General features: G+C 41.2%; 1 protein-coding gene across 2 annotated transcripts; it reads right to left on the bottom strand.

The window, feature by feature from the left end:
• Positions 1 to 14,609: 14,609 nt before the first annotated feature.
• Positions 14,610 to 59,651, bottom strand: RNASEH2B (ribonuclease H2 subunit B). Of its 2 annotated transcripts, XM_074146088.1 has the most exons (11): positions 59,532 to 59,651; positions 47,088 to 47,159; positions 44,008 to 44,115; positions 41,641 to 41,717; positions 38,935 to 39,055; positions 33,043 to 33,107; positions 31,724 to 31,829; positions 28,667 to 28,745; positions 27,671 to 27,713; positions 22,986 to 23,066; positions 20,280 to 21,020 (listed from the first exon to the last, which is right to left on the bottom strand). In XM_074146088.1, the coding sequence occupies exons 1-11, from the start codon at positions 59,593 to 59,595 to the stop codon at positions 20,913 to 20,915; spliced, it is 924 nt and encodes a 307-aa protein (XP_074002189.1). In that variant the 5' UTR covers positions 59,596 to 59,651; the 3' UTR covers positions 20,280 to 20,912. The 2 variants fall into 2 exon arrangements, with proteins under 2 accessions (XP_074002181.1, XP_074002189.1); XM_074146080.1 differs by lacking the exons at positions 20,280 to 21,020; positions 22,986 to 23,066 and adding an exon at positions 14,610 to 16,599.
• Positions 59,652 to 72,089: the final 12,438 nt, after the last annotated feature.

Here is a 72,089-nt window from a genome sequence, read left to right as displayed (position 1 = left end):
CCAGGTGGCCCCCGCCCACAGCAGGTCACATAGATGTACTCTCACAGATGTCCTGGCTTGCACTAGGCTGGGAATTCAGCAGCAAGGCTGTTTGGCTGGCCCAGGTGGAAGGATACGGAGAACAGTGGACAGAGGGAAGGCCCTGATGCTGTCTCATCCGTTCGTGCTTCTGGGAGATGCAGAGATGAACTGAAAGAGGAATAGGGCAATTGCAGGGGGTGCTATGGGCTCTGATGGGGTTGGAGAAACAAGAGACCTGTCAATAGCATTAGAGTGGACCACAGCAATTCCCGTGTTATGGACAAACTCAATGGGCCAGGGGATGGAGAAGTTTGGAAGGAGGCTTTCTGAGGTGCCCCAGCTGGTCCAGCACAGACAGTTTGCTCATTTGTTTGGATTCTTCATGGCTACTCACCCCTCACAGGCTCCCTCTGGAAAGGAACAACAAATGGGACCAGGTGTGGTTGGATGGCCACAGCCATATGGTGAATAAGCAGCCAGTGACAGGAAAGAAACAATGGACTCTGAGCTTTAGAGAGGAGACATTCAACTTTAGTAGCCCAGAGCTTCTAGCTCTTCGTTAGGTTTTATGCCTGGTTGTTCCATTTCACATATGTTCACACATAGAAGCATTTTTGTTTTCTGGCATCCAGTGTTGAGACCACAATACCTTTGAAGGATATTCCAAGGAAGTTCTTCAAGCTCTTCCATGATCTACAAAAAAAAAAAAAAGAGCTTGGCCTCCTATCCTTGGAGGAATGTTGTCTGTGTCCAAATGACGCAAGGAGAGAAGATGAGGATTTCATAGTCACCAAATCATTCACTTCTTCCTAAAGGGAAGAACTTTCAACCCCAGGGCTGAAGAAGGATATTTATTTTGAAGCTTAGGGGTATTTTACCTTCTTGGCTACCCCATTGCTATTTCCTGCTCACTGTCGTACCAGAAGGTGCCACTACGAACAGAGAATTAGTGATTAAATGCTTGGATTATTTCTGCTAATTATAAGAGTGGGCAGCTAAGCTGCATTTCCTTGCAATGTTACATCACCTGTGATCATGATCATGAAACCTCTTCCATAGCACACCCAAATACCTTCTCCAGTTATCAAAGACAGCATGTCAGATGGTCAGGCAACAGGGCAAAGGCTGCAGCCTTAGAATGCAGGAGGACTCCTTTGGGAGTAGGGGACCTACCAACAGGACACTCCTCATCTGTTTTGTGGCCACCATTTGGTGAGTAAGCTGCTGACAGATGAGGCCAGCTATCCGTCCTTTGAAAGAGAGGTCGGAGACTACTATAGAGTGAAACTGCAGAACGACAAGGCCCCGAGAGGGAAGACAGATGTGGGATTTCCCTGCTCAGTAAATGAGATACAGCATGTGTACACCCAGAAAATATACTCTTGACCCTTCTGTCATGGTCTTAATCAAACCAGGCCCTGCATGGAGACAAGGGACTACAAACCTTCTGAGCAGAAGGGAGTCTCTTGAGTGCCTTGGGATGTTCTCTCCTCAGGAGATCAGGACAACCTCCTTCCAGCTATCACCTCCTCCATCTTACAGATTATATCTGATCTTAAAAAGCCTGGTAATGAGTGTGCTTTGATTAAGGCCACTGAGAATTATTGATTTTCCATTTGGTGAGGAGGCTATGCATTGAACTGAAACAGAAAGAAAAAAATTCATTCAGCAGAATGAAACAATTAATTCTGGCTGACTGGAGTATTTAAAGTGACCCCAAACAAATGCTTTCCTTCCATTGCCTTCAGGCTTCAAAAAAAGTCAAGAGGCAAAGAAAGACAGTCAGATGGGGAGGCTAGGTGTCCCAGCCAAAGCCATTGCAAGAAACACTGCCTTTCTTCTTATTTTGTAGCTGAAGGTCTTAAGTAACAGTGAGTGGGGGCTCTTGCCTGGGATGTGTATAAACAGGCTTCAAACCTTTGGTATACCCAGTTCAGACTAATGGACTTGCATTGACATCTTATGAGAGGGTGAGAGGATGGACACGTGCTCTGGGTGTTGGTGTTGTTCCAATTTCTGAAAATGCTAACTTTGCGGGCAAGAGGAAGTAAATGTGTGATGAGGAGGACTTGAAGCTGGAGCTGAAGGAAACAAGCTCCAGCTGCAGGTCGTGAACACCTATCTGCCTGCGCCTGACACTGAGAATGACTGAAACCCACAAATTAGTCAGGACAGCTTCAACAAGGATGCTGGGGAGAACATTCTCTTGGTGGGGTGATTCATTTAGGGACCCCCTGCAGAGAGCTGTGAATCAGGTGGTAGGGGTATTTGAACTCAGGTCAAAAGTATTTGAACCAATTGCCTGTGTACAAGGTAGGTACCAAGCTCCAAAAACAACCCCTCTTTGCAAAAGGGGCCCAAGTCCCCCTGAGAAACCAACCCCTCCAGATGGAAATCATTTGTATCAGAAATGTCCACACTGAGCATAAATAATACTTGTGGCCACCCGGTGTTGTCTTTTGGCAAGTTAAAGGTGTGTCCAACGCCTCATCTCCGAACACATTCCATTTTATCAGCATTGCCACAGGTACAAAATGAAGGACAAGCATAACATGGGAATTTACTGAGCTTTTGAATACACAGTATGATGGAGCGTTCGTTACCTAGACTCACTGGCTGCTAACCGTGTCATTTACTTGGGTTGTTTGTTCTGCCAAGTCTGCATAAGTCATCAGGAGAAATGCAAACACATTTCCAATTTTTTACATGAATTAGAGTTACGGCACAGGCTTTCTTATATTTTGCTTCTATGGAAAATATACTTTTTTTTTATTATTTTGTACCCAGCAGTTTTCCTCTTACATATCATGCAGACAAATAAACAGCCCCACAATCTAGGCAGGGAGGTTAGCAGGCTTGAAACTGTGCTGTGTCTAACCGAGCCAGTCTTTTACATATGTTATATATTCACCTTTCCTCTGGCATCTGCATTGCACTTGGGAAAACACTCGCACGCAAAGGGATGGGCTCTGGGGAATGGAGAAACATTATCTAGCATGGGAATACTCAATTAATTTTCAGCAAGCAGCTTTTATAATACATAACATACACTTAACATAATACACTTTGGTCTTGTGCCAGAGATTCTAAATGATTAGGCTGTATCAATTTACTCTTGAAACACTGATTAAAATCTCAAAACTTTCATAGCAAATGATGCATGAACCAGAATCTGAAATGTGATGATTGAAATATTGCAATGTCACAGATTCATCACACAGCCTTTCCAAATCCACTCTCGGTTTCAGCTGGCCCCTTAAATGTTCTACTCACACGTCCTAGTGATCAGCTTTTTTCTCCCACTCGGTCTCCCCCTCCCCAACCCTCTGCCTCTTGGAAAGATAATAGCCAGGCCTTAATTGAAGCAAACAGGTCATTAAAATAGTAATTTTGTAGACATTCGCAATGACAGACATTCATTCACTGCCAAAGACAAGCAAAGAATCAAGGACTGGATATTCCACGCACATTAATTCTACCATAGACGAAATCAAAGTTAAATATCCTCCTCCTCCCTTCTTACTGTAAGAAATTTCCTTTCGGTACAGAATTTAAACAAAGAAAAATGAAAAATAGCTGTTCAGCTCTTGCCCTGTGAATTGTGCCCTCACCTCAAAGCAGGTCTTGACAGTGTCACACCTTCTCCTATGAGGAGGACTCTCCTCTCCTGTTTCTTGGTGCACAGTCACAACTCATCATTTGTTGCAGAGGTCAAATCACTGCAATTACTTTTACAATCTCTCTGTAGGATGACTCTCATGAGTGTCACTAAAATGCACTTAATTCTCAGTGGAATCCAGAAACTCCAAGCCAAATTGCCTGCTGTATAAAGCACATTGTCCAAAGAAGATGACCGTTGTATGAGTTTTCTTCGTGTGATACTTCAGCAGCAAGCCATTGCTATAAATCTAATATTGAATCCCAAAAGTCTGTAAAGATAAGTGCACTTGGCCTTCTTCAAACTGCCAGTTACACATCCCTTACGTAGCTGTCAAACTGCAGTGTCTCCAGGGAGAAATGATGCACAATTCAGATAGTCTGCTGGTGAGGATGTCCTGACCTGCTCCAGTGAAGGAGAGCAGTCATCGCCCTGAAGGTAGGCATCTGAGCCTGGACTCATCCTATTTAGCTTTAGGCCAAGCTGAGAGTCTTATTACAGTAGGATTTGTTTCCTATAATCTATAGAAAGGCACCACCAGAACCTTTGTGGGCACTCACGTGAAGACATGTTTCTGTCTCTAGTGAGTCTGGAGGAAACTGCTCCTAACGAAGTGTTCACTTAAACATCTAAAATAAGGTGCAGTGATCTGGACCAGACAGTAGCCCAGCATTGTTGCCTTGCCATGAACAGCCTGTGTGCTCTGTTGCAAAGTCCATTGGCAGCTTAGGACCAAGATGCCTGGCCACGACTGGCATCACATTAGCATTTAAGGATGCTAGGAACCAGAGCATGGGGACATGACCTCTGCTCCAAACATTTTAGGGGCCACACAAGGAAGGGAGAAATCAGAGGAAAAAGCACATCAGCATTTCAAGGTGCAGTATAGATGCCTCGCCAGAATCAGCAGCTGTCCCCCGAGGGCTCCCCTCCTCCTAGCTGGCAGTGCTCTCCACTATGCTTTCTGCATGCTTGAACCCACGTCTGTGAGCTCTCTTGGCCCATCACATGCCACCATTAGGGGACAACTCCTGTGTTCTTTTCAGAGCTTTTACTCTGCTCCAGCTTAAGCTGTATGTATGCAAGAAGGGGAAAAAAAAGGCAACCCAACTGAATGAGATCATTTTTCTCTTCTCATCTCAGACATTCAGCCTGCTAGCCAGGGTTACTGGAATAAAGCAGGGAAGCTCTTTTTCCATAGCAAGCCATCTGGTTGACATAGACTCACACTGATGCTAATCTGTTGGTTTCTTTCTTTTTATTATTTTTTTTTTTCCTGAGGAACACTTCATCTGCAGCTGTAAATTCAGACCTGCTCCCTCTGTGTGCGGAGCATTCATTTTGCACACATATTTATTACCGCATTATGCCCCATTGTAGGTGTCAGGAAATCATTGTTATCTTTGGTGTGTCTACGTTGTTCTAATGTCAGGGATGTACTTTCAAATGGAAATTAAGCAATTATGTTTCACATGGGGAAACCTGACAGACGCATAGATTTTTACACCACTGGCAATGTCGCTGTCACAAAAGCAGACATTGTTCTCAGCGGACTGTCAAAGAAATATAATGTATTTCAAGAGCAAAGCAGGGCGGGGGAGGGGAGGAAGGAGAGGGAATGTGGGGTAATTAACTGTGTGATTTGAGTTCATAGATCACAGAGCTGTTTAACTTCAAAATGCAATAGCGACATGACAATGAGGCTACTTAACTCATCCTTGAAAATGAGGTTTTGAGTTGTCTTTTAAAACACAAATAAATGCTTTCCACCCCCTCCAGCCTGGTTAAACCAGGATGCTACTGTGTGTTTACTATTTGTGCTGTTTATTTAGGAATTGGTTTAAGTAGCCACCAGGACAAGCGCTGTAGGAACAAAGAGCCATGCTGGTTCCCAGTTTATTAAACATCATCCCTCTAGCCGAGCTGGCCAGGTGATGTCCTTGGGGCAGGGAGCTGGGACATCCTTCGCCTGTCAAGAACCGTGTGCCGCAGGTTGGTGCCGCACATGAAATAGGGATAGGGGCCTTCTGCTTGTTCCCTGTGGCTCTGTCGTTGTAATGCAGCACACAGCGCCGGTCTAGAGCCTCGTGAAGCACAACCCGCCTTCCCTCCTCCTCGCCTCCCCCCGGTTATTTTTGGTTTGTGACAGGCTTTATTCAGCAGTCTTTTGTGTAACTCTCCTCTGCCCTTGGTCATTAGCTTCATACTTAGTCCCCTGGGTGTAATAGACCAACAGCAGTCCAAAGCCGGCAGCCAGTCAGCGCAGGCGAAGGGCTGTACCTGTGCCCAGTTGAAATCAACAGGAATCTGGGGCCCAAGGAAGAGAAGATCTTAAAAAATGAAGTCTTTAAAAAATGTTTCAGTCAAATATTCACCAGTAAACACACATGTTTTACAGTAAGGGCTGTAAAGAAGTACAATGGTGTACATCAAAAACTAAGCATCCAGTTAAATGGATTTCTAGACAAGATCAAAAAGCACTTAGCACCGTTCAGGGAGAATTTATTTGTTTAAAGGATATTTCAGATGGGCAAATCCTGTAGTCTTCACTAAGGCAAAATTCTTACGATTGAGATTACAGAGGAACAACCAAAGATTAGGACTCCTGTAAACCAAGAGCTGCATGAACGTGGCTGAGGAAATAGGCCTTGCCTCAAGGAGTTCACATTAAAAATACAAGGCATCACAAAACCACTGACAGGGTGAAAAAGCAGAGATTTCTATCCTTCCTCTCCTCCATGAGGGGAAAACAAAAAAGGTATATATCTCACTTCAGGTCTCAGTGGAGTTTTGGAGCAAGCCAAGAACTAAACCCAGACCACTCAGGTGACAATCTGGGCTTTTAAGCTCCTCCTCTGGTCAGTCAAGTCATCTTTACCTGTGTGAGAGGGAAATAAAACCCAGAGCTGTTGGTTTGGGTCCAGCTGGGTGCAGGTGTCCAGCGTCTGCTGCTCCTAGAGATGCAGAGCAGAAGGACTTGTTGGCACCTGGAAGCATCTCCTGACTGTGAGGACACCCTATCCCATCCCCACAGCCCAAGGAGCCTCACTGGGAAACCGTGCCTACTGCTACCCATAGCTCTCAGGCTGGGAACTGGTGTTGATGTCATTGGTTTCAGGACATGAAGCCTTCTGTTCCTGTCTTCTGCAGCTCATCACTCCCTTTTCGTACCTTCTCACTGACCCTGGGACCCTGGTTGCAGGCTCTGGTTTTAATTCTTTTCCTGGTCCCCCAGAGAAGGCATCACTTGTTCATTAAGACACCCCCCTCCTGATCCTTCCTCCTGTCTCATTTATTTCATTCTCAACCCCTTGTAGAAGATAAACCACAGGAAACTTGAAAGTGCTCCTTGAGGAGATTAAAGATCACTGGACAAACAGGTGCTGTTGTAACACCACTAGATTAGCACTACACAGCTTCTTCATCAAGAGACAAAAATCAATGCATCACAGATTAGGTGGGTAAAATGAAGGATGTCAGCCTGAACTCTCATCAACCTTGGATGCAGCCTGTCAGTCCCATGGGTTTGTACTGGTTGAATTCACTCAAGTAGTCCCCGATTCAGTCCTGCACTGCTAGTTGTTCTCCTTGAACCCTTTCAATGCGCACAGAAGTCTGGAACATCTTTTTTGTTAATGACTGAAGTAAAAGAAGGTATTGAGCACTTCAGCCCTGTAGGTGTCCACTGTCACTATATCACCTGCCTTCTTCAGCAACAGGCCCACCTATTTCTTGTTCAGCTTATTACTACTAATGTAGAAGCTCTTCATGTTCCTTGCAAACCTCAATTCCCGTTGTGCTTCGGGTTTCCTGACATCATCCCTTCATGTCTGGGAAATGACCCTAAATTCCTTCTCTGTGGTCTGGCCATGCTTCCACCTCCTGTATGCTGCCTGTTTGCACTGGAGCTCTACCATGAGTCCTCTGCTTTACCAAGCTGATCTTCTGGTCTACTTTTTTAATTAATTTTGGGATGACCTGTTCCTGTGCTTGGAGGATGCTGTCCTTACAGACATGCCAGCTTTTATGAGGTCCTTTGCCCTCCAGGGCAGCTCCCATGGAATTTCACCTACCAGTTCCCTGACTAAGCTGAATTCTGCTCACCTGCAGTCCAGGGTCTGCATTCTGCTGCTCTCCTTCCTCACTCCCATCAGGATTTTAAACTCCACTATTTCACTATCATTGTAGCTAAGGATGCCATTATCGCATCCCCAAACAGTTCTTCCTTGTTAAAGAGTAGCAGATCCAGCTATGCATCACTCCTGGCTCATGTGTCCAGTTATCCAAGTGAAGGAATTATCTCTGACACCATCCAGAAATCTTCTTAACTGCTTGTGTCCAGCTGAGTTGTCCTTCCAGTAGATATTAGGTAGGTTGAAGTCCCCTCAGAGAACCAGGATCCATGATTCAGAGACTTCCTAAAACTGTTTAAAGACTTATGCTTCCTCACCTTGGCGTGTGACAAACTCCCCCCGTGATGTCACACAGTCTTCTCTTCTGGTAAAACTTTCAACCAGGCCAGTAAAGGAGCTCCATACATCCAAACTGCTCCTTCACGTAGATAATAATCCCTCTTTTCATCTTCCCTGCCTCTTTCCTAAGCTTGTATCAGTCCATCTGACACTCTCCACTTGGGCAAACTGTCCCACTATATCTGTTATACCAATGGTGGTGTAGTGTTCTGGCTGCATGCAGAGCTCAAGTTCCTCCTGCGTGTTTCCCAGACTGACTGTATTTGTGTAATTATACTTGAGGCAAGTGTCCTTTTGCCCTGCTTTACCATTTGAGAAGTCTTTCTTTCATCCAACACGCTGCAGCCTCTACTTTTGACCTTGTACACTGCTACCTCACTTAACTGGGTCATTATTGCTGCCTCCCTCCCTTGTCCTTCTTAGTTCAACTCTCCTTAACCAGGCTGGTCGGGCTATTGGCAAAGATGTTTTTGCTCTACTTTGTCAGGTGGATCCCATCTCTCCCTAGCAGGCCTTAGTCCTCAGAGTGGGTCCCATGGTCATAAATGCCCGGTTCCTGTTGACACCAGGTGTGCAACCAGGTGTTGATCCACTGGAACTATTAGTTCCTCCCCAAGTCCTTCCCTTCACTCATGGAGACCAGGTATTGTGAGTATAATGGCTTAGGCTCTGCCAACCTATAAACATAAGTATGTTAATACACACTGTTCATTTAAACTCAGTGCTTCCAAACCCCAGGACAGAATTAAGCTACACAACTCCCATTCTGCTTCATAGGATTTGTGTGGTTACACTTTGGCACAGTTGAAAATACTCACACACACATAGAGCAGAAAGCATGGACGCAAGTATGAGGACATCTGCAAATGTCACTGTTTGTAGTTATTCCGCAAGTCCTCTGGGACAGATACCTCATCTCTCAGTGGTCTTCAAAGCCAAGTAGGACTTTTTTGTATACTGTAAAAATAAACAGTCTTCTATAAAGAACTGCTGAAAAAGGCCCTGGAAAACTCTGGACCCAGAATCTCTCTGATCCTTGTAAGTGCTACTGGCAAACTCATTTCTGTGGTGGTTTTCTCTTAAAAAGGTCCAGTAACATTTTCTTCTTGCCATGGAGTAGCATGTCCATTCTAATGAGTTACTGCTTTTTAGTAGTTGCCTGCAACTGAGTGGTTTTCACATACCACTGGCACAAGTAAAGAAGAACATTTACTGTACAACTCCCAGACAAAATGAGAGGATGGAAAAGTGCTGAACCACGGTCCTCTTTGCCCCCCTGTGCTATCCAAGATTTCTCTCTCCTCTCTGCCTTTCCTACCTTTGCTCCTTTGTTTCCCATCTCAGGCCTTTTCCCCCGATAGCTTCATGCAAAAAAAAATACTCTGATCCCTGTAGGAGATCATTTGGCCCATGCTGCTGGTCACTAAGCAGTAGGCCTGGAAGGGAAATATCAACCTCTTCAAGCCCAACATAGGCACACAGGGACAACTTGCCTTGGAAATAAAAAACACAGCAGACAATCCTGCCTGGAGGTCTCCCCTCTGCCAAAGCTGCTCTCTCTAACCAACTGGGTGGGAAAACAGGACATAGCATACTTGCTGCAGTTCTGTGGCAGCACATCAGTTACAAATTTCATAGACTCATAGAGCAGCCCAGGTTGGAAGGGACCTCGAAAGATCACCTGGTCCAAGCTTTTGTGGGAAAGGGAGCCTAGGTGAGATTATCTAGCACCCTGTCCAATTGCATCTTGAATACCTCCAGTGATGGGAACTCTTCCACAATCCTGAAGAGGTTTCTCCAGTGAATGATTGTTCCTACCATAAAAAATGCCTTTCTTATGTCAAGATAAAACCTCTCCCAGTGCAACTTAGACCTGTTGTCCCTTGTCTCCTCCATGTGACTCCTCACAGAGAGCCTTATTTCTCTTTGTGGCTGCCCTTTAACTACTGGAACACTGTGATGAGGTCACCCCTGAGCCTTCTCTTCTCCAGGGAGAGAAGACCTATTCTCCTTCAGTCTTTCCTCATAGGGCAGGTTCTCCAGCCCTTCAGTCATCTTTGTGGCTCTCCTTTGGGCCCTTTCCAGTCTGTCCACATCTTTCTTGAATTGTTGGAGCCAGAACGGGATACAGTTCTCCAGGTGCATCCTGACAAAATGCTGAGCAGAGTGGGACGATAATTTCTCTGTCTCCGCTAGATTTCCCCGCTATATTCAACCTTATTTCCTTATTTCAGTCTCAGTCCAGTTCTGCCACTGCTTCATCTGCTTAGAGCTGGAGCAGAGCATGTGCTTTTATGCCTGTGCTGGGTGTGGAGCACTCGCAAAGATTAACATCCTGTCCTGCCTGGGAGGAGTGTGTGTGGGGAATCTCTCCTTGTCTTCACAGACATTGCACGATGCCCGAATAACCTGTCATTCAATAAGTTATCCAGGGAGCCATTATCCTGCTAAAACCCCATGAACGTGTTTTTTTTCTCGGCTTATGCTATAACCATACTTCAAGAAGGCCAGAAGTTACAATTATGCTTACTAAGTGCAAAATCATACCAAAGCAGCAGAAAAACTGTAGGGGCTTTTGTCTGTGGAAACAAATGGCAGCACTAAATCCTCCACAAAGCTTCTATTCCCCAGAGCGCAGCCTAAACGAACAACTCATGACGTGGACCTAGAGAAAAACTTCACTCCATCAAGATTTGGGAACCTGGGTCAGGGCTCAGTTCATCTGCTGCAGGTTGTCTGCCTCACACAGTGTTATGAACCAAGTGGTAATCTCGCATTGCTTTTCCTGAAATCGGAGCAAATCAGTGTCTCTGTGTAGCTCCGGTCTCCAAAGAGGCATTCCTGCTTGTGGTAGGCACATGGGAATTCAAAGAAGTTCAGGTTGAGTTCACCGGATTTAGTTTTAACTGTATTTTTATTTAAACTGTAATCCTGTGAGCTAGTAACTGTCACAACTTACTGTGATGAGGTAGGGAGACATAATTCACGGTTTATAGATTGAAGGCTGAGGGACAGAGAGCTGAAGTACACTTGGATATACTCTTTCAGTTGAGCCGTAACAGCTTAAACAGTTACGACCCTCTGGCTGTTGGTTGCTGTTTTAATTCACACTGAAAGGCTGAATGTGCCTCGCACAATAAGTCACAGCATCGCAGCCAAAGGGGCAGGGGACAGTTAACAGCTGAGAAACAATAACTGGAAATTAAGGGGCTAAAACTCCTTAAAATCAGTCACAAGGGTATATCTGGAAAGGGGGGGAGAGAGGCCCAGATCAACTTCCCTACCTTCATCGCTTGCAGATAAAGCAGATAGTCTAGGCTAACTCCTCAGTGCTTCCTTGTGGGCTGGTGGGAATGTTTTAGGCACCAGAGAGAGGACTGTAAAATTATTACAAACAAATTTTCCCCCCTCAAACATAGAAGAAGAATGGGCTGGGGGGGGAGGTGTAACAGGACAAAATTTCAATGATTGCTTTAGTGGGTTGTAAAAGAAAACAAGAGAGCAACACTGCAGAATATAATCTGTAGGGTGGAGAGGGGAGATTTCCCAACAGAACAGGTTAAAAATTAAGTTTATTATGTATTTATAAAATGAGGAGAGAGAAGAGAGACAGAAACAATACTTATTGGAAAGCTAAAGAGATCTCGAGAGCCTGACCCATCCTGTCTAGCCTAGAGGCTAAATTCAATTCCTCAAACACAGGACAGCCTCAAATTTGTGAGGGTGCTACAGTCATACTGAGGACAGCCACCTACAAATCTTGTGTGCAGGCACACACAGTGTCTAGGGCCATCTCAATTTGCATGAGAAAAAGCCACAGCTCCAGCAGACGACTCTTCCTGGAATAAAAAATTTACTTTTCCAGGATGCTCTCTGTTAATAACAGAGAAGCCGTGGAGAGACGCCTAGAGACCTCACTTTCAGGTGGCTAAAATGAGGTGGAACGACTCCTTAATGACTTCCTTCAAGGAAGCTTCAGTTAACCCTAGCTACCAGCCTCTGTAACCATTCTGCTTAGTTTCTCCGACGTAGGACTGACTACAAGATCAGACAGCATATCAGCTATTTTTTCACTTTTTCACTCCTACTAAATCAAGTTTGAGCTGTTTATGAAGGACCTCTAGCAATGCCAGCTGCACAGGGAATTTAAGAGGAAGTGCCTGGTGGTTCCATTCACAACCACGACCGGCTTCACTCATTTGTAGGGCTGCTGAAAGCTTTGGTTTTGGTGCCTTCATGAAAGCGGGTGCCTGTTCTGAAACAGTTTGCTTGCTTGGCCTGAAGTCAAGGGGAGATGAGGCTGTACCGAGCTCGCATCTTTTGAAAAAGATCTTTTGAAAAAGAATCAGGCCCTCAGAGTGCAAAGACAAAGGGTGAACACAAGAATGAACATAACCCCAAACGAGAAGCCAGATTTTAAAGCACAGCTTTCCACTTTCCTGTTCGCTTCCCTCTTTTAAAACTGATGAGCCTCACTGGGGCATTGCTTTACCTGCGATAACGTCGCTTGCTTTGCAAACTATCTCAGGGTACCACATGCATTGTAAAAGGGAGCTCTGGAAAAATTAGGGCAATTTGCAATGTGACAGAGCCCGAGAGACATAACAGTTGTGCACACAGAGCGTACTGTGTGCCCTCTGAGAGCTCAGCTTAGACACTTGAGCTATGGCAGTTCTTTAAAGACGCAAAGCAATGTGCCATTTTCTTTAGTCTTTGCATAACTTCGTGAATTGACTTTACTGAGCTAAGCAGTGTAAATGCCATTTCATATTTAAATAGAAGCTGCCTTAGCACTGGTAATTCTGTTCCCACAGATAAGTGCTTCTGAGTGATGGGTTTATGAAATGGTACAAATCTTACTGCTTTTCTTCCTTGGTTCTCATTAATATCAATAAACCAACGTGACCACCAAATAAAAAAACCCACCACCTTTGCGTTGCCCCTTGTTCTTTGGATTTTACAAATGAAATGGCAATAACTCTCCTAACAGCCTTGAAGCCTCATGTCAGCACTTAGCACAGGATCATGGTGACACCAGGATAACATTTTGGCAGAGGAACAGCTTTTCCCTTGAGTTTGATTAACTGCCTGCTACAGAAAACATGGAGAAGAATTGTCTATCAGTTCTGTGTCAGCCTGTGACAGAACACCTATACACTACTTATGTGATGGCAAAGAACGTGAAATATGTAAGAAATGACATGAATGTCACATCATTCTCTTCATAGAATCACAGAATTATCTAGGTCGGAAGGGACTTTTCAGATCATCTAGTCCAACCATCAACATAACTCTGACAAAAAACCGTCACTAAACCATGTCACTAAGCACTATGTCAATCTGTCTTTCGAATACCTCCAGGGATGGTGTCTCAACCACTTCCCTGGGCAGCCCATTCCAATGCTTAATAACCCTTTCAGCGTAAAAATTTTTCCAAATATCCAATCTGAACCTCCCCTGGCGCAACTTGAGGCCGTTTCCTCTTGTCCTATCGCCTGTGACTTGGGAAAAGAGACCGACCCCTGCCTCACTACAACCTCCTTTCAGGCAGTTGTAGAGAGTGAGAAGGTCTCCCCTCAGCCTCCTTTTCTCCAGGCTGAACAACCCCAGCTCCCTCAGCCTCTCCTCGTAAGACTTACTCTCCTGACCCCTCACCAGCTTCATTGCCCTTTTCTGGACCTGCTCCAGCACGTCAATGTCTTTTTTGTGGTAGGGGGCCCAAAACTGGACACAGTACTCGAGGGGGGGCCTCCCAGTGCCGAGTACAGGGGGACGATCACCTCCCAAGTTCCTACTCACCACACTGTTCCTGATACAGGCCAAGATACTGTTGGCCTTCTTGGCCACCTGGACATACTGCTGGCTCATGTTCAGCCGACAGTCGACCAACACCCCCAGGTCCTTTTCTTCCAGGCAGCTCTCCAGGCACTCTGCCCCAAGCCTGTAGCGCTGCCTGGGGTTGTTGTGACCCAAGTGCAGGACGCGGCACTTGCCCTTATTGAACCTCATCCCATTGGCCTCGGCCCATCGATCCAGCCTGTCCAGATCCCTCTGCAAAGCCTTTCCACCCTCCAGCAGGTTGACACTCCCACCCAACTTGGTGTCATCTGCAAACTTCACCTCGACTCTCTTCATCTGCCATCTCTCACGGATTCACCACCACATTCATAAAAAACAAAACGAGCACAGTACGTAGGCCAACAACTACGTGTACACAGAAACAGGTTTTCACTAGAACATCTGTACAGTAAGGTCTTCAAGATTAGCCTAATTGCTTCACTGGATCTGTCCTAATGAACTTCTAGATTCACATCTATCTCAGGATTCATTATTTCCTTCAACTCAGCCTAAGGATGACTGACGAGCTCGTGGAGGCCAGCAGTATCAGTAGTCTGATTGCACTGCATTTTCTTTGTATTTTTCTGTGAAATTAACAAAGTAACAATCAAGAAATTATTCCAAAGGTATTTATTTATTTATTGTACATGAATTAAAAATAAAATCTTACCAAAAAATGGAACCATACTTTACTGAAATATATAATCTTACTCATACATCAACCCTTTTTTTTTAATATAAGCTAGAAAAATAGAAATTTCACCTTGGACCCATAGAATATTCTTGTAGTACTGTCTAGAAAACTATGTTAAAATAATTTTTTTTTTCCTTGAAAAGGGACAGTGCACATTACTTACCCAGACATGCATAAAAGTAACAAAAATAATTCAGTGCAAATTTTTAAAACAAGCATTCAGTTTATATTTCCTTTCATACATGATTTCTAAATGGCGAACAGTTCGGGTTTTTCATATTCTGAAACAAGAGCTGATCAAAATCAATTGAAAAGAAAGTTGAATGAGCTATTGAAAATTTGTCTTGGAATTTACGTTTTCAGCAAGGTCCTAAGAAACTCTTCTTGGAGCTCTCGTTTGACTTGAATCTGCCAGAGTGGAAGCAAAATAATTTTTAACTTCTGACCTAGAATGCTTCAAATACATTCAAGCTTCACATAACATTTTGGCCATTTGCTGTAGGTGTCTGTGAACTGGAGTCACAGTTAAAATTTACAGAAGTACACACTCATTATGTTCAAAATCTTTTCAGTACTATCTTTTTAAAAGTCTCGTAGCAAAAAGTTAAATATTAATGGGAGTTTGATAAACAGGTATTTCAGTTAAAAACATCAGGCTGCATCTGACAGAGATCACTTACGGACCTCATTAGCATCCCTTTTCTGCATGTTTTATGTAGACTCAAGTTAACATTTTGGTTGAAATTCACTCCACAAAAAGTGTCTCTTACATGACTTTAAAAAATAATAAATAATTAGGTCTTTTTTTTTTTTTTACCTGGAGGATTACATAGTTCTCAACACAAAATGTGCATGTTATTTTATACGTTTCTAAAGTTTCATTCCCTTAGAAAAAGAAAGCAACTTCATCTGCCCTTCTGAACACACATCCTAGCTCAAGCTTTAGCACTTCAAGAGTCAGACCGTCTGCACAACCAGAGCCAGGTGACATCTTCTGGATAAAGGGTCAGGGTTGGACAAAACCATTTAAATCAAACTCATTGAAATAATTTCCAAAAACGTAAATGTCCTAAAAAATAGAGTTAAATTTTTTATTTTTCATTTTGGATGATTCTAAGTCTGAACATTGGAATTCTAGTCCAAAAAGGCCATCTTGCTGAATTTGGCTAGATTTTGAAAAAGAAAGGAGAAAATTGCATACAACATATTTTGCTATGCAGCTTCTAAAACTTGTAATTATGGGCACAAAAATCATCTACTCTTGTTAAAAAAAGAGTACAGAAAAAGACAATTCATATAAAAAAAAGAAAATTCATACAAAATCAAGTACTTATTTAAGACTTGCTCGAGGATGCTGTTGGTCTGACCTTGCAAAATACTTAGGCAGGTGCTTAATTTTAAGCATGTGAGTCATCGTGCCAAGAGAGGTTTTATGGTGAAGACTAATGCACAAATATTAGTTAAGACTGGCTCTTCCACTTCAAGATAAGCATGGACGTAAGTGCTTTGCTGGATATGGATCAGGATGCTCAGCACCTAACAGGGCTTTAGGCGCCGATCCAGCAAAGCACTTACCCACACGAACAACTACACTGCTGACTTTAAGATCACTGCTCATGTGCTTAACATTAGGCATGCTCGTAAGTGCTTTCCTGGAAGGGCCCGATAGACCAATAGTGTGTAAGCTATAAAATTTGAAGCAGTGTATGTTTAACACACCACATATTTAACAATGTTAATCTGCTGAGATTTGCTTTTTCTTGGAACAGGGCATGTCTAACTTCAAGCATTTATTTTCAGAAAGTGCGTAAAAAAAGCCTTTAAAAGCTGCTTTGAGATTATGGCAAGTTAAAATAATATTAGCAAGTCTCATTATGTTCCTTTCATTTCTTCTTTGCACGTCTTTGCGCAGGCATCTGAAAAGGAAAGAGAAACCCCAAGTCATAAACATTAATCTATTCAAATAAGCATCCATGCACTTAGCTCCCCTCTAAAAAAATCAGATGCAACCGAACACCTGAAAACAAGCGTCACTGAACTCTTCTGAATTTCAGATCTGAATGCAAATTCTGCCAACTATGCCGCCTTCTCCACTGAAAATATTCAAATCACCAATTGTCACTTCTACAAATAGAACCAAGTGTATTACTTAAGACTGAAAATGATGTGCAAGTCCAAACTTTACACATCCCTAAGTCAGTGCTGGTATTTCTACATGAAGTTTTCCACGCCCACTGATGTCAATCCATTTGCAAAGTGAACTCTAAAAAGTGGAAACATAAGAGCTGCTTAATCCCAAAACAACTATAGAAGCATCACAACTCATCAGATATTTACATGAACACACAGAGATGGCCTGTTAATGCCAATAAGAAGTAAAGCAAGACTACAGTTCCATAACGGTGCTGGCGTATTGTTTCATACTAAGCTAACCAAGGAAGAAACAGCAAAGCAGCACTTCATAATGACCTACTGCTACTGCTGGCCAGGCATAGTAACTATATTTAAATCCTCGTTGTGGTAGGAAATATTGTTTTATGTATTTGGCACCGCATGCTCTTTATAACTTCTTACAGCTACATGTTGAGGAAGTTTCAAAGTTACTAAATGTATTTCATTCTTTCCTAAAGGGAAAAGAGTTTTTGTTTTCACGTGAAAGCTCTAATGGCTTTTGGAAATGGCTTATTTTTTTTTGTCATGCACAAATTCCTGCTCAACCAAAAGCACAGTCACTAATAAAATTACTATTGTTGTAAGTTACGGCATAAGCTGACAGCTGAAGTCGAGATGTGACACACTAAAGCACAAGGCATCTATGCACGGAGGAAGAACTCCAGACTTAGTCCTTGAGCGCAGCGGCAGATGTGAAAGTCATGTACAAAGAAAGAAAAAAACCCATCGGCACCCCAGGTCAGAAGTCAGCACAAAGGCCTCCCATCTTTATCAGAATTGCCCTCCTTCTGTCCTAAGTTCTGACCACAGAAACTGGGACTTTCTTAGAATAAAGGTTCTTGAACTGTTCAGTGGATGAAAAGACGCATTTCCAAAACTTACTTCACAAAACTTTTGAACTAGTAAAAAACACATCCCTAAAACTAGCAGATTTAAATATCCAGAAGAGCTTCTACCATGTCCTACCTCATAGTTCCTGTTTCTAATGCAACCCTCTCCCACTCTTGGTTTTCCACTCAAATGTCCATCCCATGCTTGTTTGCCTTCTTAACATCTTCTGGTGCTTGGAATTGGCCTTCCATTAATAGATACACAATTCCTTTTCTCTTTTTTACCAAAATACTCTCCAAGATGTTGCTTACTGCACAAAACTTCTCCATTAACATGACAGCATGTGCCTGTTCTTTTTCTTTTTTTTTTTCATACCATTATCCTGCACTTTGAGTGGTGGTTTTCGAAAATTGCCATCACTGGCACATCCCTTCTCTTACTGATATGAAGTTGGGGGGTTTCTTTGACAGTCAAAATCTAACCCTCCCAGTTCATGACTGCAATTGCTCATTCTGGGCTCACCAAATGCAGTTCTTTCCAACCACAGAATTGTCTAGGATGGAAGAGATCTTTCACTTCATTGAGTCCAACCAACCAACCATCATAGCAAGATAGCAAGGACCCATTGGATAAACCAATATGTGCTGCTACAGGGCTGGTCTTCACTTACAGCCCAGACAAGTAAGGCAGAAAAAAATCAAGATGGCAATTCAAAAGGTGGTGCCCATAGAAATTGCCACATACATTGACACCTACTATTAATTTTTAAACTCTCTGAATGTCAGAAAAGGAAACTTTACTGATAGGGCTGGTCAAATTCTGCTAAAGACAGTTGAAAAACAAGGCAGTGTGGTACAACAGGAATTTCTTCGTGTAGCAGTTCCTGGGGTTTTTTGGGACTCTTTTGTCAGGAAACGTAGTGATAGGATGCGGGGTAATGGTTTTAAACTGAAAAATGGTAGATTTAGATTAGCTATTAGGAAGAAATTCTTTACTGTGAGGGTGGGGAGACACCGGAACATGTTGCCCAGAGAAGCTGTGGATGCCCCATCCCTGGAGGTGTTCAAGACCAGGTTGGACAGGGCTTTGAACAACCTGGTCTAGCAAGAGGTGTCCCTGCCCATGGCAGGGGGGTTGAAACTAGATGATCTTTAAGGTCCCTTCCAACCCAAAACATTCTATGATTCCATTGCTCCCCACCTCCTTATATTGTTTCAGAAAATTGACATTCATTACTGGAATGTCATTAAAGCACCAAATGGCCTGGGATAATGATTCTGACTGAAAAACCAATGAAGTCTCTGCATCTGAACCACACACTTCTCAACCTACATTCAAACACTAGCACTATGGGCCGATTTTCAGAGATAAGGAAGACTTCCAGTAGTGATTCCTTAGAATGCCTGAAAAGCATTTTTTTTCTAAGGAACTTCATTTTGGTTGTAGATAATCCACTTCAGACAAACACTTTTAGAACTGGAAGTGTACTAACTATGCTATTGGGAAGCCATTCACATTTGTTAAATAAATCTCTCTGTAATTAGAGATAAAAATTCCACAGATTTCCAAATATTTTCCTCTATCTGGAAACCCAACCATACTGACTTCCCCATTTACAAACTATGCCCAACACTTTGGAGAAAACACTGGTTTGAAAGGCTTACAAACCCCAAGAACAACTGCAAAACTGCACACAGCACAGAGCAAGGCTTCTCCTTCATTTTTGGTTGGAAGAGGATGCCACAGAGCTCTGAAACCTAACAGACACCACTGTAATCCATGGGTTGTAAACAGTAAGTAAGTCTGAAGTGGAAAAGTGGTATAGTTACTAAAAAATGAAGAAACTCCTAGTTTCTCTGAAACTCCCCATTACCAAGGGATACAGGCAGATTCGCAGATTCTTTAGTGAGCTGAAGTAGCAAAGAATGACATATTTTAAGAGTGTCTTTCTAAAACACACATTGTAGTTGATTCGCAGTAATGGCTCAGTGCAACAACTGGTAGATGAAACTACGAGTTAGTGTCGTGCAGAACTGGCTAGACCTATGCAAACCTATACACCTAGACCTGTACACCTCCAGGCTATACCTATACACCTACACAGTGACTCCATCTCTTTTTCAATCCTGTGCATCAGAGAAGCTGCAACATAGCAGAGAGCTATTCCTCTGCATATATAGGAATATTCTGTAATGAGGGATGAATGCACCCAAAAGTGAGTGGTGCGTTTTAAGTAACAGTCCTACCTTGTGCAAAACTTCATAAAACAAAACTTATCCAAGACACCCATACTTAAGCTTTTGAATTACACATCCAGCTCCAAATAGGCTTCTTTAAAAGCCCCAGTTTTTCCCTTTAAACAATTCTTTCCCTAATTTCTTTTTGTTAGGACCTATTGACCTTGGAACTGAACATAAAAATACCCCTATATTGCTATGTGTTAAGAGATTTATCATGTAAGCCCAAAGTGATGTTGTAATTCTTTAAGGACTAAAATTTATACACAGGAAAATACCAAAACTCCTTAAGAAATGTCCTGAAGCCTAATCTGACTCTTGAAATATACAGCAAATACAACAAGCACAGATTTGTTACAAAAAGCACTTTATTGCATTACATGCACATTGACATTTATTGCAATTTGTTTCCAGCATATTCAAAACAAACAAAATCCCAATATAGACACTATCTTTGCCTCAATAAATTGCCACCAACGGCAATGCTTACATCAGCACTTAGATCTGGGTCAACACAAAAATCTAACAATGTCATCCTACTCTGGTGTTATACTGGGTAAAAATCTCCAGAAAGCCTCAAAAAATAATGCTCCTTATGAACAAAGAAAACTCCCCTTAAAAAAACTCAAAGGAGGGCACGTTTCAAGCCCAGAATGGAGTGCAACGGAGAAAACTCTGTGGTGGCCTTGACTGAGCTTGCTCTAGAACAAGCAGTGGTACAGTATGGTGCCGTGCTAGACCTTGCTTCTCAGCTCACAGGACCGTGCTAACGCAGCCAGGTTGTCTTCCTGACCCAGGCTGGAACATCTGCATGGTACTGTCCTGCCACACTGAGGCATAGCAGCTCTGTCCCACACTAGCTCACAGATCTCTTCATCACCCTCCACCACGTACATACAAACATGCCCTACGTATACTATACTAACAAATAATACCAGGAGACGGTTTTTAGCTTAACGTAAAAATAACCACTTTTCAAGAACAAGTCTTTATTTTGATGTTTTAGGTTTGGAGCTGAAGAACATAGAAATGGATTTCATTCCACTCTTATCAACTTTGGCCAGAGCCTTCTGTGCTGCAGACATCTTGCTGTTTGCCTGTCAGTGAAATGATAAACAAAGTTAAGCAGCATCTCCATAGGAAGGGAGCATGAGCTACAAACTCCTAAATACAGAAGTCAAGGAAGAAGTTGAATTGCTTTTTTAGTATACAGCAGTAAAGATAATGTTACGCAGGCTTTGAATTGTAGGAGAAAAACCTTACTAAACAAATTTGAGATTATTCAAACAGAAAAATACTTGTCATGAATTACTTAACCTCAGACAAAGACAGAGAATCAATTACAAGGATAAGGAGGTGAAACATCTTTCCTTTCTGCAGAATGAGGTATCCCAACTCAAACGTTTACTTTGGGATAATCCCTGAGTGTGCATTAAGAGGAATAATGCATGCAATGTAACAGATGCATACTGTACCCTCCGACTCAATCTCATGATTATGCTGTCAGCAGGCTGAATTACAGCCTTGCATTACAGATGATGAATAATTCACACTGATTTATTATGAAAGTTTCTATGCACAGTGAAATAATGAGAAAATAGATGGAAGAAGTAAGAATGAAGAAGGTAACTAACATTTGCAAAGCACTTCGAGGCCACTGGGAAAACTTCCCAGACTTTTACACCTAAAACACATTTTATGAGCCACGTTTTATAGAGCTGACCTCTTTTCTTTCTTACGTTTTAAAATGTTATGTTTTAAATCTCTAGCTGTTTTCCCTATTAAGAAAACTTTGCATTGACCTTTATTTATGATACTTCTCAGTCTGCAGGACTTCACAATTACAATACTTGGGATCAGCTAAAAGGTTATGGATAGGATGGAGATACACAACAACAGTATGATCGTCTGTGTTACTATACAAACAAAACCACTGCCAAGGTATTTAAAAAAGAGTAGTACACTGTACAGAGTCCAAGAGCTATCTTTTCTTTCCCAGATTCTCTCATCAATGTGCTTCATTATTTCAGAAGTAAATCATATTTAATGTTAAAATGAATTATCTCCCTTCAGTCTATTTCTATCTTTAGGCTCAGTTCAAAAGCTATAGGTACGTAATGGGGGAAAGGGGAAAACATTCATATTTTAAACTATTTATCATCTTCACTTAGGGGGCAATTCTCTTCTTACTTCAAACCTAGCATGTGCCCTAAATACAAAAAATTTGGCGGGTTTTGGGGGGAGGAAGGAATTCATCTGTCACCAGCTGCTTCTCTTTGCAAAGGGATAAAGAGTAGTCAGCATTAGTCTGAAGGTCACAAGACCAGCACAGAGGGCGTTTTTGGTTCCCAATGGACTGGAGAAGGATTCATTTTCTTTCAGTGTTCAGAGAAATAAGCCAGTGCAAGCTCACAACTTTGGCACACACAGACAGAAACTATTTCTTTTCACATCTCTGTTGCTCTCTGAGGAATAGTACAGTGGCAGGCACCACTGGACTCAGATTTGAATTGGCCTCTAAACTTGCATTGGAGCTGGCAATCAGCAAGCTCTGTGTTGATTTAACTTCATTAAGTTGACATAAATAAGTGCACAAGCAATATTTCTAGGTAAAAATAAAGCCTGCCTTAGCATCCCTTAGAATTTAAGTGAATGCTGCCATCTTTGTTTCTTTTTCAAATAACTGAAATTTAACAGTTGCTATCACTAAGCCATAGGATTTCCCATCTCAAGATCTCAAAGAGCTTTGCAAACACTAGCTGAGCACCTTAACACGTGTCCAAGTCTGTGAGGTTCACTGGCATGTTCACTGATAAAATACAGTCAAACAGTAACAGTATAGAAGAGTTCAGAATGGGACATTAAGACTATCAAAGTTAAATTAGTCTTGCAAAGTTAAATTAGTCTTGAATGAAAAGTTCAAGGAGACATAACTACAGACATCTGCCATTCTGTATTTGTTTTTCTGATGTGTTTTGGAGGAGAAAAACAGGCAGTCTGTGCTAATGTTGGATATTAATCTATGCTTTAGCAAAACATGCATGAATGCAAGGCTTGCTTACCTTTTTGGTTTTTGGATTGCTGCTGTTAAACTTAGTATAATCTTCTTCTGCTTCCACAGGGACATCTGATAATTTCCTTTTCTGAAATGTTAGAGTGAGGAAGTTGCTCTGTCAACCACTTTTATGATGTACACACATGGAAGCTTAAAGCTTTGGCTTTATAACATAACCATAGCAGTAAAATAGGACTGGAAATGAACTGAAGAATCTGCAGTAACAGTGGAAGATTTCTCTTTGTAATTGTCTTCTTTGCATGTGAATATATACCATCTCTACAGTATTCAGAAGAAATCATTCAGTGTCATGGGAAGAATTTTCCTCTTCCCAGTCTTCTGAAGAATGGCTTCTAGAAATCACTTGAATCCTGCTTTTAACCTCCATGATTGTGACTTTGGTGTCAGAGTCTATTTAGAGAACTTTTTACGGAGCAGACTAGACTCTGGTCCCCGTGGTCTTGTGGAACTGTGCAACAACTGCAGTGCTATCTGCCAACACAAGTGGATCATCATCTAGGCTATTATCTGTTTGTGCACAAGCTTTAAAAGTAATTAGTTTCTACAGTTTGGCAACAGTGAAACACTGACATAGTTCTGCTGACTGCTTCATCACTTGAATCCAACAGTATATTAAGAAGCTTGACTCGGCATGTGCTGGGTGCCTTCTAACTGCAGAAATAATGGAAGTGAATGGTTCTCGGCACTTCACATGATCAGGCTGTAAGAATGAATATTTCTTTCCATAAACTGTGAGCATATGTTTAGTTTAAAGGTGAAAACTTCCTGGTATGTTTCCAAAAGGGGAAAAAAAAGTACATAGTATTTTACAACACTGTATTTTTATTATTATTATATATCTGATATTACTACCCTGTCCTTAATATCCTGTGAAATCTAAACTGTGGCCTTCCTAGTTTTTGTGCCAAAGAGAGTGATTTTGCAAGCAACTTGGATGGTACCATACATTTTAAGATCCTGTTTTATTCATTTTGTTTATGGTGCTTGTGATCTCTCTCTCTCCTCCCTCCCACCCCCCTCTCTTTGGCACAGAAGCCAGGTCTGCAGCTTAGATTTCTCAGCTCTTAGAACCAGATCCAACAGCAGCCTTTTCTTTTGATTTCAATGGGATCTGGATCAGCCTCTCTAGGAGGCTGTTTACTGTGCTGTGATAACATTTCAAATGACAATCTAATGAATAATTACTACTCTCCTCTTTTTGGAATCTGATAAACAAGTGTTTGAAACTTACAACAAGATGTTTGCATTTCAGCAAAACGTTTGCTGTTTAATTCTAACAGAGCCTACATATTCTTTGTAGATGGCTGTCATCATCTGCCAATGGCCAGACTCCCTATGCTGACAAACTGGACAGTGTGACAATTACAACACAAGATCAATGGCTTACAATTAATACAAAGAACATGTAATTTTGATTTATCATTAAATCACAGAATCCAGACTGTACTCAGTTTTGTAGACTTTTGTACTACAAGGGAGAGAATCTGTCGTAGCTTTTCCGTTTACCACTGAAGTTTCTAAATCTCTCCTCCCTTCAGAATTTATTCTAATGTAACTTCTAAACATGCAATTACTCTACCATAAGAGGAAATACATGTTAGACCTTTCTTTATTTGCAATAATCCTATACTATGTCTGTCAATGCACCTTGCCCTCATGAAAAGAAATGTCAATGCAAATGAATAAAAATGGTCTGAAGGAGACTATAGGTTCCAGTGTACAAGCCTGTTTGCTCTTCTGAGATTGTGAAATATAGGAACGTTTTAATCTCTGAAGATGCAAAGACTTAAACACAGAAGCATCATACACACCCTGGTCAGTGCTCTGGAAATTAATCAGATCCTCAGCAAGATTTCACTGCCCAACAACCGAACAGTTCTAAGCCTCATTTCCTCTGTAACAAAACTGCTGAAATAAAACTACTTTTAAAAATAGATTCTCAGAACTATCCCAAAGGTATAAAAGCTATTCGTACATAATATGTAATGTACATCACATGTAGTTTAATATAGTTGTTGTAACATGCTTATATGGCTAATGAATATCAGTTGGCTCCTGATGTGTGTTTAATATTTCTTACAATGCATAAAGATAATTCTTAACTGAATCAAAGGGCCAAGTAACTGTGCAGCCAGAACAACTGTCCAACCACATGGAAATAACTTATATCCATGCATATACATTGGAGAACAAATGCTATTAATAACAGTAGGGCCCAATTATTCCTGCATGTGCTAGCTGACATACTGCTTAAAAGAACAGTCACTGAACCAGCCAGAAATGAGGTTATTTTAGACTGTTCTGGTAAGTAACAGGGATGTTGCAGGACAATCAAAAGTGGGGTTCTTGATTCCAGAGGGGCAAACTTTGCAAACCATACGCCTTATTTCTCTAAGCCAAATCAAAAGGACTTGATGTGTGAGGAGGACACTTGGACTGTAAAAGAAAAATATGGAAGAAGTGATTTTGGATCTTTTACTTGAGACAAGGTGAAGAATCTTGAAGGAAAGAGCTTTTCAGACTAACCTACAGGAATGCTTCCCCTTGCTTACACAGATGTACACATATTCCTCTCCCCCTGCCCCCCCCAAATAAGGATACTAGGAGTAAGCAGAATTCTACAATGAATGGGGAAAAAAAGACTGCCAAAAAAAAATAATTTGTTTTAGGGGTCAGGTAATACCAGGATAAAGTGAGAACTGCCAAAAAGTCAAGCTGAGTTAGACCTTGGAAAGGAAATTAAAACAAATAGTAGAAGGTTGTTTAGCTACAGAGGCAAAAAGGGAATCAAAAAAGAAAAAGTGAAGTTGCTATACAATAAGGATTGGATAGATATTAAAGCTAATCTATGTGTAGCCCCAAAATGGAATAAATCCTTTGCCTCAGTAAATTGTTTTCAATAAAGATGAAGAGGTTAAACACAGGGGCAGAAAAGAGAAGAGAAATCACTCTATTCAAGACAGAAGTAAAACTCAATATGCTGACACTGTTGGGAGGCTGCCTCAGAAATCACGAGTCCAGAGGCAAAACCTGGCAACTGTTCTATCAGGTAGGGACCGTATTGCTGCAGAATAGCCATACACCCATCTATGTGTAAGGAGGAGGAAAAAGTGACAGTAGGCTTCAGCAGAATGGAGAGGGGAGAAAAAGTGAAAGAAGGAAGAATAATTAAAGACACAGAGTAAATGAAAACTAAACATAGGTAGTCCCTACCAACTTATCTTTTTTTTTCTCAAAGATAACACATTTTCTGGTGGCAGAAAATGTAAAGCATTGCCAGAGGACTTGATACAATGCCACTTAGGCAACTGAAATCGTAGAAAACAAAGATTGCATAAGACTTTTAAGGTAGGTAAGAAACTGGGTAAAAGGGAAACAAAGGTAAATAATACAGAAAGGGATGTCATTGGATCAGATGAAGATTACTAGTGGAGCACTTGAATAGGATCTATTCAAAATGTTTGTTAATTGTTAAATAAAGATAACAGCATGCTAACATTTGCTGAATGTACAGCAGTGAGTAGCATTATGAATACCTAAAGAGCTTTTAACACTGTGAAGGAAAAGCCAGAGAACGTTCAAGACTGGAAACATTAAAAACAGATGAAATGTGCAGAAGTACAAGGTCATGTACACAGCAGCTAACTGCATGAATTTCTTGTAAATCTGAATGCTGATCAACTAAAAATTGCAGTGAAGAAGAAAACGCAACTGTGTGTCTTAATTGTTCACAGCATGACTGTAAGCTATCTGGTACATCACACAGTAATAGAGGCAAATAGGATTTGAAGATGTAATGAGATAAAGTACTTCCAGTTAAGACAAGAAGGGAAGAATGCCATCATACTGTACTGGTAAAGCTTTTCTCATGAATAATTATATATGATTTTGGTCACCTGCTTTGAAACAACTGAATTCATTTTGGAATAAGTGTAAAGAAATGTTCCTGCAATGATGAGGGAATGGAGAACCCATCTAACACAACCAAGTTTGGCTTCACAAAATTAAAACAGAAAGAATATGTTTTCCCTTTACACATTGAGAGAACAAATGTTAGGGAGGGAAAAGAGCCATTTCAATTAAAAAAACCAATGATAATGTTAGCACAAAAGCGCAGGGGAATAAATTGGCCACAAATAAATTCAAGGTGGAATTTACAGGAAGGTTTCTGAGCATCAGAGGAATGAGGTTATAGAACAGTCTTCCAAGAGAAGTAATGGAAATAAAAAATCCTAATGAGACTTACAGTGAAGAATGTTCGGTGTATAAGAGATTATCCAACATGGTTGTCTGGGAATCCGTGACCCAGGAGGTCCCTTTCGGGGTCCTCATAAATTACATATGAAAGAAAACCTATGAGGTCATATTGTCCCATCAACCTCAATAAAACTAAATAAGCAAAACACGTATGAAAATACTGCTGACCAAAAACATAAAATATGTTTCTCTCTTTCCCTCCCCTTCTTCAAACAGGAAAACCAACCAAAATATTCCTTATTGAAAAATATGAAGTACCTGGTAAATTTCTTGCATTATTTCAGATTGGTTTTTCACAAGGCCAACTTACTTTTTGTATTGTACCCAGTGGTTGGCCTAGTCTAGTTTTAATAATAATTCACATAAATTAGTTTACTACACAATGTGTCTGTCAATATCTTAATGTTCTCCTACCTTCAGTGGTGGCTCTGCCACTAGGCTTTTAAGTTCTGGGAGCCTGTAGAACAAAAGATTTTAAGTTATAAATTCAGGCAGCTGAATTGCACAACTTAAAGCTTATAATTCCTTCCCCACAAAGGCTGCTTTGGTTATCAGCTGCTCACACATGGCACACGTTTGCAAAAAAAGCAGTTCATGGACTCTTTATTTCTGACTTAGATAACTTAAGATAACAGAGCCCGGCACCATACAGAAACATGGGCTCTTTTAAAAGTTCTTAGATCTGGCAACCAAAACAGGAAAACTCCACCTTGCTTTTGAAAATCTTGGGTACTGGTAAGATGATATTATAAAGCACGTAACATCTCTTCAATGAAACTGTTAAGCCATGGGATTTCAAACTGTAAATTGCACATTTTTCCATAGCTCACCATAACAGAACACTTTGAACAGAACTGAGCTGAGGGGCAGGTGCACGGTCCCAGTGATGCTCCAGGCAAAGTCTGCTGCTGGCCGGGAACACCAGGATGAGGATCCTGGCTCACCTTCCAGATTCAAATATAAACTAACACAGGTTAGATATGTGAAATCAAACCCCAGCAGCACTGAGTGAGTAGGGAAAAGGACAGAGGACTGGGGATGAAGATACTATTCCTGGCTCTGCTGTTCGTGCTTGACAATTCTAGAGAAACTGCTTTAACTCTTTGGATTTCCTTCCTTGCCTTGCTCTAAAATAGGATCCATTACTCAGGGTTTCATGATGTAACTGTGATAACAGATGTATCAGACATATATTACATCTCTCCACCAGCCCATGGTCCTTAGCATCATAGGAACAACAGAAGGGCATAATCTACATTTCAAATAATCACATTTACAGTGTGGCAAATATAATCTCATTGTTTCATTCACTGCAACCTTAATGAACAGATCTCAGTATTCAATAGAAATGACCACAAGGACATTAATGCATTTCATATAAAACTAACAGCTAGTTGGAACAATACTTACCCTAAGTATTTTAACAACTCCTTACTCAAATCTTCAGGAATATATTCTGATATTAACCCATGGGCATACCGTATATAGTCTTCAGAAACACGGCAGGGTGTGGGAAGGAGAAGAAAAAGAACATTCACATTATATAGTCACGTTGCCTTAGCCATGTTGCACGCAGTACCATAAATCATAAGGCTGAATTAATAGTAAGAGACTTCTAATGGATACGCTGTGATGGTTCTCTGTGTTGAGTAGTTTATGTTATATGACACTTGTAGGTTTATTTAAAAAGTAAAGACTTACTACACTCACTTTGTCAGCACATGTTATTAATATCTGCTGTATGTACTTTACAAAAGCTGTTCACTTTCTGAGAATACGAGATATCATGTATTTTTCCAAAGAAATTAAATTTTAAAAACCTGCAAAAGTAAAAAGCTGACTCAACAGAACACACAATCATTAATTTTAAAGCATCTGGATCTTACAATTATTTGGCAAGGGCTTCAGTACTAAAGTACATTTTCTGGCTTCAACTGAAAACAATTAGATGAGACAATGAGTCTATTTCAAAGTCTTGTACTTAATTTCAGTACTTTACGGAAAATGCCAAGGCCTATCTAAACATCACTGGCAAGACGGGATAATGATCTGTGGAAATATGAACTACTAGAAGCTGTTTTCAGTACAGGGCACTCCTGCTATAAATGTTTTTCTGAGAGACCAGGAAAAAAAAAGCGACCCTTTTATAACATGAAGTGCTAAACCAGATCTTTTCCGGTCATGTTCTACACAAGCACTTACTGATCACGGGCTGGATCTTTTAAACTTGCTGGTGTCTAGGCTGCGAGGGAGTAACTGCACCCATGAACAGGAAGTATTTGCCAGACAGACATTAAGGTAAAATCTCGCCTCCGAGTTCCAGCTGCAACAGGTCAGCTCTATCTGTGCACTTTGCTACACACTTAAGACAGTTCAGAAGCACATGGTAAACTAGCCTCAGGGTGTTAAAGAACTATTTCTTCTGTGCCAGAGATAGTTTCCTCTTTTTTTCTTTTAAATCTAAAAAGCCCAATGTAAACTGGCATTGAAGCAGAAAGCATTAAGAAACTGACACCAGCATATGCATTTCAACTGATATCAAATTCTTGGTATCTCCTATCTGCACTTCTTCCTCCAGTGCCCCTAAGCCCACTTTAGGGTCAGGAGAGAACAAGAAATAATTCCAATTCAAGACAATTTCGCTTCAGCACTTAGTATGTCCAATTTACCGCTTAAGAAAAATATTCCCATCATTTCACTCCTTGCATTATGACACTGAATGGTGAGTCCAAGTCAACTGCTCTTATTTTGTACTAACTGCAAAATCCATTCTCTTTGCACTTCTGCCTTGAAGCAATCTTCACTGACTTCCTTTACCAATTTTAAAATACCACTGTTTGCCTTCTAGGGAGTCTGTGTTCTCACCCTAGCCTTGCTTTGTTATTAATCTCCTGTCAAACACCAGGAATACTTGTGCACATCCCTTCTTTGTCTTCTGAATGAAATATTCAGGTCTTACATGTTAAACCCCCCCTCCTTCCCCATTTGCCCTCATTATTTTTTGCCCTCAGATTTTTGCCCTACAACATCTGTAGATGCTAACTACATATACCCCTCTACTTATAAGGTACTGAAATTTCATAATACCCCTATGAAAGCAATTCTCCACAGAAATAAATTGCACTGTCATGGCAGTGAAAGGATCAGACAAGAAAATTAGTCTTATTAAAAATAAGTGTTGAGTAAGGTCCATTTGACTTCCTGTCATTCACCTTGCTACATACAGTGGGACTGCTTTCAAAACTTACCTACTTTTAACCCCCAGTATTCCCTACTTCAATGCTGCCCTTTTAAATTTAAAAAAGGCTTTTAAAAAGACTGTTATATCCATGTTACTATAAGTAAGGAGGAAGGTGGGAAAAACACTATTTAGTTACAAATTTCAGAGATAAAGTATTTAAGCATAGTCAAGACGATTGCTGTCAGGACAATTTTCCCTTTCTTTAAAAAAATGGGAGTGAGGAAAAGGATGAAAAGCTACTGTAAAGTTAAAGTAACTTACAAGTTTTGCAGCTTTGCCTCTTTTTAAAAACCATATATTACAATCTCTGTTCTATAAAACTGTCTAGTTGCCTCTTAAATCTCATTTATGTTGTTTCCTTTGATATCATTACTTGGTAAGTCATTTTCCACTTCGTCAGCAAGTTGCTTTGTTTCTCCTTATTTTTCAACAGCATGCAGACTTCTGAATATCTTTGTAATAAGAAACAATTTGCTTTTGTTTTTCTTGTTCTAAACTTTTCTTAATTTTTATTAACATTCAAAGAATTTATTCCAAGTCCATTTTCAGGTTTCTCTACACAACTTTATATCCTAGTAACATTCAAGACACTGCCCTCCGCAGGGAAAAGGTGACTAGAAGTAAACAGGCCAGACTTTTTGGTACCAGGGTTGTCAATTTCAGGGCAATTTAATACACTCACAATTAAAGTTTTTGCCCTTACGAAGCACACACTTGTGTATTCTATACAGTTGTCACATAGGATAATGTCTGGACCAGGAGCTTTTACTGTGTGACTGACTTCCTAAGTTCCCTTCCCTTTTTGGAGAATTCTATGAAGAGCATACTAATAAAAATAATAATAAAAAAGAAATCTGTTCTAATAGAGAGACACTTATTGGGTGGATACTCATATATATTATGAGCATGTGTCCTATTGTCCAAGACAGTCTCAGTTCAGCAAAGCACTTCACCATATACTTCACTGAGAAAAATGTCTTCTTGAATTAAGGAGAAGCTAAAAGAACCCGAGCTGAGACCTACTGTTAATTACAATGTCATCTGATTAAGATACCAAAGAACTCAGGGAAGTCAAGGCACACAGCCACAACACACATGGAATTTTCTGCACAAGGAAAATTTACTGCAAAGGCCATTTTCAATGCATTTTAGATTCTAATCGTGTTGTATCTCCATGTATGCGATTTCACAAAAATGGAATTCATTACAATGTTTAATTTTCTTACCTTCTTTAGAATCTGTGATCTGTTTAACGCTGATAAATGTAGCTGCACGTACCCTTTCACCTACAGATATATTGTTGCCTTTAAGTGCTTTCACTGTTTGATTGACCTATAGGAAACCACAGAATGAAATGTCTGCCTCAGTGTTGGTAATGCAGTGACAAAGCTCTTGTAATTTTGTTTCAAGCATATAAAACACTCAAGTTATGGACTGTGGTGAAATTTAATATACATTTGTAATGACTAGCATATGAGCTCAAAAAACCCAAAGAAACGAGCATGTCTTTGAACACGTTGCCTTGGCAACACAGCACCAGTTTTGCAGCACCCTAAGATGAGCTGAGCTACTCAGATGCAACGACCATAATTATACAGGTGAGAAATACACCTGCTCGGAGCACAGAGAAGGCCTGAGCTCAGCTGGGTTGCAAAGGCAGTCCTGATGGAAATCAAAGATTAAGAACTTCACAGGGCACTGCTCTACCGGATCTAACAGAGAGGTAACTACCAGAAGAAGATATTTTCAACAGCACAAACAGGTACTGGTTCAAATGTAAATATTCAGGTATTCATTGCAAAATAGATATTCCCAAGCCTCGTTGCAGAAAGTAGACCAGATTTTGTGCTTGCATTGACTAATTTAAATGACAAGGCTTCCTTGTATCACATGCTGCATACAATCTTTTTCTACAAAGTGGCATCGTGGTAGGGGCATATGTGTGTGTAAAATTAGATTCACCTTCTTTATACCAGAACACAGACCTCATCAAACTCCACTATAACACTAGTTTATTTTCTGCATGCTGTACAGACCTCTTGAACAGCACGATTGGATCACGACAGCAGCAACGATACCAGAACCATCCTGGGAGACTGACAAAACTTCACAAGGAAACCCATTTGTAGCACAAACACATGCATTTCTGTCCAGCTTTAAAGCATGGCAGAATTTAAAAGCTGTGACAGTCAAAGCCTTCCTCTAGCCCATCTGTGAAGTGGACAAAAGAAAAGACAAGCCCCTCACCTTATGCAAAGCCTACAGAACACAGAGATAAGCTGAAATTCATCTTCTGCCTCCCCATGCTCCATGAATCCCTTTCCTGCCAGCCCCATGAGAAACGTTAACAAACCTGTCATTTCCCTCATACCTCACCACATTCCCAAGTGCAACAACTTTACCATGTCATCTGTCCTTCTTGAACAGGCCAAGTTACTTTAACTGAGGCTAAATGTACATGGCTCAAATGCAGATACGGACAAGCTAATAAGCATTTTCATTTTAAACATAAAGCAATAGGGAAAGCAAAAGAGAAACACAATACCTTTTTCTTTAACCACTTCAGTGTCTTCTCTTGGCTGTATTTGTGGAATTTCTGACTGCCAATCTCTGAGAAAAAACAAGTAAGGGGAAAAAAAGTTATGACTGGTTTGGACTGCATTTTCAATACATCTAAAATATTTTAAGTTGTAGATACAGCATGAAAGTTAATTTGCGGCTTGCACGTGTTTGATATCAGGGCAGTAAGTTTCAAAAACATTAGAAATGTGGAAAAATAAACAGACTGAGCTGATATACACAAGTCTGAACAACTTGAGAATTCTTTAATTAGGCCCTAATCCAACAAAGCACATATTTTATTTATTTATGTGTAATCTTGGGCTGCCTAAATTCACTAAGACTCTTCTCAAGCTCTTGCAGTTTGCCAAAACTTCACTGCCCTGTGTCACTAGACAGGTCATTTTAGCTACATAGCTCACTACATAAAATGTTGGTTCAGTGACTGCCTTTATTTTTTTTTTTTTTTAAATAAAATATCTTAAATCTTTATTCAGTGAATTCCAGCACCTAGTAAGGAGCCAGGACAGAGAGTTGGTTAGTGACGACAAACCATCCACCCTTTCAATAAACCCTTTTCCTGTCTTTCCCCCAGTTCTCCCCTCTCGCTTCACAGGGTGACTAAAGCAAAAGTTTTACTTCTATCCCCCTTTTATGTAGTTTAATATAGTGTCAAAGGAAAATACAGAATCCAAAATAGTGAAACACACTCCATGTGGGAGGAAGTGCATGATTCATTTATGATTTATTGAGCAACATAAATTAACTCGATATAAGAATTTCAGAAAGTGTTTTCCCCGTGATAACTAGCGTATCATGAACGCTTACTATTCACATGTGATCAGTTATCTGGAGATACATGAGTTCATGATGCTGAGGCAAAGGAGAGAGAAAATTACAAAGGCTCATGGAGATTTCAGTATAAAAATTCAGTATTAATTCACAGAAAGCTACATTTTGGAAGTGGAATGAAATGCCTAATAAGATTTCACAGGAGATTTTAGAGCCCACTGTGTTTCAGTCTTTTTCTTTAACAGGTATTTCAATAAGTTTTAATCTCCTGTATACCATTCCTATAAACACCTATATCTGTTTCATGTCATTTACTGATCCAGTATCATATTCAAACACTCAGTTCATGGAGTTTCCTTCTCCCTTGCAAACACCAACATATTATTTACGATTCCTTCAGCATTTCCTTCTTTGGGGTTTATCTTGGCTCTTTCAAATTGCATACAACTAGGTAACTATTATGAGCTCTTTATGTATGCATGGTAGGGGGTATGGAGAGGTCGAGGAAAGCTGTGTACAAGATGAAGTTTATATCTATCTCAACAGTTGTAGAAGAGTAAAATGCAAAAATTCTTCAGAGCAAAAAGGAAACAAACCACTAATAAACACTTTGCTTCATGAAGTTGATGAGTTGCAGGTAAAGTAATTAGCTGTGACATTGCTGGCTGCAGCCTTTAGGACTTAGAAGCTTCTAAATGGCTCGAAAGAAAAGCAGCAGAAAATGGGGGAGACGCTCTGGATGCTTCAACCTGCTTCTCAAAGAGCTAACATGGTCTGGGTCCAAGTACAGTGAGTACGATTTGTGGATTCCTCTCTTATCTAAGAAAGTTCGAGGAAGGGACATCCTCCGGCCACCATCCCCCAACCCATGCTGAAAAGTAATTCTGGTCTGGATTCCCAGGCAGACTCCCCCACAACAGCATGATTCAGAGTGACTCAGTTAGGGAAAGGAAACGTAGAACTGTGAAGCCATTTTCGTGAAAACATGTGAAAAATAATTACACTGAACCCTTCAGAGATCACTTTGTTTGAAAATATTTTGTGTGCTTGACAGTTTCGACTATTAAACTTTAGAAACTGACAATATTTGAGACCTCTGAAGAATTAAAGTGAGTTATGAAAGTCACAAACTGCTGACAAAAGGATTCAATATTGGAACGTGGATTTAACATGTGATGCACATTTGATATTGGTGAGAGTTAGTGACTATGTTTGATAATATGAGTATATATTGGAAAGCCTTTTGTTCCCTAATGTGTCTGGTGCCTATAAAACTGGTCTGAGACATCTGGAAAGATTGGGTTTGAGAAATACAGATGGAATATAAGTGGTTCTACAATTAAATAATATGTTCAGTGATCGGGTAATCACTATGTAGACTTGGAAGTTTCCCTGATGTATTGTTGAGCAAACTGCCTAAAGCACATTTTAACATCCATTTTCTCAGTGTTTTCCATAACTCTGAAACTCATATGGCCCCTTTTTTCCTACCTTCTGGGAATACAAGCTTGGCAATATTACTTAGTTATTCTAATCAGGTAAGTTTTCTTGGCTCTTCATGTTAATCACATCAGACAAGATCACAGTGCAGTTTTTGCCTTACGAAATAAAACAAAGAGTAACCCTCTAGAACTGGAATTCATAATCCTTTCTTAAACCTTCTCTATTGTACTTTCTATCCGATTTTGAATTTATTAGCAAACAACCTGCCTCACCCAGATTTAGTGAGCTGTAACATACCCTTTCCCCAACCACTAAAGCAGGTAACCAGGAATTTAATCCAGTAAGATGAATTTTCAGTGCCCTTCAACACTGAGGCTGGAGAAGGTAGCCTTTCTGCTAATTCAGTAAGTGTAAACTGAGCACTCTAGGGTAAGAATTTGTCAGACAGATGTTAAATGCCTTAAGATTAAATTAAGAGTGAAATAAGCTGCAGAAGACTCAACACAGCAGATGATTCTTGCCCTGAAGCCCTTCTCCTTAAACAAGAAAGGCTACAAAGCGGACAACAAGTCTTAGAGATAGAAAAGAGTACCTTAGTCATAATACTGGTATTTTTTACAGGCAATAAAAGACATGAGAATATGAAACACATAGAAGTGCATTGAACAGAAAGGTGATCTATGCATGACAAGCAAGCAAGCGCCAATGTGTTTGTTGCATAACAATATGCTCTAAAAAAGGGAAGAAATCCTAAGAACAAGCCCCACTGTTACTTTCTACCCAAAGTAGTTTTTACCCAACCCAAGCCCGAACAAGAAAAGCAGCAGCAGGTATATGCCAAGGGGCATCCATGAACATCACATATAGTTGGTGTGTGCGTATGTATACAGCTTTGATGACAAAAAGAAATTTTACCTTACATTTCAAAACAAAACTCAAGAAGTGAACATAACTTCTTCAACAGTTAGTATCATTTGCTGGCAAAATGACACAGACTTATGTCATTTTATACATTATAAAAAAATCAATACAAAAACCCAAGCCGTAAAGCACCTTCACTAGTGCCTAACAGCATACAGTTTATCAGAGGATGCTCTGACAGATAACAACTGCAAATACAATTTCAGAATGGATACAGAGGTTAGACCAAGATATAAGACCTTGTCTACAGCAAATACTTTTTTTTCTTAATTTTTATTTTGCTCTTAAGAAGGGAACATGGATACTGCCCAAAGGCATCACTGTTGTTTGGAGGAAGTGCCCCTTCAGAAATATAATCCAGACCTCATCTTACATTCCTATACAGACTTCTTCGTTTGACAGCCAAGAGGATTTGGTACGATTTTTCACCTTCTCAGATGGGTGCACATTAAGTTTAGTACCCCTTCTCTCACCCTTAGCCAGTGTTAGACAAGTTGTAGGGCACAGAAATTATCTAAAAGCTTAAGAATAGTTTTTACTGGTAGTATTTATCACTTCATGGGAAGGCAAAAGTGGTTTTGCAGTTCAGGGGCACCTGTCTCAAAGAAGCCTTCTTGTAAGTCAGAACTCACCCAAAGAAAAAGGTTTCCTGCTCCCAATGTTACTGAATGTAACTAAATGTTTTCCAAAGGTTCTTTCGAAATCCAGGAGTATCACAACAGCACGTAATTCCAACTACCCCAGTCCCAGCAAGACTGTAAGAACACTCTTGCTGCCCAGATCTCCTCTCTTGTTAAAGTGATCATTTTCAATGGAAACATGTCCTGCACTAAAGTTCAAATTGATTTTCTGGGGGAAGCAACTGTCCTACATTACTGCATATGCACCATATTACAGAAGAAATACTTAAACTTGTGCACCAGTATCTTTCAGGAAAAAAACCAGTACAGCCCACCTCTCCCCTCCTCTTGATGTTCTATGCAGCAATAAAGAGGTCTGGTGTTTTACATTCTAGAAGGGTTTTCAGTCTTCTATGACCTTTCCTTAGCCACTTCCCAAGTATCACTAGATCACCTAAATTTTTTTTCTTATATAGAATCACAGAATAGTTCAGGTTGGAAGGCACCGTTAAAGGTCATCTAGTTCAACCTACCCTGCAAGGAGCAGGGACTTCTTCAAATAGATCAACTCAACCTTGAATGTTTCCAGGGATGGTGCATCTACAACCTCTCTGGACAAACTGTGCCAGTGTTTCACCACCCTCAGAGCAAAGAATTTATTCCTAATATCTAGTCTAAATCTACCCTCTTTTAGTTTAAAACCATCACACCTCGTTCTATCACAACAAGCCCTGCTAAAATGTTTTTCCCCGTCTTTCCTGTAGGCCCCCTTTAAGTACTGAAAGACCGCAATAAGGTCTCCCGGGAGTCTTCTCTTCTTCAGGCTGAACAACCCCAACTCTCTCAGCCTTGTTTTCATAGAAGAGGTGTTCCATCCCTCTGATCATTTTTGTGACCCTCCTCTGGACCCGCTCCAACAGGTCCATGTCTTGCCTGTGCTGAGGGTTCCAGAGCTGGACACAGTACTCCAGGTGGGGTGTCACCAGAGTGGAACACAGGGGCAAGAATCACCTCCCTCAACCTGCTGGCCACACTTCTTCTGATGCAGCCCAGGATACAGAGCTGATTATATATACTGACGGCAAGGGCAGTGTGCTTTGTGAAAGCAAATTCCTAGTATTTCTGGCTTTTGATCTGTGCACCTCGACTTCTTGGAGGTCTACATGCATAAGGATCAGACAGCTTAGCTGTTTTGCGCTTGGTGGTAGATTCCATATTCTCAGACCTCCTCCTGTAAAACTCCATCTGTGTGTAGGTAAATCTCCATTCACTATGAGGAAGTCAGCAAGCCTACAGAGAATGCTCTTTAAAGGACTGAATATAAAAACTGAGGTCTTGCATCTTTTGCAGGTCTGCAAAGCTGCAAAAATTATGTAATGCTCCTTCCTCTTCCCTAGAAAGCATGTATTTTCCTCCAATGAAATAAAAGCCCCTATACCAAAGGGAATTCTGGGCAAAGGTTGAGGACACTATGTACAGAATTGATACTTAGCTACTTTTTTCCATTTAGGTTTTCTCTCTTATACACTTATGCATCCCCATCAAGGTTTCTATTTTAAAAAAAATAAGCCTTTGAACTTAAACTCCCAACACTAAATTATGCAAAGCTAGAAAAATTGTGCTCTCCTTTCACAGCAGCATAGTCTCTCTTTTCCAGCTTTTTCCTACTTATTGTTTGAATGCTTTGTGACAAAGGGAGGAAAAAAAAGCCAAATGGACAATAGTTAACTTCTTCTACACCAGACCATCCTACATTAAATAAAGAATTTAAAGAGATGTCAAACTTTCATCAAAAGGCAGAGAGTTCACAACAACCTAGAATAACGTCAAGAAGCCAGCTCCGATCAATTTATCATTTTTATGACACCTAGCAACAAGACTACACAAATACTTTAGACTTACATCAGACAATCTGAGATCCACACATTACTATTCACAATAATGCAATGACAACTTTTTAGCCTAAGATTCTGTTTTCAAAGTACAACTTCATCCAGCACCTTTAGTGTTTGGTAAAGCAAAAAACAGTATTTAAACCTATCTTGTAATGAAGTGGCACTAACAAATCCAGTCCTTTTTTGCCCCCCAGCCCCTTTTTTCACCTTTTTCTTCTGTTACATGATGTAGGTACTGTTTAACATCTGCACACTTCAGCAGCAATGGGCAGTTAGGGTAGTCTGAGTCTAGCACAACTTGATCGAGTGGCTGGAACTTTCCTTGCTGCTGAAAATACATCAAAGGTATTATAAAAGTGTTATTATAATGTTAAGACACATATACACACTACACATACACAGAAATATATATACATGCAATGGCCATAGCTTTAAAATAAAGGATTTAAAGATCGTATTTTGAACAGTAACACATGACACATTCAGAAACTGATTACAAAGCAAACTATAAATATTTATTTCAAACCAGTAAATACCTGCAAAATGCTGAACTCTTCAATTACTGCACTTAAAAGACCAAATTTAATACAACATGGGGAGAAACTAATGTGAAGTACAGCGGGATTTTTTGGAAGATGACATAAGACACAGTAGTCAGTATGTGCCAATACTGTTTTAGACCAAAACCTGTTGGATTAAACCCAGTGTCATAACTTCCATTCAAGTTTTGCTTTTCCTTCCATAAAGATAAATCTCAAAGGACCAGGGCAGCTTCTGGAACACAGTATTAACCTTTCACCTCTGCAAAGTCAATTCCAGTTTGGCCAGAGTATGTATATAAAGTGATTTTGGCACAACTTTAATAGCCTCAACACATGACAGAACCATCAAACAAATTTTGCCGTTGCCAAACAATGCATAATCATTCAGAATGGTTTGGCACAACTGGCAGCCATCCCTTTGGAAAGATCCTTTAGTGCATCAGTACAAAGACTCAGTGAGCTCTCCATCCTTAAAGAGTGCATGGTCTCAGCAGCCAAAACTGAAGTCATTATACCGGTCAGCATGAAAAAAACCACTTGGGTATACTGCTTTCATTATTAATTAATCCTCTTGATAGACAGTCTGAGGCTTAATACAAGTAGCCATCCTTTGTTAAATCACAATAAAAACAAGCAAAAACCCCAAACAAACAGAAAGGATTTGAAGGTTTTTTCTTCTGAAAAAGAAAAGGCACAATAACAATGACAAAAAAGAAGGTTATGAGAGGCAGAAATAAAGCTGCAATAAACTGTTTCCTATGGATAACTTACCTGCACAAACTCACTTGTGTCCTGAAGCATGACAGCCACATTTACATTGTACAGGGGCACAGAGCCTAAGCCAAGAAAGTCTGCTGGATAGGATATGGCTCTGCTCAGAATACAGACTAAGCAACCCTGCTCCACACTATCAAAATCAAAGGACAATGCAAAGGATGATCCTAAGATACCCAGTGGGTACCTTCATAGTCATTAGTTCAAGCCAGAAGTGATTGTGCTGTATTCAAGCTGGCCTTGCATGAGGTATCTGCAACACAATCCTCAAGACTTCTCTTTACTGAAGAATATGCTAACTTAGGCAGGGCACTGCAAGAATGCATTTGCCCTGATATAGGACCCAGAACAGCTCTATGCATTTATCTGGCACCACGCCTGGCCTAGAAAACAAGAAAACCTAGAAATCAACGTACCAAGAAAGTAAAGGGCAGTACAGGACTCTTCCCATGCACAGAAATAGCAGCAGCAGTTGTTCTGTATTCAAGCTACCTCAACTCTCTACCACATAGAGGAGATTTAGTGTTTCCCCAATTTAAGTTCGGTACAAAGCTTTCAAAGGGATGCTGAATTCAAACTGAGCACAGTGCCTAGAGAACAAGCTAAACTATTTTTTGTGAAATGACTTCCGATGGGCCACCTTGAAGCAGGAACAGAACACGGAAATACAGAATATGTTTGCACATCCTATAACATAAATAATTTAAAATAATTTTAGAACAATAGGATACTATTACAAATGTCTAGTAGGACTTTATTTCTTCACCATACAAAAATTGGTCTTCTGCATTCTCCAGTTGCAGTCTAAAGCAGAAAACAGCAAGCAACCTTACAGCAAATGCTCTTAGAGCAAAAACTCTTATGAGGTATACAGTGAAATTATTGCCTCCATGAAACAAAAACCAAGGATCAACATTTACATTTTATTTTATGCCCTTTTTTCCACAGCCAGATTACAAACAATAAATCAATAACTTTGCCTATGCCTTTTTGATACACTTTGGAAATTTAAGTGAGGTTTTGCCACACCCATGATAAATCAAGCCATTTATTAATTATCCAACTTTTGGATACTTAATCATCCTGCTGCTGTTCTATGATACAGCATCTCTACAAATACAGCTTCTAAAAAGGCAATGTTTCCTTTCAAGTTCAAACTGCCACAGAAACACTTCTTCTTCCCCCTGCCCCATAGTGTCTGAATTCTTCTTTTTCCCTTCTTTCCCAAAATGAAATCATCTACTGATTCCTCAGAAAGGGCACGAGTTTGTTTTACTCTGATGACATCTCATCATCTAAAATTCAATAGTTCTGGGACAGGCTCTCACAAAAGGACAAGAGAGATTCTCTGCTTCTCTTAAAAAGGAAGTGATTAGAGTTTGTTGAGATTGTAAACTGACTCCTGGAATATACTTTACTGACAAAAAAACTTGATGCAAACAAAAGTACTCCTAGGGTGGACATCTCTGATTTAAATGCAAATTACATTTTCATTATTATGGAAGCCCCTTTTTGTAAAATGAACATAACTTGTGCAGAAAATGAAGTCAGAATGCTTCCTCCTGAGAATTCCAGTGAAAAAATAAAGCAGGCTTACCTCCTTGTCTGCCTTTATGAGGTAGTAAAGGATCAGAAATAAAGGGTCCATTGGTGTAACAAACAGCAGGCGCCCATCTAAGTGACAGATACGTAAAAGTAGGCTTAGCACCAAGAGTCACAATATATTGAGCTTTTCTTTTTTTCTGGATATTTTTCAGGAGGGTGGGCAGAAAAGGAGAGTTGTTTTTTTTTTCAGTAAGTATCCCAGTATTTTAATAAAATGGGTGGAAAAACAGTATTTGTGATTTTATATTAAAAATACAGAAAAAGCTCAATTCTCAACCCTGCCAAACCAAAGCACAAGCTCCACTGCAGGTCTGCTGGCTTCAAGCACTCTTAGTTTTGCCTTTTCTGGACTGTATTAAAACCAGCAAAATTGAAGCTGCCCTCTATTGGCAGATTTGGGTGTAACAGAAACTTACTTTGGGATACCAGATACATCCAGTACACTCCAGTTCAAACACTGGGCAAGGTAACACCATGCTGGCAGAAGAGGTAAGCAGGGTAAGAAGGAATTTAAGAGCTAGTTAAGTTAGAGCTGCCTCTCATCTGTAGGGGGAGAATCTCCATGCAGCCTCCTAATGGAACAAAATAAACTCCAATAGATCAGAAAATGTGGCTCAGTATGTTGTATTCAAAGTTACGCACAAAGGAAGAACTTAGTCTCCCATTGAAACAGACACCTCTGCCCATCTGGAGCTCATTGCAGGACAATGGCTTAGTCAGGCTTTTTGTGTAATTGTAGATAATTGGAAACAATGTAACATCAAGGAAATTCACTAATGAGACCCAATAATTGATGACAATTTGACATTAATTAGCAAACCAAAAGCAAATAAATGCATTTTTTTTTTGTTTTTACTCACATGATTAAGATAATTAAAGAAAAGGAAATCCTATTGCGATGGCCCTAAAACTAACAAAAGACAGGGTGGGAAGAACATGGTTTGGACAAAGCTGATAGCCAATCTGCCATCTGTACTATATAACATGATGCATTTGTGTGAGGCAAAGCAAGCACCAGGACTACTCACAAACATGAAAGCTTTGATAATAAAACTGGAGGGAAAAAAAACACTAGCCACTTTCTCAAAGCTTTCATTTAAATGCTTTCCACTGTACCTCCAGGAAGAGTTATTTTTATTTGTTCTAAAGAATTCAGACTCCCTGTAGGTGTACAAAGACCTCTGCCCTTCTCTGAAGATAACAAGATAATTTGCTTTAACTGCAAACACACAGCTTTTTTGTGTTGTTCTTCCCCTTACCATTTCAGAGATGCAGCAGCCCTAACATTCAGGAACAATTTTTCCCCCCGTATCTTTTAAAGAAAACTGAGGCAATGATTCCTTAAGGCAACTATTTCCCAAGGGCGAAAATAGAGGTTAGAAAGGGAGGGGGAGAACACAATGTGGACATAATTGGGAGCAGGGAGCAGACCCAGTCTTTTGGCTCACCCCCAGATGGAGCAAGGAAAAGCTCAGAGACATACCGCTTGCATTGCTATATGCACCTGCAGAGGATGTTTAAAAGTTAACACACACTTTGGGATATTACCACTAAAGAAGGCATATGTCTGAGGCAGTTGCTTTATTACTATAAATGGTCTTTTTTCCAGTTAAAAAAGGACGAAATAAATATACCTTCATCTCCTGAATTAATAATTATTGCTTGGTCTACGGGCATGCTGGCAAAGAAACACTACTCCAGTGACATTCTTACTGATAAAGGACTGTTATAGCCGTCACAAGCAGTTACGTAAGTTTCCTCCTCAATTTGAGAAAGGATCAGAGAAGGACTGGGATGGTATAGACCAGCTCACTTCAGACAGAACACTGAAATGGCACCTTCTGACAGCAGGCCTATCCTGAGATCCCAGCACTTGCACAGGGGACTACAGAGGTAATTAAAAGAAAGCAAGACCATACATTCCAATACTTAGAGCTCTAACACACTGCTCTACTTAGCTAGCTAAGGCCTTCCAGCTCTTTCTCCCCCTGTAGGATAACACATATTTTACTTAAACTGAGGACTTGCTGGTCTGATTGACAAGGCAAGCTAAGTATTTTATGGCACTTCAGTTTAAATACAATTGAATGTCTTCCCCTTCCCCCTCCCTCCCCTTCCTCAAAGACAAATGAACATCTGTCTAATTGAGGCTGCCAAAGGCAGCCTTTTAAAGAGAGACCACAAAGCCCCCAGCCCTGGTTAAATCCAGATGGCAAACGAGTGTGTCAGAAGGTGGGGATGTGATGCAGCATGCCTCAAACAACTAGGAAAAACACCTGTAAATTTACTAGAAGAGAGAGGGAAGGTCTGTGTAAGAACACTAGTTACAGTTAGGGTAAGGATTCATTGTATTACTCACCTTGTTGAACAGTCTGACCTATAAACCAGGAACGATATTCCTCATGAAAAGCTTTTACTTCAAACAGCTGCTGTGCACCACTATTGAATAAGTAAAGGGCTGCTTCCCCTGTTGAAAAGAAATCTGGTTTGTGTTTGTCAGCTTTCACAAAAATCAAAAGAATACCCAATACGTCTGAAGAATGTGCCTTATATACATACAGACACACAAACATACACACATTCTACATAAACTCACTACAAAGAAAGCTCAGACAAAGAAAACTATTATATACAGATGTTCGCTTACCAGCTCTATAAACCAAACTGAATTTGAATCAATAAATAAGACGTGTGAATAGTTCATCTTACAACACAAAGCCTTTGATCCAAACCCAAATCAAAATCACTCAAGAAATCAGCTTTTGTCTGCACTGAAGGGGGAAGGTGGAAAACAAGAAAATTCCCTCTCCTTCCATCATGTTTCTCTCCAAGATATCAGACCCTGGGTTAGGGGAATAAGAGTCTCAAACCTTCAAGTGACAATTTGAAATAATTTTGGTTTTCTGCATCAAAATGGATTCCTGATGACTCAGTATGGGTAGACAAATAAGGTGAACAAGGAAGCTACAAGAAGTTGCGTCAGAGCGCCCATCAGAATCTTGACAGTTTGGAAAGGAAAAGGAAAGCTTTATCATAGACCACCTCATAGCACAGCTCTGCCGTTTCACATTAGTTCTGGGCTATAATGAAAGGGTGACGAATATGTTGCAAACAGGATTGGCATTTTCCATATCGAAAACATGAACTTGCCAGAACTACAGAAGGGACCACTGTAATTTGGTCAGCTGAGTCTGTTGGCTGGACTGGTCCTGTCTTGGTTATCAATCCATCTTCAAGAGACAAGAGCAACTACAACATGACAGTCTTCCTCAACACACATAAATTGCGAAGCTGCCCTGACTTGCAGATCATAGGCTGGCTCAGGAAAGTCTCAATGTCAGCCCCTGCCAGCTGCCATCAGCACTGCTCCTCTCAGTCTGCAGAGATCCCTAGGTGCAGAGGGAGGTCAGCTAAAAAGGGTAGACACATCTCTTCCTCAAAATGACTGATAATGCGTTTTTCCCCCCCTTTATCCAAAAAGCTGACCAGATGTTTAACCTCACCTAAGGATATAGTTTCAGTTCTCTGATAATAATTTTTCTTTTGGGGAAGGGAGGAGAGGAGTGAATAGTAGATATAAGGGGGAGTAGAGGTCTCAGTCATTACCATGGGCTTCTCAACACGGGTGTAGGCCATAGTTTGATCAGCACCAGACGTCAAACTATTCACAGAAGTGCTCACCGAACAACTTAAGACTCCTACCAGTGAGTGCGCTAGCCAAATGCGGTGGTGAGCTACGAAATCTTGGGAAAGATTCCTATTGTCTAATTCCAGCTCCTTAATTTATTTGCTTATGTTAAAAAGGCAGTCACCACAGGTTCCCAACAGTGTCGTTAGAGAGAAACTCTAGTGGATGGAGAGAGAACCCTGGCAGCTTTGCTCACAACTTTACCACTTCAGTTAGTTGCTTAAATCTTGCGGCACGGTTATTTCCCTTCTTTTAGTTCAACACTTTGAAAAATGCTTCCTGTGGTACTTCTGGATTGCAGGCTGAACCCTAGTTTATAGCCTTTGTAAGGGATAGAAATTTTGCCATTTCTACCTATGTATAAAGGGGATCATGCATACTTTTATTTAATAAAGCGGTTAGCATGGATTCTATAGTGCGCTGAGTCTTTCAGTGCATATTTATACAATATCTGGCATCAACAATTCATCTGTTAGACCAAAACGTAAGGAAAATACATTAATAGGGTGTTCTCAGTCCTTCCATTTTCAGATCCTATACTTATAATAGGCTACATAACTGAAAGTTTACACAAGTCTATAAATAAGCTCCTGTAAATTCTAAAGGAACACACCCAGGCAATCATTGTATTTCAGGTTTTCTCCAGAAACCTTTCCCAAGATCTCTGATTCTACAAAGCAAACAGATCTCTTCTTCCACAGAGAAAAGCAAATTAATATCTACACTTCTAAAAACACAGCAAATTAGAATGCCAATATAATACAGCAGGTGGAAAATATCCATGGTTATATATTCCCACTGTAGATCTGAGCAATCAAAAAACAGGTATCATGATGAGTGATTTCACATTCTTTATCTATTGTTTTTAACTATTTTCCTCTGTCAAGAACAAGTAACAGTTACTATATTGTGACATTAAAATGTATCTGAAGACTCCGAAGACTTTAGTTACAAACATACATAAATATGAGCAATGAATTTCAAAACAAACACATACAACTTAAACCTATAGAAAAAAACCCCAAGCTTATGAAAGGAAAGAAAAACAGCATGAAATGTGTTTTTCAAACAAAATGTGTTAACCCTAACAGGGGCTTACTGCAAGTTAGTGTTGCAGTATCTCATATTCCAATTATTACATTACTCATATAATAACAAATTCTTGACAAAATGAACAATCTGACTAGAAGAAAGAAACTGTGGGATGGTGGTATCATTATATTGCCTGCCTGTGCTGGTCTTTCCAATGTATTGAATTCAAAGTGCCTCATCATCCATCAACAAGAAAAGAGACAGCACCACTTGGCCCAGGGAAAGAAGAAAATTAGATTTGAAAATGAAGTGACTCGAAAAGCTTGGTAAGTATAACTGAATCACTTCTTCTAACTCTGACTATTTATTTTATAGCATAAGATGAATGCTATGAAGCCTAAATTTGGATTAAGAAAAAGACCAGGCTCAACACCCAACACTGTAAGCTCCCCAAAACTAATGCACTTAAAAACAGAACTTAAATTACACCTCTTTTTTTGTGCTGCCAATATTCCTGATGAATAAACAGTTCAACCAATTAAAATTATAAAAGAAATCCTAAATGTTTGCACAGCATTAACTATCTGGCATCACCAGCAGTATCTTTGGCACATAAGACTCATACTATCATTATTTCAGCTTGCAAAATATGAATCTTTTGGTGGTGAAGGGAATCAACCAGAACATTAGGAGGCTCATGTCACAATTCCAAAACTTGCCTGTGCTTGGATTGCGCAGTTTTGTAAATAAAGGTTCGCTGTCAGGTGTCTTAGGGGGGTCAGTAGCAGCCTCTGTAGGGGGAGAGGAAAAAGTTATGAACTTGTAAACTGAGAAGTATTTCACTTTCTGCCATGCTTCTCCAAGACATTCAGAATTAATCGGATTGACAGTTCCTGAAAACTCATGTATTTTCTGCATAAAAGTTATATGCCTCAGCCCAAATTCATCCTACCTGATCAAGGCATCTAAATTATGATTCCAGACTTCCTGGCACTCTCTATCTGCCACGGGAAAGATATGCACCTGGGGATGATTTAGATTTTGAAAACCACTTCCCCCTAGAGAGCCTCAGGCAAGAGAGCTCCGAAGTTTGACATCTCAGTTAAGTGAAATGAACTGAAATGTTGCCCTGATTAGTCACAAAGACAATGAGAATGCTTTGGTAAGTTAGGCCAAGTACAGTATGGACATTAAAAAGTTAAAAGTGCAAAAGGTAAAATATTTGTGGGAAGAAACAGTGGTCCTCTATAGCTTTCAGGAAGTCCGATTATGCAAGAATATGGGGCAGGAATTCTCTGAGTGATTGTTACTGCTGTGAAAAATATCCCTACTTGTTTATCTGTTATGTATAATCTTGAAAAATAAAGAGTGCATTTAATTCCCCTCACAGGAAAAAGAAGCTGAGCGAATACAGCACCTCTGGCTTAAGCCTCTGACAGTTGTTCTCTCTTCTGTGTCTTTAGCAAAAAAAAGACAAAAAGCAGAGCCACAAAAGTACAATTTCTCTGTGAAATTAAAAAAAAAAAAATTAGAAAAGAAACAGCTCCCACAAGGATGCTGATTCAAGTCTGAAAAAATATCTATAAGGATCCCCAGTTAGTTATATTCCATCCAAGTTTTCTTTGTAGGGAAAGTCTAACTTGTATTTATAAAAACAACTTCCCACATCTGAGTGAAGAGCAACATGACAGCATCATCTTTCTTAGCTTGCACACTGCCAGTTCTGTCCCAATTCCTTTCACATAGGCGTTCATCAGAGCAAGGAAAATTACTAAAGCATTTCACATACATAACCAGTATCCAGACCCCAGAGAACGGACTGACAGGGATCAGGCTGACGTTTGCGTTATGCTGCTGCTGAGGAAAGCAGAGAGGAGCAGCAGAGGCAGGCTGCCCTGCTATTCACAAGGGAGACTGCTGGAAGGAACAGAAGTGCCACATTGTCCCTGCCCTTTCAGTAGCATCCAGGAGGTTTGTGGAGAAGGAGACAACACAGTTGCTTTCTATGGAAAGCAGGGAAGTAGGAACTCAGTGGCAAAAAAAAGCCCCAAGTGACCCTCATTCGCATCCACTCCTGGTTATTCAGTTGTGTCACCAACAGAAATTGCCCAGTTAAAGACATAAGCAGGGTTTAAAAAGCAAGTGTGTTTTATGATAAAGTGCTGGAGGACAATAGTTCTCAGAGCGGTTTGGAGAATTTAGTCATTTTCTTCCCCTGAATTTTTAGCTGAGTCTTCAGGTGCCTTGAAAAAGTGCTTTGAAAAAGTCTCAATGTAAGTTGAGGATTTTTAATGGAAAAAGTCCGTATTTGCTAACCACGCTTGCTTCATATGCTGATACATAAACACACACGGTTGTCAAGCTACATTTGCCCTGGCAAAGGAGAGCTTCAAATTTCTAGAGCTGTGTATATTTCAGTTCTTGACCACAGTTTAACATTAGTGTATTTTTTGTTATTTTTTAAAACACTACAGTGATTAATGACGGTGAAAGAAACACACTGCATGTGTTTACTTTGATGTGTTTCACATGAACATTTTAAAATATACACACTAAATGTGAGTTTCAAAATTTAAAACAAAAAGCAAAACAAAAAAAAATCCCAAAGGAACTTTTAGCGCTCACTTGCTCTGCTCTCTTCATGCATAGATTTATGAACACTGGGAAAGAGTCCAGCTGAGCGCTAAGTTGCATCTTGTGTAACGTGAACAATTAAGTAGACAATCCTTCCTAATGTAGCTGTTTTTAATGAAGTTCACATCTTTATTTAGTTCATACGCACTTTTCCTAACCTTCCAGTAACACACTGAATTTATCCATCCCTGCTAAGCCTGGGAGACACCTGCAAGTAGGGAGTGCTCAGTGTGACAAACCCAAGGGATACAGTGTCCCATCTCTTCCTCCTCAATCTTCTGCCTTCCCAACCCAGATAATTGCCCTCCATCACTAATGCCTGCCCCATGCTATCCCAGGTTCAGCATCCCCTGCTCTGCCCCTTTGTATAAGCTGCCTTGGCTCAGCCAGTAGCTGTTCCCCATGCGAAGAGCAGCACAGCTCTGCCCATCTAGTCCTCTGGTCCTCCCCAAGTGCCATGGGGTTCATCACTGCACAGAGGACAGAAGTGATCACACCCTAATGAACAGGCTGGAGTTGCAGCCTTCAGTCCCAGTATCTCGTGCTGCTGGGATCCCAGTATACATCACTCCACACAGTTGCCACAGAAGATGGTGTACCAGAAGGGACACACACACACACACGTGCACGCACAAGAAGAAGGGAAGGAGAGGGCAAAGGCAAAAGTGGTTTCTTCTGAGTTTCTTCTACCTTCAGTTTCCTTAAAATGCCCTACTCCAAGGGCATCTGAAGTATATTTTTGCTACAGATTAGCTCTACTAGATGTCAAGTTGGAAGATAAAAAAAGGCAATTGGGAGAATGCCTGCTTGGAAAACTGGATGCAATATTAACGTGGCCTTAAGGGTAAAGAAGGCCCTATTTATCTGAATTTAAACACTTCATGGCTAGAAAAATGCTAAGCAAGGGATTTTAGAAGTTAGGTGTCCAAATCTAACTTGTATGTGTTCTAGCCTGTAGCCAGGAAAGGTAACTGGATTTCTTTAATGTCATTACATTTATCAGTCCTTGTATATGGGAAAGGATCTCTTATAGCTAAATAAAGACTTCTTAAAAAGCAGTACTGCAGCAATTTTCTAGAAAAACTAGGAGTTAAAATAGGGTTTTTTTTGTTGTTAAGATTCACATCCGGGTAAGAAATACTCTTACAGAAAATAAACAGACAAAAGGGACTACAGGCAGAGCTTTTTTGTTAAATCCTAAAGGAAAACATCAGATGGTTGCCACTACACTTACTACAACAGTTTCCATAGCTCAGCCCTGAGAAACTTGTTCATCTACAAGAATAACAAATAAGAGAGGTAAGACCTTTTTGACTGAATATTGTACTCTCTACCAACTGTCTCACAGCTGTAAGCTGCAGGTAGCACAGAGTCAGTAGAGGTCAGCTCACTAACAGATGTGTCAGTACATCATGCTATTCTCCCAGGACAACATTCACTACAAGGATACAAAAAAAACGATACAAGGATACAGAGGGGCGCAATTAATCCTTTCCCAAGGAAGCATCTCAATTAGCAAGCCACTCTTTAAATTGCTAGGGCAGACAGATGACAGGCACTCCCAGGAGGCAGCTGAACCCACCTAAAGCCTAAACCCACCTGTATCATCCCCTGCAAGTATATGTCTCTGTCTCCATTGAGCTTACAGACCCCTCCAGCAACGCAGAGTGAATCCGAATGCAGTACCGCTACAGCTATACTAGAGGAGGGAGTTCTGAGGCAAACACAATGCAGGACAATTAAATGCCAACACTGGGCTGATAAGTATGTCTGCTTTGCTTAAGCTATAGTCTAATGTTCATTCGCTATTAATCAAATCACACAAAGTCCATCTAAAAATGTGGGTGATATATCCATCAGCTGTACTGGAGTCTATAGACGGAACCTCAGAATCCTGACACTGAGTGAAAGAGACTATAAAAGCTTAAATGAAGCTTTCCATTACAGAAAAAGAGAAAAGCCTATCATATTTCATGGAGGTCAGACATATAACCAGGCAAATTCTATAAAATATATAAACAGAACAAAGTGAAAATGAACCAGCTGTCAAAGGATTTCTGGCAATAATTTCTTCCACAATGGATAGATATGAGGTACTAATGAATCTGGCCATTAAAAAAAGAAAAGTGTACACTGGTACAGCAACATGAATAAATTGGAAAAGAACATAAAACTCCCACTAAGATCTATGAAACTGTTTTGGATGATGCAAGGTCTATTCACGTTTTTTTTTTATAAAAAAAATTGCTTATAGAATACTATATATAACAGACTAATATCAAGTTATATGGAATTCCCATGCAAAAAGCTGCCAGCCAAGCAAGCAAAAAGGCTGTAAATATCTGTCAATTGCGTAAGAGGAAAAAACCCTCTGAGAGCACAAATTTCCCTACCACCATCACCCTGCAAAAAACAGGATTATTTAAAAGTCTGGAAATATAAAGTTAAGATTTCATTTAAAAACAGATATTAAACCATACGTCACCTACACAAGTCTTTTCCATTCCCTTCTTAACTTCTAACCACGCACGAAAGGTGTGTCAGATGGAGACATTATGATGGAGCCCATTAAATGGACATTTTATGGAAGACTTTAAACTATGTAGCCTAAGGGTACAGATATGTCAGATCTAATCATCATTTTATTTATGTTCTTTTTAGAATCAGTCAACCCTGAAGTAAATGGTTTTAATTCAGTGCCTGTGTTCTGTCCTGCAGCATACTCTGAAAAAAAGCCCACTGAATATTAATTAATAATTTCAGTACTTTGTATCACCCAAACTTTTGACAATTTTTGTAAGCTACAAGGTAATTAACTATTAGCATAGCGAATGAATTCAGGTAGGCACAGACTGAGGATACAGTTTCATGGATGGATTCAAGTGACCAAAGATGAGAGGCCATTGAAAAGCCCAGTCCTGAGATCCCCACCTCTGCTCCCTCCCTATTGCGCATCTCTGCTGCTTTCTTTCCATCAAAACTAGGAAACTGGTGGCCACACAACAAGTCAGCTCAGTTCACTGATCCAGCTGAGAAATAACTAGTCACAAAAAAGTAGTATTAATTTTCACCCAGATCAGTAAGCTATTCTCTCTTGCCATGTGGTTACACAATCACTGGAACAAAGGCACAGAACCCATGGCAAGAGCAGATGACACAGAATATAACCGACTCTCTGTGTGACACTGAGGTCTTTGACCAGTGTAAGCTAATTAGAAAACTAGATCTCATGTGACTTTACAGAGGTGGGAAACCAAGAGATGTGCCACAAGATTACAATATTTCTCCCCTGGCTCACAATACTCTTGGGGGTGTACTAAATGGCACGCAGATCTATTTACCTCTCCAAACAGCCTCTTTTGCAGGTGCTAACATATAAGGTAATGTCTTTGCACTTGCACACACTTAATTTTTGGAAGTATCTTCTCAGTTGTTACTCAGTTATGTTAACTTGATGTTATTTCACCATCTTATCCTCTCCTTGACTACAGACAGTACTAACCTCAGTGACGGAACTTTTGCCATGCCTGTTGTAAAAGATAGAATGGTTATCAGTTTGGTAACCACAGCATTTATTATTTGGTCCCCCTAGGAAATAACGTTTAATGTGACATAATTTACACCCCTTAAAGTCTTTCTGGCTCCCACTTCACCTGAAAATCCTACAATAAAACACAATGATATCTAAAAAGGGCACTGTTTTCCATCTTGAGCAAAACTTCACCGGGAAGTGCTACTAGACGGTTTGAGTGGTCTTTTGCTCTAATACACAGCTATGCAATACAGCTAAATATTAAGACTTCTGCCTGACAGCATCTTTTGGCTTCCCCTTATGCTGGCACAGTTCACTTCTTTGGCCAAGAAAAACATGTTCATGGACTCACTGGCAGCAATGGACAGTACTAATTCATCCGTTACTGAAATCTAGATACTAGGCAGACCATGCAGGGGCTTGAGCTGAATGAAGGAGAGGTCAATCTTGAGAAGTTCAAGGACAGGTTATCACTTGAAAGGATAAAAACTTCAGACTTCCCTTCTCAATATTTATAGGGTCAACACTGGTGCAGCCGTATTACTGGCTGAATCAGCCCTATTCCCATGTGCAGAGAGGCCTAAATTGGCATAAGTTGGTCTCTTCCAAGCCAGATGGCAGAAAGCAGGAGATGGTGTTACACATTAAAACATCTCTTTTCAGTTATTTTATTTGCTATGCTTCCTTCTGGCTCCTTAGCTTGCCAGTTATATCTGCTTTATACACAGCTGAGCTCAGTATGTCTTTTAAGGGATGACATGTAAGAAATGGTGCAAATTACCTGCAGGCAAAAGGCTTTGTTCAGGAGATGCAAATGCCAATTTAGGCGAGGGTTAAGTAAAATATGCTCACAGAGTGCTAACTTCTAAAATAAGCATATTCACTTTCACCTTATTAAAAAGGTATATAAATATGTTCACATACTTTACATAATCCTTCTCATGTCAGCTGTTAAAAAACATACATATTTGTTTATTGTAAATATTGTTCTGGAAGTATTAACGTTCAAGTATCCTGCTCAATTTTGACATTCATTACAACTTCTGAATCAAACTCCCTAACAGCCCAGCACTGCGGTTTTGTAGCAGACAAATTGAACTGAATGGAAAAAAAAAATAAAAATACTAAACCTGCCTACTTCAAATTTTAAAGCAAACCACTTTTATGCATTAAGTATTCCACAGCTTCTTTTGCTATGACATCTTCTCTCAATATGACCCAAAATTTTGAAGTCAAACGCTTCCTCTGTTGTTTCACGGAGACAAAGGTTTCTTAGTCTCATTTGAAAGAACGAAGGATTAATTTAATGTCTGCTGATGCCCTATGGTTTGGCATCACAGTCCATTTATTTCTGCCTCCATCTGACTTTTGGCATACGTAAGATTTGTTCAAACAACTTGCCAAGTCTAATGTGAAACTGCTCCTTTTATTTTAAAATAAGTAATTCCTAAAAATAATAGGATTGTTAAATTTCCCTCCCCCCTTTCAATCCTTCCAGTGCTATTCATATGGCAGTTCCCATAAAACAATAAAAAGGCTAATCAATTTACTGTTTAAGAAAACAGCAGACTGAAAAAATGTAGTCAGCTAAACTTGTCTAGTTCGGAAAAATGAAGGTTGAAAATAACGTTCAGCTTGCAGCTAACCCCTACTTCTTTTCCTAATACAGACAAGCACGAAACAAATTAATTACAGCAGTCTTAACTTTAGGTGTAGAGTGCAACACCAGACTTAGAAAACTGCCTTCAATTCCTGACCTCTTTGCTAAAACCAGTGAAGGATATAAATAGTTCCAGTTCTGACATAACACCTTATCCCTGAGAAAGTGTACTGAAAAGAGACTGCCCTTCACACCCATCCTGTTAAGAAGCAAGTGTGATGTTGGTTGCTATTGGTAAGACCAGTTTGAAGCCATTACGTAAGAATGTTTATTTGTTATACAGAGCCCAGTACAGATCTATGTCATGCACAGCGACTTTACTGCAGTATTTGAGGGTTTTCCAGAGCCCTGCCTTTAGAACCCTACAATTAGGTGGGGTCTCAGTATTGTTTCTCTGTCTAGAAAATAATTCTAGTTCTTATGATTTTCAGAGAAAACATTAAAAATGGTAGCTCCATGGGCCCAACTCACAAAGCAAGTAGAAATTTCCTACATGCACATAAAAAAATCTCAGGTAGTAGGATTTTTTAAAAATGTACATGAATACTCAGTAAACACAGACAAATCTCCTCTACTAAAGCACATCTTCAGCAACTTTCTAGCTGTTAGGTAGCCAGGTTTTAATCCTCAGGAGCTACTTCTTTTCCCTTGTACCTGTTCAGTAGCTACAACAATACAACAGGAAGCCTGTATAGGAAGCTCTACATTCTCAAGTGGGGCTCTGATACATGGGTAATGTAACATCCCCGATTATCCAACTACTAAAAGAAATGCAGAAAAGAACAATCTGGAAACTCGGCCACCCACCAATGAAGTCCATGTGGGTCCTTCAGGACTTATTACCACTTTGGTGTCTCTGTACCATGATTCCTCCAGAACTCCAGATTCGGGAGGTCTTCTTAACCATCGACGTCAACTGCCCTGCGCAAAGCCAGTTCAGATCCGGATTTCCAGCCAAGCTAATAAAATCCCCTGGAACGTGGAGCACAGCACAGAAACACCCAAGTGGGTCTGCACAGAGCCAGCTTGGGTCCATCAGGACTTATTAGCTCAGACACTGTCTGAAAGCAGCTGCACTGCAAAGCTGGTCCTGGAAATAGCAGAGATGTGTTAACATGGCACAGCACGTGAACTAATAAACTTAGTGCTGAGCTGAGTCTGCTCTAGGCCAAATCTGGTGCCTGTACAGCACAGCATAGTTAATCTGCAACTGGAGAAAGTGCCCAAAGACTTAACTCTATTTCGAGTCCAGCAAGCACAGCTCTACCCCTACCCATGTACGCAAGTTTTCTGCTCTCAACACCTCCCTCCAGATGACCAATCCCTCCATCTACCCTTGTCCTGTTTGTTCATCGTTTTCTCTCTTGATTCTGCACATCCATTTCCCAAGCTTCCTCTAAATGTCTGTGATAAGACTCCACAATGTACATGAGCGGCTTCCAGCCTTTCAGGAGTGATTAACGTGGTTACCACCCTCTCGTCACCCTACCTTCTCCACCAGACCAACACTTCAGAACTCCTCTCCCCCTGACTTCTGGCTTCTCCCTTTGTTGGTGTTTCAATCCCTAGCATAGGAACAATTATGCTTATAAAAACAAAAGAAAAAGATTACTGTACTGGCATATCAAATCAGCCTCTGTGGAAAAAATAACTATCAGCAGAAACATTAACACAAGAGCTTTCACCAGGACAAGGGCAGGCTGCCATTTCTAAAAGTAAAATTTGCTTCCTCACCTAGAAGTTGCTTACCAGCCAGCCCAGACACGACTGTCGGAGTCTCTCCTCTTCCCTTGTGTGATTCTCCCATGCCAAACAGCCTGAGTGTCTTGGTGTGGCAAAGGGCTGGTGAGAGCAAAAACTTGTCATCGGGCTGCTGCTAAGAACAATGAATGAGGAAAGAATGCCACAGCAAAGAATGAGGGTAGCAAAGACTGGCTGAAATGAAGCACAGGGTGACTGACCTGCTGACTCACCCACCTCTATAATCCATATAAAATACCTGTTGAGCTGTATGGTTTATATCTTTGTCCTATGATCAGTAGGCATGAGATGGACACTAATGATCTGTACCGGAAATATAATGGTAGAGTTAACCAATTGCAACAGAAAGTGACACAGCCTGGCCCTGTAGAACAGTTCAAGAGGGCTGGGATAACACACATCATTGGTAAAACACCCACTCCAACTGCATTACTCCTCTAGCCATAATCATGACTTCCCACAAAGAACATGGGCAGGTCTACCTGACAGAGGAGAGATTTCTTGTTTCTGAGCTGTTTCCAGAGCACTGAAATCAATATAAAAATTAAGATGTCAGAAACAAAATTGAAATTTATCTCATCAGTCATCAAACATACTCTGAATAGCAAAGCAGCACTATGTAATACAACTTTGTATATAAATGTGTACTGAAACAAGGAAATTAGTAGTAATTTTATATTTAATAATATATTTAATAATTTTAATACTAAAGCAGACAAGCATACTCTGCTCACTTTCTATTGCAATTAGAAAATTAAATCTGACTGCTTTTTAGCTGTGTTCTAGGTATCAACCCGATGTTGTCAGCTGCTGAAGCCCAAATAAGAAATAATCTCACCTTTCTCTTACATGTGCTTTTTACACAGTGAAGTGTTTCTACATATCACATAAGCAGCAAAGCCATGGTCAGAGACTTGTTCAAAATCAGATTCTCAGAATGACATAATAACTAAGGAATCAGACGAACACATGCATCATCATTCAAAACTCCAGCCATATCATTGCCTTGTTTTAGGAAGCTACTGTTGAACCTGTGACAGATCAAATGATTGAAAAACACTAGGAAAGTTGACACCTAGGAAAGCAAGTTTTGGTTTTCATTGTTTTACTTCTATAATTCTGACAGACCTCATTCTTTTTTAGACTAAGATATCTAGCCTCTTTGCAGAACTACTCACTATCTCCCATACATACAGGAACTCTTAAGATGTCACAATCAAAGAAAGATGAATGGCATCTAAGTGGAGATACTATTAGGTTGTGTAGGATGGTATACCTTATTAACCTTACAGTTTCCTTACAAACTGTTCCAAGAGGCAGACTATCCAGGTAAGTAGTTCAAACTAACTTAAGCACTTGGAACCAGGACCTCAGAAAATGCCTTTATTACAAGAAAAGTTTTGGAGCTTCTTGCATAGCATTATAACATACCTTGCTCCTTCCCCCCACTATGCACAGGATAATGGCCAGATACAAGAAGATAAATAGGCTATTTACACCTAGAAGGTGTTGGTAGACTTATTAACAAACTGTGTTAAACTCACATCCAGAACCAGATCCTGCAATTATTTACACAGACACTTTTACACATGTACATAGCATAATGCCATGTGGGTATTATGAAGATATGGATTGCCACATGAATAAAATTTAACATAGTCAAAGAAAAACCACTTTTAGTTATAAATCCAACTGCATCCATCTTCATTTCTAAAAGTAGTCAGGTTTTCCTGCTACAAATTCTGCTAAATGGCCAATGAAGAACTTTTGAGATCCTTTCAACAAAGCAGTTAAGAAATGCAAAACTTTGAAAAGTGATAGGCCTTAACTTTAAAGATCTCTTTTCTGAAAAAATTGTTAAAAACAAATTAAAATCCTTAAATCTATTTCATTACAGCAGTCCTATTCATATGATTGGCAAGACTCATCAGCCATGAGTTCTGAAATTATCAGCCACAGACTTCTTTTAAAATCACTATGTGCTTTGGGGTTCTACTAAGTCCTAATAAACTTTCTCACAGGTCTGTAGTACTATATAAATTTTGTCAGAGCTGTGCTGGCATAATTGGTAATACAAACTGTCTGGCTTCATGAAAGTTACAAGCTCTGGCTCCAATCCTGCAAACACTTACTGAAGAATTTAACTTACTGCACAGAACTGACTACTCATGCATAAGTTAAGCATATTTGTAAATATTTGCACTGTATGGACATCTGTTGGCATAGCGAGTCATCTGATGCAAGATTTAGCTTTAAATCCTAGTCTGCAGAGAGTCAATATTAAAAAAAAAGGAACTCCTCACTTATAAATTCCTTTCTTAGGCATCAAGCATGTCAGATACCAAAGGGTGGTATTCAAAAGTTAAAACCAGAGGAACAGAGGAATCAGTGAAATCATAACAATTGGTTCTGTTATTAATGTAACTAAAGAAGCCTGGTTTCTTATGGATGCACGTCTCAAGACTGAGCTCCTGACTTGCTTTCAGCCTTTGCTGAACTAAGCTCTTGCTATACCTTTCCTTCTGTGGTGCCATTTATAGCATTTCTCACATCATCGCAAACATTTTCACAAAGCTCATAAAATTACTTCAAAGAGCTCCTCCTTTTTATCAGGTTTGGCTGAAATTAACACTGAAAAGTTTTGGGTGGGGTAAGAAATAGGCACAGTGTGATGCTGACCCACAGCTAATTGTGTAAGTTTCATTTCCTTAGGAAATCAAATGAAAAAAAAACCACTTGTAAAATGCCTTCTTCCTCTTAGCGTCTTGGAGTTTGAGCACATCCTGTTCCACTCATACTCTTTAACACAAAAACCTTTTGTGATCTGTGAATTTAAAACCTGATACTAGGCAGAAATAAATGTAAAGGGAGAAAAGCATCTTCCCATTTATTCAGTACTGAGTGAGAGAAACTAAGCCTACACAGTGTTTAAGGCCTTGTGTACACCGGATCTGCAGAGCTGCCATGTGGAGATCTGCACCATTAGCCTATAGAGAGGAAGTGCCGGAGTAGATCTCACTCTGGCTTAGGCCTTATGGTTTCCAAGGAGCTTGTTTTAAAGCTGAGGCTTAGGGCACAAAGTGGTTTGCTTCAAAAAATGCCAGGAAAGGACTAAGGGGATGAAGGCAAGGTGGACTCCCAGCAGCAGGAAGATGACGGCAAGGCTCCATCAAGGACCTCGGTGACAAGACCTATCTTCTACAGCTCCTCTGTCTGCAAACCCGGGGCGAGCTGACCTTTGGAAAACCCTAATGACACACAAAAATAAAACGCATAGTTGCAGTGAGGGAATGAGGGTCCCTAGAGAAGTGAAGAGAGGGTACTCTGTAGGCCCTTCTGTAAAGGCTGTGTCTCAAACCACCCTTAACCACACCAGGGCTGGGGTTGGCTGCACAGAGCGGCCCAGAGACCTGCCCCAAGCCCTCGGAGAAATGCACCCGCCTCCTGCCACAACGGCGGCCCAGCCCCGCCGCGATGCGGGCAAGCGCCGCCAGGGCCACTCAGCGGGGCGCGGTGGGGACCGAGAGACCGGCGCTGCGGCGGGGCCTGTCCCACCTCGGAGCCCCGCTGGGTTACCTGGCGCAATGAGCACCCACTGGCCCGGGTGCGCGTCCGCGGGACGCTGCCTGGCGCCGTGCATACTCCGTACGCCCCGTCGGCCGCCACCCGCGCTCCCACCGCCGCTCCCGCCGCCGCCGCAACATGGCGGCCGGGGCGGGGCCGCGCGCGGCGGGAGGGGAGAGGCGGGAAGAGGCGCCGCGCGCTACCGCCCGCCCGGCGGCCGTGGGCTCCCGCAGCCCCGCGCGTGGCGGCAGGACGGCGCCACCCCGCGGGCGAGAGTGGGGGGGGCCGAGCGGCAGCAGAGCACGGAGATGCCTGGAGCTGCGTTGCCGCTTCCCTTCTGCCCCCCCTTCCCTCGTGGAGGGAATGGTACAAGCCACTGTACAGCAAAGCCCCTCCTCACCGCGCGCCCCGCCAGTGGCCGCCGGGCTCTGGGGCGGGAAGAGGCTGAGCGGGCGAGAGGCCCCGCCCCGCCCGCGTCCCAGGAGCAGGCAGGCGCTGGCGGCCGGTCCCAAGCGGTGTTCCCCAGGGGTCAGTGTTGGGGCCGATTCTCTTTAATATCTTTATCAACGGCCTGGTTGATGTGATCGAGTCTCCCCACAGTAAGTTTGCAGACGACACCAAGTTGGGCCATCTGCTGGACGGTCGGAAGGCTCCACAGAGAGATCTGGACAGGTTGGATCGATGGGCTGAGGCCAATGGGATGACGTTCAATAAGGGCAAGTGCCATGTCCTGCACTTGGGTCACAACAACCCCAGGCAGCGCTACAGGCTTGGGGCAGAGTGCCTGGAGAGGTGCCTGGAAGAAAAGGACCTGGGGGTGTTGGTCGACTGTCAGCTGAACATGAGCCAGCAGTATGTCCAGGTGGCCAAGAAGGCCAACAGTATCTTGGCCTGTATCAGGAACAGTGTGGTGAGTAGGAACTCGAGAGGTGATCGTGCCTCCGTACTCGGCACTGGTGAGGCCCCCCCTCGAGTACTGTGTCCAGTTTTGGGCCCCCTACCACAGGAAAGACATTGAGGTGCTGGAGCAGGTTCAGAGAAGGGCAACAAAGCTGGTGAGGAGTCTGGAGAATAAGTCTTACGAGGAGAGGCTGAGGGAGCTGGGGTTGTTCAGCCTGGAGAAAAGGAGGCTGAGGGGAGACCTTCTCGCTCTCTACAACTGCCTGAAAGGAGGTTGTAGTGAGGTGGGGGTTGGTCTCTTCTCCCAGGTAACAAGTGATAGGGTAAGAGGAAATGGCCTTAAGTTGTGCTGGGGAGGGGGGTTAGGATGGATATCAGGAAAAATTTCACAGAAAGGGAACAAGTTGCCCAGGGAAATGGTTGAATCACCATCCCTGGCGGTATTTAAAACATGGGTAGATGTGGTGCTTAGGGACATGGTTTAGTGGTGTTTTTGTCAGTGTTAGGCTAATGGTTCGACTTGATGATCTTAAACATCCCTTCCAACCGAGATGACTCTATGATTCTAGACCATTCTATGATTCTACACACCTTCCCCCTCACAGCCTGAGGATTGGCCAGCAGAGGATTCCATTTAACCCTGTCCCATCGCAGGCCGGGAGGGGACTGCTTTGCAGGGGTCTGTGGCAGACATTCGGGTGGCCGAGGCTGAGTGGTAGCCACCACTGCCCCATTGCCACCATCCCCTGGCAGGAAGCAGCACCTCTGCTGAAAGCTTTGTCTTGAGGAAGGCACAGCTTTGATTAGGCATGATGAGTTTGGACCTAAAGGCAGAAATGCAGGGCCATGGAGGTGATTAATGGGTTTGAACATCTGAAAGGCCAAAAGCTGGGGTTGTTCAGCCCTGAGAAGGGAAGGCTCGGGGGAGGGATCTTAGTCTATGTACATAAATACTTCATGGTGGGAGTAAAGAGGATGGAGCTGGGCTCTTCTTAGTGGTGCCAACTGACAGGACTTGAGGCAAAGGGCACAAACTGAAACACAGGAAATTTCATTTAAACTTAAGAAAAAATTCCTTTAGCATGCAGGTGGACAAACATGGGAGCAGGTTGTCCTGAACAACCACAGAGTCTCCATCCATGGAGATGTTAAAAACCAGACTGGACATTGCCCTGAGCAAACAAGTAGCTGGCCCAGCCCTGAGCAGGGATCTGGACTAGACCCTTTCCAGAGGTGCCTGCCAGCCTCTGCCATTCTGTGGAACTTTGGTCCTCCACGCTCGGCGTGGGCAGAGCCAGAGTCCTCTCTTAACAGCCATCCTCCCCAATGTATAATATGGTCCTGTTAAATAGGTTTTATACCTACAGATCACACCGAGGAGCCACAGTCACAAAATAAGATCCACACTTTTGCATATTTTCATCCACACGTACGTAAGTACATAAACTTAGCTTTACCAACACAAGAATGGGTTGATGGCCAGTATCCCAGAGATTTAGAAGACAAATATTATATGTTATCAAAAGTATTAAATTATACATATCAATTGTAAATCTCAGAGATATGAAGCAAATATTAAAAACATACTAACATCTATGCTCCAAAACAGAGCAGAACTAACCAAGGCCAACATATGCAAAGCAGCTGAGTTGATGTAAGGCTGAAAAAAATAATTTCCTGAAGTTTGAGCATATACATTCATTACTCTGAGATTACAGTAATCTAAATTTGTTTTATTTTAATTTTTCTGATTTTTTTCTCTGCTTGAAGTAGGGCAAGATCTAAGTGCCAAAGACCACACCACACCATATGTTTTGAAGAAGTCCCCACTGAAATCACTTGCTTTCAAAGTGATTGCAATTTGCCATAGCATATGCCTGGATTGCAACATTCACTGATGGGTCTTGTAAAACCCTCCTCAGTACTTGTCTTAGCAAAGAGAGAAAGAGACTCCCGACTGTTCCACTGTAATCCGTACAAGAGCACTGCGAGAGCAGAACAGAGCTGGTTGCTGTGTTTGAAACCTTCCTTGAAGGAAAGCCTTCCATATGGAGAAAAGGTTCTCCATAAATAACAACATCAATTTGGCCTCCAGTCCTAAAAATGACAATGATTCGCAGGCTGTTGTGCATCGCTGAGCTTAACAAAGCTCTGGAAAAGCCAGGAATCCAACCCAGCAAGCCTCCAGATGCAGTGTGTGTCAGGGTCAAGTCTAGAGGCATAACCTGCAGTTGTTCCAGGCATCCTATTTCCTCCCTGGCTGTGGTGTGTGATGGAAATGTTACAGCAAACGTTGCTGTACATTTCCAAAACTGACTTATTAAGCTCACATTTTTCAAAGCACTGATCTATCCTTATTTAAGCACCTGGTAAGCAAGCTAGTTTTCAGAGGTGCTGAGTGCTCCTAACATCAATTGAAAGGAATGGACACTCCAGCTGTTCATTTCTTTTGATTTATGAGCATCTCACACAGTCTCTGGATGCCTATTGGCCCTGGGATCTATAATGTCCTTTCCCAGGAACTTTCAGATAGAAATGTTTTTCTCAGATACTTCAAAATGCCCCAAACAGAAATTCTCAAATGGGCCTGAATAAGGCTCTAGAGTGACATCAGTTCTGGAATAAAAATAATGCAGTTATTTACACATGTTAAATATTTAAAACTTTCTGTTGCTACTCATGCACATTTGCGATATACTATCTGTCTTTATAAACAGAGGATATACTATATCATTATAAACAAAAGATACACTAATTAGGGATTTCTGTCAGGAGCTGATGATACTAAAATCTTATTTGCTTAAGAATTAAATACTTTCCTTCCAGGCTTGCCAACACTTTTAAGCCTCAGTGGTATCTCCCAGAAAGAAAACGCTGAAGTTTAAAACACTGGACTGATCTGAACTGCTGCGGTGATATCATTGTAAATACTCGAATCTTAATTTTACACACATGGGTATTCTCATTTGGGTCCGTATGACTCATCACGTCCAGGAAGCTAAATGCATGCAATATGGGACTGCATCCTATCTGAGGACAATCGTTTTACACATTTCAGAGCCGTTTGACGTGCCTTCAGACTTCACCTGCACGCTGTCCAGTCATTCCTTTCTGCCAGGGCTGCTTCTCATAATCCCAATGTCTGCGCAAATGCAAGCATCCCTTTTTGCCAAACAGAAATTACTTGCTTCCTGCTGCCAAAGAAACGTTACCTTTGTCCACCTTCAGCTGCGGAATTTACCCCTTCCTCCCCCCCTACGCCAGCTTTCAGTGAAGCAACTTTTAAATCTTGCTCGGAGCAAAAACCAAAACAATGTTTAGAAAGAAGCGTGATTCGTTGTGAAGTCAAGGTTGTCATTTAAAAGACAAAAAAATGGTTCCACTTACAATTATGTTTCATTTTACACTGTTTCAACAAACAAATTATATTTACGGGCCGAGTTTATCTATTTTATGCTTCAGTGGTTCAAACATTTACATGCCTAACTTTAAATCCATTGATCTGCACATTTAAGGGTCAGCTGTATGTACGCAAGTGTTACATTTCATCCCACTGAAAGCCCTATTGATACATGTAACTTTAGCTGATGTACCAGGATAATTATGATGCATTTTAAGTTACCTAGTTTGAAATACTGTTCTCTGTTCATCACGGGTCAAATTATTGTTTTGTTTGGTTTTATTCAAAACAAAATATGTGTGGCATTGAAACAAACTGAAAATATTTTATTCAGTCTCTTTTTTTCATTACTTTTCTTCCTAGTAGACAGGAATCACACCCCTTTATCCTCATGACTAATGGTGGATGCACACAAAAAAAGGAAAAATAACAGATAATCTAATATGAAAACTGAAAAGCCTAATAAAACTGTATAAGGAAACATGAATCATGCTTCATTATACATTAAAATAAGCTCATTTAAATGACAAATAGTATATTCTTAGCATACTTTAACAGAACATAAACCGGTGATGAAGTATCTGTGCTCTGACCCACCAAAGCAGATCATGGTGCTTCCTCATTGTGTGACCAAAAATACTCCCTGATTTGACTGAAATGCAACATCCATTGCCCTGGGTTCAAGTGATGGGATCATCTCGTCACACGTGCCTTGGCACAGTCTCATTCTATGGCAGGAAATACTGCCATTTCAGTCACATGAAACACACAGATGCTGGCACGTAGGAGGGAACAGGTCCAGGTGTGCAGTCGTCTTGTCCTCCAGAGTAGGTTTGCTTGCCTCACAGAGCGGTTTCTCAATCTCAGTTTAATTCAAAAATGCTTAAGAGCTGATTAATCCCTATATTTAAATCCTAGTGACCTTAGAAGGTTCTGCTGTGACTCAAAAGAACATATGGAGGCCTAACACAGAGATGGCGTTGATCAGAAAGAACACATGCAGGCATTATGAATCTATAAAACAACTCTCAAAACCACGTTTGAATTTCCAACTGAAATTCCAAGACAGTTTTTCAAGTTGAAGAATAATAATTTTAAATAGTTCTTTATGACAGTATTCATCTAAGCAAGTACTTCTCATATTGAAAATAGCCCATTTTAAGGAAAATGTACTAAATTAATTTAAAAACATTCAAGCAATGATGAAAAAGATTCTAACCAGCTCTAAGCAGAAATCTCTTTATCCTTTGCACTAAATAAGGTTGTGCCACACCTATAGGTAACAATTAATCGGTTTTGCCTCAACAGAAATAACCTGCTGCGTTTCAAAATCTGTCAGGCCAAATAGGATTAAGAGAGAGAAAAGGAAAAAATTCAGATTTTGATGGGGAAATATAGGCACATCCACAGAAACCATGGGATTCATATTTCCTGATTTGATACTGTACATATCTAACTTCAAGCTGATTATTTAGTGTCTTTTTATAGTTAATGGAGAGAAACAGAGTAGCGTTCAGCTGACCTACTTTGGAACTTTATCTCAGAGTTAGCCCATCTATCTAGATGTAGATACCCAAATTGCAGATACCTCAGATGAGCAGGTAATAATCTTTCTCCAGAATCTTTTTTTTCTATATTGAGACAGGCCCCAGTTTACATCCAGTTGTTATTATCTCTTACTTTTTTTCCCCTGGCCTTTGTGCATCCATCACACCCTAAGAACGGATGAGGACCTTGTTGTGGGGTACCATGACCAGATATTTATTGCCCCAAGTATGTTGGATCTCCCAATTTTCTTTCAGAGCACCTAAGAAATACTACTTTTCCTCTCTTTAATCAACCAGAAAATTCACTTATTGGAGGTGGGTTGCTATAGCAAGCAGAACTTGGTCTGTTTATAGAAGCTGCTCAGAATGATGTATACTGTTTGGAGAAAAAAGTTGAATGAGTATACAGATTGTGAGCTGGCTTAAAGTGAACAGTAGCAACACTTGTTTAATGTGCATGATACATTCATCCACAGCAGTAAGTTACTGCAAAATATCCTCCAGATTATGACTCAGACGCTGGGGGGAAAAAACAAACAAACAAACAAACAAAACAAACAAAACTAACATATTTCTAAAAAAAAAAACCCACCAATGTTCACTTTTGTGAACATTTTGAGATTAAAAGCCGTTGCACCAAAAGTGTTGTAGTGGCCATATTAACCCTACCTTCCTATTCTGTGGATTTCAATGAATTTCTCAGCCCCATCAGTACAGTCTCAGAAAGCAAGAGTTCACGTGAAATGCAGAGCATGAAAAAAAACCCTATGCAAACAAAATGTCCAGGTTGGTAAGAAAGAAGACAATACTTGAGTTTGAATGTTACAGTGGACCTCATAAATGCCATGTGATGGTATTATTACTGTTACTATAAGCCAACAGTACTTCGGCAGGCTTGATACTGCACTTTCCTTCCACAGTGTCAATGGTTAGAAATGTAGTATCCATAAGGTAAAAAAACCCCAGAAACAATACCTTTCTACCACAGTTCATACATCCACAGACACAACCATTGTGTACACAGACACAACCATTTAAAATATATATAGATATTTTCCATATAAAATATGTATATGTCTATCTGTGTGTGTTTGTGTACACCAACATGTTTCAGAAGTCTATGTGCCGGTCTATTGGACCTGAGGCTTCGTCCCTTTGATGTTGAGGAATAGAAGCCTAGATTTCTCAGACAAATCAGTACTATTTATCCTAGACTGCTATCTACATAGTCCAGAAAATGCCTCTTCTTCTTCTCCTCATCCATCTTTAAACAGCTATAAGTCCCTTTGATCTTCTGTGTTCCCATTTTTCCCCTTTGAGGAATTCTCTCTGAACCATCACTCTGGATTTAATGGTTTAATTTCTTCCATTTTTTTTCCTCCTTGCTTTTTACTAACAGCAATCCTGTTACTAAAGCAACACATTCATAGTTCTAATATCCAGCAATAACCAAGACAGCATCCCATGTTCAGAAATCATTACAGAGGTCTGTAGTGACAGGACAAGGGGTAATGTTTTTAAATTGGAAGAGGGGAGATTTAGATTAGATATTAGGAAGAAATTCTTTACTGTGAGGGTGGTGAGACACTGGAACAGATTGCCCAGGGAAGTTGTGGATGCCCCATCCCTGGAAGTGTTTAAGGCCAGGTTGGATGGGGCTTTGAGCAACCTGCTCTAGTGGGAGGTGTCCCTGCCCATGGCGTGGGGATTGGAACTCGATGATCTTTAAGGTCCCTTCCAACTCTAACCATACTATGATTCTATGATTCTAAATAGCTAACTTCTGCTTCCATTCATGCAAGTGTAAACCAACAGACTCATCTTCTTGCAGAAAACCCTCCAGGTGGGATCTCAAAGAACAGAACTGTTTATAGTGCTGTCTTCAGAGAGATCCTCCTACACAGGCTCAGTTTCTTTTCTAGAAAATACTGCGTGCCAATCTGCCGAGCACAACTGTCACCAAAGATGGTCATTCATCAGCTTCAAACCCAGGCTTAGCCCCGCAGCAGACCCAATGAATTTCTGTTGCTGGGGCTGGCATAACAGTCCTCCTCTAGATCAGGTAGAAGGTCCTCTACAGTGGATAGAATGGGATAGGGGACTAACAGCAACAGAAAAGTAATTTTTGAAGCTCTGACTGGTGCTCATGGCCCAGTCTCCTAAGGAAACAGGGCTTAGGGGAGCATATTGTGTCTGAGTCCTCCCTCAGTAAGTGGTCACGGACTTAAGCTACCTTTGATGCAGGTTCATATCTTATGAGAACACACAGCTAGGTCGAGAAGAGAAACACCCTTCAGGTGACATTCAGCTCCTCCTAAAACAGGTGCCCAACTCTGGACAGCCCAACAGCTCTCTAAAATCCATGGCATTTATTAACTGCAAGCTTGAATTAGTTCCAGAGTGAGAATACCTGGTCACCCACTTCTGGTCCAGTGGGGCACTGGTGTCCTGTAGGTCTTCTGTCATACCCTCTAGCTCCATATGCACGTGTCAGATATCTTAAGGTATCTTAGATGGCATTAGTGACCTTTCTGGGGGAGAAGAGGATTGTGAGATGAAGAAACACAAATTCTAAACAGCTTACACATGAGTATTTTGATCTTCAGACCCCACAACGCAGTGGTGAAACAACATCATAGCCAAGATTTCTCTCTTCCAGGAGTTCTTTCATGTTAAACTAGGTGTGAATATTCCTGAAGGCTTCCCAGCTATGAATGATAGCATTCATAAAATGGCTAGCATCTGCATGGATTATCTGATGTCTAGTAAGAACTTGAGCTCATGGCCCAGTTCGAAGGAAAGTTCATTGAGCTATGGGACACAAATTCATTAGAAACTGGGCTTCACTGGTGAATTTGGACCTATTGTTTCATTGTTACTCTAAAAGCCAAATATTGTACTGCTTATATCCCATCTGTGGTTATGCATATAAATACCTCCCTAGGGCCAGAAATTTGGGCTGTGTAGTGTTTTTGGGAGAGCTGAGCATTGCTTACAGGTGGAAGCAGCGTGATCTGTAAGCAGAAGGCACTTGTATGAGTGGATTTAGAAAGAACAACAAGGTCTATAGCAGTTTGAGACCCCTGAGTTTTAAATGCAAGGAGCCTAATGTAAAGCAGAACACAAACACTGCTCTCACAGACAAAGAAATGTATTTAAAACAAGTTTTTGGTTCCTCATTCGCTTCCATGCAATTCTGAGGCCAGAATTTGGTATTTCCACTGTTAGAGTGCCCCAGTTCCCCAGGACACAGATGGCTTCGCTGCCTCTTCTGTAATTCCTGGTGAGTGGCATCAGGAGAAGTAAAATAAACAGGGGTAAAGCATGGCCTCAAACACTGTCCAGAAACTATCTGTATCGTTTAACTGGTAGCATCTCCCAGCATAGCCTTGTGCCAACTAGTAAGCTCCCAGACACTGACCCAGCACAATGTAAGGGACAACATGACCATTCCCAATATGCAGTATGAACAGGGCCACCCCGTTTTGGGGAGGGGTACAGCATCAGCATCATGCTTCTTCCCTTGGGACCATGGAAGGCACCCTGGCCTGATTTATTGACTAGTATAGATACAGCCATGCTTCAGTATGGCTCACAATGTGGCCAGTGAGAGTTTTGGCCAAATAGGTCTGCTGCAAGCAGGCACAAGGGGTCAATATTCCAATAATTATTGTAAGGCTTATCTATTTCTAGGAGTTTGGGCTGAGAATTGCATAGAGATGGCCAGTTCATGCACCATGAGCCTGACATTTCTTGAAGTGAAGGGCTTATTGCACATGCAGAAAGCACACTGTACATCTGCATCTGTAATGTGTGCAAATAGACTGTATAACAAGTGCAGGCGAGTGCAGGGACTGGTGCATGCATGGAGGCCATTTGCCCAGAACTGACAGCCCGGGCAAAGCTATTGCCATGGCTCCAAGTGGACAGCCAGACATGCAGGAATACTTGACAAATGATCATGTTTTTCTTTTTCTGACAATACAAAATTCTGAGGTGGAAAAAGGGGTCTTTTTTGTGGAAATACGCAGATATTCCTAAATATTTTTTTTTAATGCCTAAAATTTTAAGATTTTTAATTGCTTGTGAGTTAATGGTTTCAGCTCCCATACTATATAAAACTTTTAATTTCCCAACAGTTTTTCATTTATCTTTTAAAAGTCTTCTGAATTCATGTGCAAAATGAATCTTACTGGTAATTAGGTATTTGGTGAATTCTTAGCTTGCTGCACGTGTTAATCATGTTGAAACTAGCCATACTCTAAGGTTACTTTTAAATCAGGCTGAAAATCAGAATTCTCAGTTGAATTATATACTGACTTATGAACTGTTGTGTCTTCACTAATGCAAGTAAGTCTGTTATTTTGTGAGCACTGCAAAGAGATTATATTGTTAATATACACAAAAATTTATTTAAGCCAAGTATATACTCAAGGGGAATTCTAGGAGGCAAAGGGTCACGGAATCACGGAATTATCAGAGTTGGAAGGGACCTCTAGAGATCATCTAGTCCAACTCCCCTGCTGAAGCAGGATTGCCTAGAGCACATTACTCAGGAATGCATCCAGGCGGGTCTTGAAAATCTCCAGAGTAGGGGACTCCACAACCTCCGTGGGCAGCCTGTTCCAGGGCTCTGTCACCCTCACCGTAAAGAAGTTTTTCCTCATATTTAAATGTAACTTCCTATGTTCCAGCTTGTGCCCGTTGCCCCTCGTCCTCTCACTGGGAACCACTGAAAAGAGTCCAGCTCCATCATCCTTCAACCCACCCTTTAGGTACTTGTAAACATTGATAAGGTCTCCCGTCAGCCTTCTCTTCTCCAGGCTAAAGAGCCCCAGCAATTTGAGCCTTTCCTCGTAAGGGAGGTGCTCCAATCCCTTAGTCATCTTACTTGCCCTACGTTGGACTCTCTCCAGTAGTTCCCTGTCTCTCTTGAATTGGGGAGCCCAGAATTGGACACAGTATTCCAGTTGTGGCCTCACCAGTGCAGAGTAGAGGGGGAGAATGACCTCCCTCGGCCTACTGGCCACACTCTTCCCTATGCAGCCCAGGATTCCATTGGCCCTCTTGGCAACAAGGGCACATTGCTGGCTCATGGAAAGTTTACTATCCACCAGGACTCCCAGATCCTTCTCCTCAGTAGTGCTTTCCAGAATATCCAACCCTAACCTATATTGGTGCCTGGGGTTCTTCCTCCTCAGGTGCAGGACCCTACATTTGCCCTTGTTGAACCTCATTAGGCTCTTCTCTGCCCAGCTCTCCAGCCTGTTCAGGTCACCTGGATGGGGGCACAGCCCTCTGGAGTGTTGGCCAGCCCTCCCAGTTTGGTATCATCAGCAAACTTGTTGAGGATACACTCTGTCCCCTCACCCAGGTCATTGATGAATATGTTGAACAGGACTGGGCCGAGTATTGACCCCTGAGGGACACCACTGGTTACAGGCCTCCAACTTGACCCTGCTCCATTAATGACAACCCTCTGAGTTCTGTCACACAGCCAGCTCTCAATCCACCTCACTGCCCCCTCATCTAGCTGACACTTCCTTTATTTTCTAATGAGGATGTTATGGGAGACAGTGTCAAAAGCCTTGCTGAAGTCAAGGTAGATGACATCTGCTGCTCTCCCCTCATCCAGCCATCCAGTTATAACGTCATAGAAGGCTATCAGATTGGTCAAGTGTGATTTACTCTTGGTAAATCCATGTTGACCACTTCCAATAACTTCTTGATCTTCAATGTGTTTGGAGATGATATCTAGAATGAGTCACTCCATTATTTTCCCAGGGACAGAGGTGAGACTAATTGGCCTGTAGTTCCCTGGGTCCTCCTTCTTGCCCTTTTTGTGGACTGGAGTGATATTTGCCTTCCTCCAGTCCTCAGGCACTTCACCTGTTCTCCAAGACCTCTCAAAAATGTCGGAGAGTGGCTCAGCAATAACATCTGCCAGTTCTCTCAGCTCTCATGGGTGCATCCCATCAGGGCCCATGGACTTATGTATGTCTAGTTTGGCCAAGTGGTCTCTAACCCAGTCCTCCCCAAGAGAGGGAAAGTCTTCCTCTCTCCAGACCTTCCCCCTTGTCTCCAGGGGCTGGGATTCATGAGGGGCAGCTTTGGCAGTGAAGACTGAAGCAAAGAGGGCATTCAGCAACTCCGCCTTCTCTGTGTCTTCCACCACCAAGGCACCCACCTCATTCTTCAGTGGGCCTATGTTTTCCCTAGCCTTCCTTTTTTTATTGATATACTGAAAAAAACTCTTCTTGTTATCTTTAACTGTGGTAGCCAAGTTAAGTTCTGCTTGGGCTTTTGCCCTTCTAATTTTTCCCCTGCATATCTTCACTACACCTTGATATTGCTCATAAGTAACCAACCCCCTTTTCCAGAGATCATAGACTTTCCTTTTCTCCCTTATGTCCAGCAAAAGCCCTCTATTTAGCCAGGCCGGTCTTCTTCCCCATCGGCTCATTTTATGGGACCTGGGGATGGCCTTCTCCTGTGCTTTTGAGAGTTCATCCTTGAAGTATGACCAGCCTACCTGGGCACCTATGCCCTTCAGGACTGTCTCCCAAGGGACACTCTCAACCATGCTCCTAAACAGGCCAAAGTCTGCCTTACGGAAGTCCAAGGTGGCAGTTCTGCTGGCTCCCTGTCTTGCTTCTGCAAGAATTGAGAACTCTATGATTTCATCATCACTCTGCCCAAGATGACCTTCAACCTTTACATCCC

This window comes from Numenius arquata, chromosome 1, assembly GCF_964106895.1.
Source record: "Numenius arquata chromosome 1, bNumArq3.hap1.1, whole genome shotgun sequence".
NCBI lineage: Eukaryota > Metazoa > Chordata > Aves > Charadriiformes > Scolopacidae > Numenius > Numenius arquata.
The sequence above is the reverse complement of the archived record's forward strand: the minus strand, read 5'-3'. Positions and strand labels throughout refer to the sequence as shown.

Excerpts from the sequence above, each read along its gene's own strand:
- RNASEH2B (XM_074146088.1), bottom strand. The coding sequence starts at position 59,595 with ATGCACGGCGCCAGGCAGCGTCCCGCGGACGCGCACCCGGGCCAGTGG. Across the intron at positions 28,746-31,723 it reads GATCACAGATTCTAAAGAAG|ACTATATACGGTATGCCCAT; the intron begins GTAAGAAAATTA and ends GTGTTTCTGAAG. Across the intron at positions 27,714-28,666 it reads GAGTTGTTAAAATACTTAGG|GCTCCCAGAACTTAAAAGCC; the intron begins GTAAGTATTGTT and ends TTTGTTCTACAG.